At 51.8% G+C, this 72,089-nt stretch overlaps 1 long non-coding RNA gene across 1 annotated transcript in view; it reads left to right on the top strand.

Annotated features, from left to right (window-relative positions):
- LOC144040782 (uncharacterized) overlaps positions 1-1,869 on the top strand; it is a 7,478-nt gene extending 5,609 nt beyond the window's left edge. Inside the window, exon 2 of the long non-coding RNA XR_013289852.1 lies at positions 1-1,869. This exon is cut by the window's left edge and continues 4,585 nt beyond it. This is a non-coding gene — a long non-coding RNA (uncharacterized LOC144040782).
- Positions 1,870-72,089: the final 70,220 nt, after the last annotated feature.

The raw sequence follows: 72,089 nt of genomic DNA, 5'->3' as shown, positions 1-72,089 counted from the left end.
AGATGACATTCTCATCGCCAGTCCAACCAAAGAAGAAAATCAAGAAGAAGCAGTGAAACTGTGTCAACACCTGGCAAAGACAGGAAACAAAGCCTCACTGACCAAACTACAGTGGACTCAGACCGAAGTAGTTTTCTTAGGTCACATCATATCGGCAGAAGGAAGAAAACTAACCTCTGATCGGAAACAAGCTATCCTTGATGCCCCCAAACCAAAGACCAAAAGACAGATGATGGCCTTCCTAGGCCTAGTGAACTTTTGCCATCTATGGGTTCTGGACTTCGCCGAAATAACGCAACCACTGGTGGATTTAATCCACAAAGAAGACCGACCAGTCATCCCCCGCAGTCTGTTCCACGCAGTAGCCACATTGAGTCATGGGAAGTCCCATGTCTCAACAGGAGGGATCATATCTATGGTAGAACAGACAATGACAATACCACAGGGCTTACAAACCTATTTTAAAACTTTTTGTAGGTCATGTATGGTGTGTTGTCGTCACAATGCTCAGGGAAACTTAAGACCACAGAGAGGGAAATGCCCAGTGGGCTCCTACCCATTTAAAGTTTAACACATGGACTTTATTGAACTACACAGAAGTGGTCAGCACAAGTACTGTTTAGTGTTAGTAGACTCACTAACTAAATGGGTTGAACTTGTTCCTTCAAAACATCCAAACGCCCTCACAGTAGCTAAAGCTATTTGTAAACACATAATACCAGAACATGGCATTCCACGAGTCTTGTGGAGTGATAACGGTAGCCATTTTGTAAATACCATCGTTGACAATATGGCCATCCATTTAAAATCAGCCATGGTCAGACAAAACAGGAGAGGCAGATCCACTGACTAAATGGTTATGTGACTTGTTTAAAGAACGGACTGTGTCAAGAGCAAATGATCTGCCCTCTACTTCTCTTCCTCCTGCACAGGAAACGGTGACCCCGGGTGACCTGGTGTTGGTGAAGGTGATAAAAAGGAAAACATGGTCGAGTCCACGCTGGGACGGCCCATTCGTTGTTCTCCTGACCACACCCACCGCTCTCAAAATCGCTGAGAGAGAGACGTGGATCCACCAGAGTCACTGCAAAAAGGTCACCGAACTCAGATAAGGGATTACCCCCTGATTCTTGTCAAAAAGAAGAAGAACAAAGGAGAAGATGACCCTTTTTCAGACATTGTTTGGACTTTGATCATTATAATGTTTATCTTATTATGTGTTATTTGTTCCTGCTGTATTGTCCCAATGTCTAAGAGATTAGTCGCCCGTATGTTCGTGGCCCAGATGTATCAATATAACTTACTACGCGTAGAGGATTATGTTGACACTGTGGAGACCGACACAAAAGTGTGACCCTCATCTTATTGTGTTTTCCTAACCTCAAATTCAGTTCCATTCTCAGACCAAGAGGTTCTCGTCACCGTGCGGTGGGGGAGTTATGGAATTTTTCCCTTTAAGTTAAGGGTTTTCGCCATTTCCTGAGAATGGTTCAAATGTTGTGAATCTATTAATGAAGTAATACTGAGAAAACTTAATTGTTTTAGTATTTACTGATGTCCTTTTAAATCCACAACAGGAGGGAATGTGAAGTTGCTTAAAACAGTAGTCTTAACATTATGTGTATTTTAAAGAATATCCTGTATATATTTTTATGTTTTTATATTATCAACTGTCGTTTAGAGGCGCCGCTCAACTTTCTCTACTGTTTTATATTTTTCCATGACGTATGAAACGAAACTGAAACTTAACTGTAATAAAAGCGACGAGGTGGCCGGGGGAGGGGAGAGAGTCGGAAGGAGCCGAGCGTGAGTTAAGGTCTCGCGCCTCCTCTCCTCTCCCAGCCGCGGTTGCAATAAAACAAAGCAAAAGCTTCTGCCTCCTTTTTCCTTGGTGCACGGTCAGTAACTAAGGGGATCTGTAATATCAGACCCAACAAAAATCAGGCTGAAAACGCATTTCAGCAATAAAAAGTTCATTTTGGCTCTCACACCTAAACTAAACGTTGTAGACTCAAAATTTTTGCTGTATTTAGTGTATTCTAGAATCCTAAAGATGATTCCAGCATTAATTTCATTGTGCTTATGCTCATTTTTAAGATTTGGACATTTTCACCTAAAGTGCACAATCAGGCAAAAACGCATTTAAAGCCATAAAAAGTTCCTTTTGGCTCTCACACCTAAACTAAACGTTGTAGACTCAAATTCTTTGCTGTATTTAGTGTATTCTAGCATCCTGAAGATGATTCCAGCATTAATTTCATTGTACTTATGCTCATTTTTAAGATTTTGACATTTTCACCTAAAGTGCACAATCAGGCTGAAAACGCATTTAAAGCAATAAAAAGTTCATTTTGGCTCTCACAACTAAACTAAACGTTGTAGACTCAAAATTTTTGCTGTATTTAGTGTATTCTAGCATCCTGAAGATGATTCCAGCATTAATTTCATTGTGCTTATGCTCATTTTGAAGATTTTGACATTTTCACCTAAAGTGCACAATCAGGCTGAAAACGCATTTAAAGCAATAAAAAGTTCATTTTGGCTCTCACACCTAAACTAAATGTTTTAGACTCAAAATTTTTGCTGTTTAGTATATTCTAGCATCCTGAAGATGATTCCAGCATTAATTTCATTGTGCTTATGCCCATTTTTAAGATTTTGACATTTTCACCTTAAGTGTACAATCAGGGGCTGAAAACGCGTTTAAAGCAATAAAAAGTTCATTTTGGCTCTCACACCTAAACTAAACGTTGTAGACTCAAAATTTTTGCTGTATTTAGTGTATTCTAGAATCCTAAAGATGATTCCAGCATTAATTTCATTGTGCTTATGCTCATTTTTAAGATTTGGACATTTTCACCTAAAGTGCACAATCAGGCAAAAACGCATTTAAAGCCATAAAAAGTTCCTTTTGGCTCTCACACCTAAACTAAACGTTGTAGACTCAAATTCTTTGCTGTATTTAGTGTATTCTAGCATCCTGAAGATGATTCCAGCATTAATTTCATTGTACTTATGCTCATTTTTAAGATTTTGACATTTTCACCTAAAGTGCACAATCAGGCTGAAAACGCATTTAAAGCAATAAAAAGTTAATTTTGGCTCTCACAACTAAACTAAACGTTGTAGACTCAAAATTTTTGCTGTATTTAGTGTATTCTAGCATCCTGAAGATGATTCCAGCATTAATTTCATTGTGCTTATGCTCATTTTGAAGATTTTGACATTTTCACCTAAAGTGCACAATCAGGCTGAAAACGCATTTAAAGCAATAAAAAGTTCATTTTGGCTCTCACACCTAAACTAAATGTTTTAGACTCAAAATTTTTGCTGTTTAGTGTATTCTAGCATCCTGAAGATGATTCCAGCATTAATTTCATTGTGCTTATGCCCATTTTTAAGATTTTGACATTTTCACCTTAAGTGTACAATCAGGGGCTGAAAACGCGTTTAAAGCAATAAAAAGTTCATTTTGGCTCTCACACCTAAACTAAACGTTGTAGACTCAAAATTTTTGCTGTATTTAGTGTATTCTAGCATCCTGAAGATGATTCCAGCATTAATTTCATTGTGCTTATGCTCATTTTGAAGACTTTGACATTTTCACCTTACGTTTACAATCAGGGGCTGAAAACGCGTTTAAAGCAATAAAAAGTTCATTTTGGCTCTCACACCTAAACTAAACGTTGTAGACTCAAAATTTTTGCTGTATTTAGTGTATTCTAGCATCCTGAAGATGATTCCAGCATTAATTTCATTGTGCTTATGCTCATTTTGAAGATTTTGACATTTTCACCTAAAGTGCACAATCAGGTTGAAAACGCATTTAAAGCCATAAAAAAGTCATTTTGGCTCTCACACCTAAACTAAACGTTGTAGACTCAAACTTTTTGCTGTATTTAGTGTATTCTAGCATCCTGAAGATGATTCCAGCATTAATTTCATTGTGCTTATGCTCATTTTGAAGATTTTGACATTTTCACCTAAAGTGCACAATCAGGCTGAAAACGCATTTAAAGCCATAAAAAGTTCTTTTTGGCTCTCACACCTAAACTAAACGTTGTAGACTCAAAATATTTGCTGTATTCAGTGTATTCTAGCATCCTGAAGATGATTCCAGCATTAATTTCATTGTGCTTATTTATGCTCATTTTGAAGATTTTGACATTTTCACCTTAAGTGTACAATCAGGGGCTGAAAAGGCGTTTAAAGCAATAAAAAGTTCATTTTGGCTCTCACACCTAAACTAAACATTGTAGACTCAAATTTTTTGCTGTATTTAGTGTATTCTAGCCTCCTAAAGATGATTCCAGCATTAATTTCATTGTGCTTATGCTCATTTTTAAGATTTAAGATTTGGACATTTTCCCCCATTGAAATGAATGACGGGCTCCAAGGGGTCGAAATCCCCCATTGAAATGAATGGTGGGCCCACTTGTGTCAAAATCCCCCAATGAAATGAATGGCGGGCTCCCAGTGGTCTAATTCCCCCATTCGAATAAATGGTGGGCTACCAGGGGTCGAAATCTCCCATTGAAATGAATGGCGGGCGCCTAGGGGTCGAAATCCCCCATTGAAATGAATGGCTGGCTCCCAGTGGTCGATATCCCCCATTGAAATGAATGGCGGGCTACCAGGGGTCGAATTCCCTCATTGAAATGAATGGCGGGAGCCCAGGAATCATAATCCCCCAATGAAATGAATGGCGGGCTACCAGGGGTCGAAATCCCCCATTGAAATGAATGGCGGGTGCCCAGGGGTCGAAATCCCGCAATGAAATGAATGGCGGGCTACCAAGTATCGAAATCACCCATTGAAATGAATGACGGGCGCCGAGGAATCAAAATCCCCCAATAAAATGAATGGCGGGATACCAGGGGTCGAAATCTCCCATTGAAATAAATGGAGGGCTCCCAGGGGTCGAAATCCCTCATTGAAATGAATGATGGTTTACCAGGGGTTGAAATCCCCCATTGAAATGTTTGGCGGGCTACCAGGGGTCGAATTCCCCTATTGAAATGAATGGCGGGCACCCAGGGGTCGAATTCCCCCATTTAAATGAATGGTGGGCTCCCAGGGGTCGAGATCCCCCATAGAAATGAATGGCGGGCGCCCAGGGGTCGAAATCCCGCAATGAAATGAATGGCGGGCTACCAGGGGTCGAAATCCCCCATTGAAATGAATGGCGGGCTACCAGGGGTCGAATTCCCCCATTGAAATGGATGGCGGGCGCTTAGGGGTCGAAATCCCCCATTGAAATGAATGGCTTGCCCCCAGTGGTCGAAATCCCCCATTGAAATGAATAACGGGCTCGTAGGGGTCGAAATCCCCCATTGAAATGAATGGCTGGCTGCCAGTGGCCGAAATACCCCATTGAAATGAATGGCGGGCTCCCAAGGGTCGAAATCCCTCATTGAAATGAATGGCGGGCTCCCAGGGGTCGAAATCCCTCATTGAAATGAATGGCGGGCTACCAGGGGTGAAAATCCCCCATTGAAATGTTTGGCGGGCTACCAGGGGTCCAATTCCCATATTGAAATGAATGGCGGGCACCCAGGGGTCGAATTCCCCCATTTAAATGAATGGTGGGCTCCCAGGGGTCGAAATCCCGCATAGGAATGAATGGCGGGTTACCAGGGGTTGAAATCCCCCATTGAAATGAATGGCGGGCTACCAGGGATCGAGATCCCCCCATAGGAATGAATTGCGGGGGCGCCTAGGGGTCGAAATCCCCCATTGAAATGAATGGCTGGCTCCCAGTGGTCGAAATCCCCCATTGAAATGAATGGCGGGCTACCAGGGGTCGAATTCCCCCATTGAAATGGATGGCAGGCGCCCAGGGGTCGAAATCCCCCATTGAAATAAATGGCGGGCTACCAGGGGTTTAAATCCCCCATTGAAATGAATGGCGGTCTCCCAGGTTTCGAATTCCCTCAATGAAATGAATTGTGGGCTACCAGGGGTCGAAATCCCCCATTGAAATGAATGTCGGGCGCCTAGGGGTCGAAATCCCCCATTGAAATGAATGGCTGGCTCCCAGTGGTCGAAATCCCCCATTGAAATGAATGACGGGCACCGAGGGGTCGAAATCCCCCATTGAAATGAATGGCTGCCTCCCAGTGGTCGAAATCCCCAATTGAAATGAATGGCGGGTTACCAGGGGTTGAAATCCCCCATTGAAATGAATGGCGGTCTACCAGGTATCGAGATTCCCCCTATAGGAATGAATGGCGGGGGCGCCTAGGGGTCGAAATCCCCCATTGAAATGAATGGCTGGCTCCCAGTGGTCGAAATCCCCCATTGAAATGAATGGCGGGCTCCCAGGGGTCGAATTCCCCCATTGAAATGAATGGTGGGCTCCCAGGGGTCGAAATCCCCCATAGGAATGAATGGCGGGTTACCAGGGGTTGAAATCCCCCATTGAAATGAATGGCGGGCTACCAGGGATCGAGATCCCCCCATAGGAATGAATGGCGGGGGCGCCTAGGGGTCGAAATCCCCCAATGAAATGAATGGCGGGCTACCAGGGGTCGAAATCCCCCATTGAAATGAATGGCGGGCTCCCAGGGGTCGAATTCCCCCATTGAAATGAATGGCGGGCTACCAGGGGTAGAAATCACCCATTGAAATGAATGGCGGGCGCCCAGGGGTCGAAATCCCGCAATGAAATGAATGGCGGGCTACCAGGGGTCGAAATCCCCCATTGAAATGAATGGCGGGCTACCAGGGGTCGAATTCCCCCATTGAAATGGATGGCAGGCGCCCAGGGGTCGAAATCCACCATTGAAATAAATGGCGGGCTACCAGGGGTTTAAATCCCCCATTGAAATGAATGGCGGTCTCCCAGGTGTCGAATTCCCTCATTGAAATGAATGGCGGGCGACCAGGAGTCAAAATCCCCCAATGAAATGAATTGTGGGCTACCAGGGGTCGAAATCCCCCATTGAAATGAATGGCGGGCGCCTAGGGGTCGAAATCCCCCATTGAAATGAATGGCTGGCTCCCAGTGGTCGAAATCCCCCATTGAAATGAATGACGGGCACCGAGGGGTCGAAATCCCCCATTGAAATGAATGGCTGCCTCCCAGTGGTCGAAATCCCCAATTGAAATGAATGACGTGCTCCAAGAGGTCGAAATCCCCCATTGAAATGAATGGAGGGCTACCAGGGGTCGAAATCCCTCATTGAAATGAATGGCGGGTTACCAGGGGTGGAAATCCCCCATTGAAATGTTTGGCGGGCTACCAGGGGTCGAATTCCCATATTGAAATGAATGGCGGGCACCCAGAGGTCGAATTCCCCCAATGAAATGAATGGCGGGCTACCAGGGGTCGAAATCCCCCATTGAAATGAATGGCGGGCTACCAGGGGTCGAAATCTCCCATTGAAATGAATGGCGGGGGCGCCTAGGGGTCGAAATCCCCCATTGAAATGAATGGCTGGCTACCAGGGGTCGAAATCCCCCATTGAAATTAATGGCGGGCTACCAGGGGTCGAAATCCCCCATTGAAATGAATGGCGGGCGCCTAGGGTTCGAAATCCCCCATTGAAATGAATGGCTGGCTCCCAGTGGTCGAAATCCCTCATTGAAATGAATGACGGGCACCAAGGGGTCGAAATCCCCCATTGAAATGAATGGCTGCCTCCCAGTGGTCGAAATCCCCAATTGAAATGAATGACGGGCTCCAAGGGGTCGAAATCCCCCATTGAAATGAATGGAGGGCTCCCAGGGGTCGAAATCCCTTATTGAAATGAATGGAGGGCTACCAGGGGTCGAAATCCCCCATTGAAATGAATGGCGGGCTACCAGGGGTCGAAATCTCCCATTGAAATGAATGGCGGGGGCGCCTAGGGGTCGAAATCCCCCATTGAAATGAATTGCTGGCTACCAGGGGTCGAAATCCCCCATTGAAATTAATGGCGGGCTACCAGGGGTCGAAATCCCCCATTGAAATGAATGGCGGGCGCCTAGGGGTCGAAATCCCCCATTGAAATGAATGGCTGGCTCCCAGTGGTCGAAATCCCTCATTGAAATGAATGACGGGCACCAAGGGGTCGAAATCCCCCATTGAAATGAATGGCTGCCTCCCAGTGGTCGAAATCCCCAATTGAAATGAATGACGGGCTCCAAGGGGTCGAAATCCCCCATTGAAATGAACGGAGGGCTCCCAGGGGTCGAAATCCCTTATTGAAATGAATGGAGGGCTACCAGGGGTCGAAATCCCCCATTGAAATGAATGGCGGTCTACCAGGGGTCGAAATCTCCCATTGAAATGAATGGCGGGGGCGCCTAGGGGTCGAAATCCCCCATTGAAATGAATTGCTGGCTACCAGGGGTCGAAATCCCCCATTGAAATTAATGGCGGGCTACCAGGGGTCGAAATCCCCCATTGAAATGAATGGCGGGCGCCTAGGGGTCGAAATCCCCCATTGAAATGATTGGCTGGCTCCCAGTGGTCGAAATCCACCATTGAAATGAATGGCGGGCTCCCAGGGGTCGAATTCCCCCATTGAAATGAATGGCGGGCGACCAGGAGTCAAAATCCCCCATTGAAATGAATGGCGGGCGCCTAGGGGTCGAAATCCCCCATTTAAATGAATGGCTGGCTCCCAGTGGTCGAAATCCCCAATTGAAATGAATGGCGGGTTACCAGGGGTCGAATTCCCCCATTGAAATGAATGGCGGGCGCCCAGGAATCAAAATCCCCGAATGAAATGAATGGCGGGCTACCAGGGGTCGAAATCCCCCATTGAAATTAATGGCGGGTGCCCAGAGGTCGAAATCCCGCAATGAAATGAATGGCGGGCTACCAGGGGTCGAAATCCCCCATTGAAATGAATGGCGCGCTACCAGGGGTCGAAATCCCCCATTGAAATGAATGGCGGGCTACCAGGGGTCGAAATCTCCCATTGAAATGAATGGCGGGGGCGCCTAGGGGTCGAAATCCCCCATTGAAATGAATGGCTGGCTACCAGGGGTCGAAATCCCGCATTGAAATTAATGGCGGGCTACCAGGGGTCGAAATCCCCCATTGAAATGAATGGCGGGCGCCTAGGGGTCGAAATCCCCCATTGAAATGAATGGCTGGCTCCCAGTGGTCGAAATCCCTCATTGAAATGAATGACGGGCACCAAGGGGTCGAAATCCCCCATTGAAATGAATGGCTGCCTCCCAGTGGTCGAAATCCCCAATTGAAATGAATGACGGGCTCCAAGGGGTCGAAATCCCCCATTGAAATGAATGGAGGGCTCCCAGGGGTCGAAATCCCTCATTGAAATGAATGGAGGGCTCCCAGGGGTCGAAATCCCTCATTGAAATGAATGGCGGGCTACCAGGGGTGGAAATCCCCCATTGAAATGAATGGCGGGCTACCAGGGATCGAGATCCCACCATAGGAATGAATGGCGGGGGAGCCTAGGGGTCAAAATCCCCCATTGAAATGAATGGCTGGCTCCCAGTGGTCGAAATCCCCCATTGAAATGAATGGCGGGCTCCCAGGGGTCGAATTCCCCCATTGAAATGAATGGCGGGCGACCAGGAGTCAAAATCCCCCAATGAAATGAATGGCGGGTTATCAGGGGTAGAAATCACCCATTGAAATGAATGGCGGCCGCCCAGGGGTCGAAATCCCGCAATGAAATGAATGGCGGGCTACCAGGGGTCTAAATCCCCCATTGAAATGAATGGCGGGCTACCAGGGGTCGAAATCTCCCATTGAAATGAATGGCGGGGGCGCCTAGGGGTCGAAATCCCCCATTGAAATGAATGGCTTGCTCCCAGTGGTCGATAACCCCATTGAAATGAATGGCGGGCTCCCAGGGGTCGAATTCCCCCATTGAAATGGATGGCGGGCGCCCAGGGGTCGAAATCCCCCATTGAAATAAATGGTTGGCTACCAGGGGTTTAAATCCCCTATTGAAATGAATAGCGGGGGCGCCTAGGGGTCGAAATCCCCCATTGAAATGAATGGCTGGCTCCAAGTGGTCGAAATACCCCATTGAAATGAATGACGGGCACCGAGGGGTCGAAATCCCCCATTGAAATGAATGGCTGCCTCCCAGTGGTCGAAATCCCCAATTGAAATGAATGACGGGCTCCAAGGGGTCGAAATCCCCCATTGAAATGAATGGAGGGCTCCCAGGGGTCGAAATCCCTCATTGAAATGAATGGCGGGCTACCAGGGGTCGAAATCCCCCATTGAAATGTATGGCGGGCTACCAGGGGTCGAAATCCCCCATTGAAATGTATGGCGGGCTACCAGGGGTCAAATTCCCCTATTGAAATTAATGGCGGGCGCCCAGGGGTCAAAATCCCCCAATGAAATGAATGGCGGGCTACCAGGGGTCGAAATCCCCCATTGAAATGAATGGCGGACTACCAGGGGTCGAAATCTCCCATTGAAATGAATGGCGGGGGCGCCTAGGGGTCGAAATCCCCCATTGAAATGAATGGCTGGCTACCAGGGGTCGAAATCCCCCATTGAAATTAATGGCGGGCTACCAGGGGTCGAAATCCCCCATTGAAATGAATGGCGGGCGCCTAGGGGTCGAAATCCCCCATTGAAATGAATGGCTGGCTCCCAGTGGTCAAAATCCCTCATTGAAATGAATGACGGGCACCAAGGGGTCGAAATCCCCCATTGAAATGAATGGCTGCCTCCCAGTGGTCGAAATCCCCAATTGAAATGAATGACGGGCTCCAAGGGGTCGAAATCCCCCATTGAAATGAATGGAGGGCTCCCAGGGGTCGAAATCCCTCATTGAAATGAATGGAGGGCTACCAGGGGTCGAAATCCCCCATTGAAATGAATGGCGGGCTACCAGGGGTCGAAATCTCCCATTGAAATGAATGGCGGGGGCGCCTAGGGGTCGAAATCCCACATTGAAATGAATGGCTGGCTACCAGGGGTCGAAATCCCCCATTGAATTTAATGGCGGGCTACCAGGGGTCGAAATCCCCCATTGAAATGAATGGCGGGCGCCTAGGGGTCGAAATCCCCCATTGAAATGAATGGCTGGCTCCCAGTGGTCGAAATCCCTCATTGAAATGAATGACGGGCACCAAGGGGTCGAAATCCCCCATTGAAATGAATGGCTGCCTCCCAGTGGTCGAAATCCCCAATTGAAATGAATGACGGGCTCCAAGGGGTCGAAATCCCCCATTGAAATGAATGGAGGGCTCCCAGGGGTCGAAATCCCTCATTGAAATGAATGGAGGGCTCCCAGGGGTCGAAATCCCTCATTGAAATGAATGGCGGGCTACCAGGGGTGGAAATCCCCCATTGAAATGAATGGCGGGCTACCAGGGATCGAGATCCCACCATAGGAATGAATGGCGGGGGCGCCTAGGGGTCGAAATCCACCATTTAATTGAATGGCTGGCTCCCAGTGGTCGAAATCCCCCATTGAAATGAATGGCGGGCTCCCAGGGGTCGAATTCCCCCATTGAAATGAATGGCGGGCGACCAGGAGTCCAAATCCCCCAATGAAATGAATGGCGGGCTACCAGGGGTAGAAATCACCCATTGAAATGAATGGCGGCCGCCCAGGGGTCGAAATCCCGCAATGAAATGAATGGCGGGCTACCAGGGGTCTAAATCCCCCATTGAAATGAATGGCGGGCTACCAGGGCTCGAAATCTCCCATTGAAATGAATGGCGGGGGCGCCTAGGGGTCGAAATCCCCCATTGAAATGAATGGCTGGCTCCCAGTGGTCGAAATACCCCATTGAAATGAATGGCGGGCTCCCAGGGGTCGAATTCCCCCATTGAAATAAATGGCGGGCTACCAGGGGTTTAAATCCCCTATTGAAATGAATAGCGGGGGCGCCTAGGGGTCGAAATCCCCCATTGAAATGAATGGCTGGCTCCAAGTGGTCGAAATACCCCATTGAAATGAATGACGGGCACCGAGGGGTCGAAATCCCCCATTGAAATGAATGGCTGCCTCCCAGTGGTCGAAATCCCCAATTGAAATGAATGACGTGCTCCAAGGGGTCGAAATCCCCCATTGAAATGAATGGAGGGCTCCCAGGGGTCGAAATCCCTCATTGAAATGAATGGCGGGCTACCAGGGGTCGAAATCCCCCATTGAAATGTATGGCGGGCTACCAGGGGTCAAAATCCCCCATTGAAATGTATGGCGGGCTACCAGGGGTCAAATTCCCCTATTGAAATTAATGGCGGGCGCCCAGGGGTCAAAATCCCCCAATGAAATAAATGGCGGGCTACCAGGGGTCGAAATCCCCCATTGAAATGAATGACGGGCTCCAAGGGGTCGAAATCCCCCATTGAAATGAATGGCGGGCCAACTTGTGTCAAAATCCCCCAATGAAATGAATGGCGGGCTCCCAGTGGTCGAATTCCCCCATTTAAATGAATGGTGGGCTACCAGGGGTCGAAATCTCCCATTGAAATGAATAGCGGGGGCGCCTAAGGGTCGAAATCCCCCATTGAAATGAATGGCTGGCTCCCAGTGGTCGAAATCTTCCATTTAAATAAATGGCGGGCTCCCAGGGGTCGAATTCCCCCATTGAAATGAATGGTGGGCTACCAGGGGTCGAATTCCCACATTGAAATGAAAGGCGGGCGCCCAGGAATCAAAATCCCCCAATGAAATGAATGGCAGGCTACCAGGGGTCGAAATCACCCATTGAAATGAATGGCGGGCTACCAGGGGTCGAAATCCCCCATTGAAATGAATGGCGGGCGCCCAGGGGTCGAAATCACGCAATGAAATGAATGGCGGGCTACCAGTGGTCGAAATCCCCCATTGAAATGAATGGCGGGATCCAGGGATCGAGATTCCCCCATAGAAATGAATGATGGGCTCCCAGTGGTCGAAATCCCCCATTGAAATGAATGGTGGGCTACCAGGGTTCGAATTCCCCAATTTAAATGAATAGTGGGCTCCCAGGGGTCGAAATCCCCCATAGGAATGAATGGCAGGTTACCAGGGGTTGAAATCCCCCATTGAAATGAATGGCGGGCTACCAGGGATCGAGATTCCCCCATAGGAATGAATGGCGGGGGCGCCTAGGGGTCGAAATCCCCCATTGAAATGATTGGCTGGCTCCCAGTGGTCGAAATCCACCATTGAAATGAATGGCGGGCTCCCAGGGGTCGAATTCCCCCATTGAAATGAATGGCGGGCGACCAGGAGTCAAAATCCCCCATTGAAATGAATGGCGGGCGCCTAGGGGTCGAAATCCCCCATTGAAATGAATGGCTGGCTCCCAGTGGTCGAAATCCCCAATTGAAATGAATGGCGGGTTACCAGGGGTCGAATTCCCCCATTGAAATGAATGGCGGGCGCCCAAGAATCAAAATCCCCGAATGAAATGAATGGCGGGCTACCAGGGGTCGAAATCCCCCATTGAAATTAATGGCGGGTGCCCAGAGGTCGAAATCCCGCAATGAAGTGAATGGCGGGCTACCAGGGGTCGAAATCCCCCATTGAAATGAATGGCGGGGGCGCCTAGGGGTCGAAATCCCCCATTGAAATGAATGGCTGGCTACCAGGGGTCGAAATCCCGCATTGAAATTAATGGCGGGCTACCAGGGGTCGAAATCCCCCATTGAAATGAATGGCGGGCGCCTAGGGGTCGAAATCCCCCATTGAAATGAATGGCTGGCTCCCAGTGGTCGAAATCCCTCATTGAAATGAATGACGGGCACCAAGGGGTCGAAATCCCCCATTGAAATGAATGGCTGCCTCCCAGTGGTCGAAATCCCCAATTGAAATGAATGACGGGCTCCAAGGGGTCGAAATCCCCCATTGAAATGAATGGAGGGCTCCCAGGGGTCGAAATCCCTCATTGAAATGAATGGAGGGCTCCCAGGGGTCGAAATCCCTCATTGAAATGAATGGCGGGCTACCAGGGGTTGAAATCCCCCATTGAAATGAATGGCGGGCTACCAGGGATCGAGATCCCACCATAGGAATGAATGGCGGGTTACCAGGGGTAGAAATCACCCATTGAAATGAATGGCGGCCGCCCAGGGGTCGAAATCCCGCAATGAAATGAATGGCGGGCTACCAGGGGTCTAAATCCCCCATTGAAATGAATGGCGGGCTACCAGGGGTCGAAATCTCCCATTGAAATGAATGGCTGGCTCCCAGTGGTCGAAATACCCCATTGAAATGAATGGCGGGCTCCCAGGGGTCGAATTCCCCCATTGAAATGGATGGCGGGCGCCCAGGGGTCGAAATCCCCCATTGAAATAAATGGCGGGCTACCAGGGGTTTAAATCCCCTATTGAAATGAATAGCGGGGGCGCCTAGGGGTCGAAATCCCCCATTGAAATGAATGGCTGGCTCCAAGTGGTCGAAATACCCCATTGAAATGAATGACGGGCACCGAGGGGTCGAAATCCCCCATTGAAATGAATGGCTGCCTCCCAGTGGTCGAAATCCCCAATTGAAATGAATGACGGGCTCCAAGGGGTCGAAATCCCCCATTGAAATGAATGGAGGGCTCCCAGGGGTCGAAATCCTTCATTGAAATGAATGGCGGGCTACCAGGGGTCGAAATCCCCCATTGAAATGTATGGCGGGCTACCAGGGGTCGAAATCCCCCATTGAAATGTATGGCGGGCTACCAGGGGTCAAATTCCCCTATTGAAATTAATGGCGGGCGCCCAGGGGTCAAAATCCCCTAATGAAATGAATGGCGGGCTACCAGGGGTCGAAATCCCCCATTGAAATGAATGACGGGCTCCAAGGGGTCGAAATCCCCCATTGAAATGAATGGCGGGCCAACTTGTGTCAAAATCCCCCAATGAAATGAATGGCGGGCTCCCAGTGGTCGAATTCCCCCATTTAAATGAATGGTGGGCTACCAGGGGTCGAAATCTCCCATTGAAATGAATAGCGGGGGCGCCTAAGGGTCGAAATCCCCCATTGAAATGAATGGCTGGCTCCCAGTGGTCGAAATCTTCCATTTAAATAAATGGCGGGCTCCCAGGGGTCGAATTCCCCCATTGAAATGAATGGTGGGCTACCAGGGGTAAAATTCCCACATTGAAATGAAAGGCGGGCGCCCAGGAATCAAAATCCCCCAATGAAATGAATGGCAGGCTACCAGGGGTCGAAATCCCCCATTGAAATGAATGGCGGGCTACCAGGGGTCGAAATCCCCCATTGAAATGAATGGCGGGCGCCCAGGGGTCGAAATCACGCAATGAAATGAATGGCGGGCTACCAGGGGTCGAAATCCCCCATTGAAATGAATGGCGGGCTTCCAGGGATCGAGATTCCCCCATAGAAATGAATGATGGGCTCCCAGTGGTCGAAATCCCCCATTGAAATGAATGGTGGGCTACCAGGGTTCGAATTCCCCAATTTAAATGAATGGTGGGCTCCCAGGGGTCGAAATCCCCCATAGGAATGAATGGCAGGTTACCAGGGGTTGAAATCCCCCATTGAAATGAATGGCGGGCTACCAGGGATCGAGATTCCCCCATAGGAATGAATGGCGGGGGCGCCTAGGGGTCGAAATCCCCCATTGAAATGATTGGCTGGCTCCCAGTGGTCGAAATCCACCATTGAAATGAATGGCGGGATCCCAGGGGTCGAATTCCCCCATTGAAATGAATGGCGGGCGACCAGGAGTCAAAATCCCCCATTGAAATGAATGGCGGGCGCCTAGGGGTCGAAATCCCCCATTGAAATGAATGGCTGGCTCCCAGTGGTCGAAATCCCCAATTGAAATGAATGGCGGGTTACCAGGGGTCGAAATCCCCCATTGAAATGAATGGCGCGCTACCAAGGATCGAGATTCCCCCATTGAAATGAATGACGCGCGCCGATGAATCAAAATCCCCCAATGAAATGAATGGCGGGCTACCAGGGGTCGAAATCTCCCATTGAAATGAATGGCGGGGGTGCCTAGGGGTAGAAATCCCCCATTGAAATGAATGGCTGGCTCCGAGTGGTCGAAATCCCCCATTGAAATGAATGGCTGGCTCCGAATGGTCGAAATCCCCCATTGAAATGAATGGAGGGCTCCCATGGGTCGAAATCCCTCATTGAAATGAATGGCGAGCTACCAGGGGTGGAAATCCCCCATTGAAATGGATGGCGGGCGCCCAGGGGTCGAAATCCCCCATTGAAATAAATGGCGGGCTACCAGGGGTTTAAATCCCCCATTGAAATGAATGGCAGGCTCCCAGGGGTCGAATTCCCTCATTGAAATGAATGGCGGGCGACCAGGAGTCAAAATCCCCCAATGAAATGAATTGTGGGCTACCAGGGGTCGAAATCCCCCATTGAAATGAATGGCGGGCGCCTAGGGGTCGAAATCCCCCATTGAAATGAATGGCTGGCTCCCAGTGGTCGAAATCCCCCATTGAAATGAATGACGGGCACCGAGGGGTCGAAATCCCCCATTGAAATTAATGGCTGGCTCCCAGTGGTCAAAATCCCCAATTGAAATTAATGACGGGCTCCAAGGGGTCGAAATCCTCCATTGAAATGAATGGAGGGCTCCCAGGGGTCGAAATCCCTCATTGAAATGAATGGCGGGCTACCAGGTGTTGAAATCCATCATTGAAATGTATGGCGGGCTACCAGGGGTCGAATTCCCCTATTGAAATGAATGGCGGGCGCCCAGGGGTCAAAATCCCCCATTGAAATGAATGGCGGGCCCACTTGTGTCAAAATCCCCCAATGAAATGAATGGCGGGCTCCCAGTGGTCGAATTCCCACATTTAAATGAATGGTGGGCTACCAGGGGTCGAAATCTCCCATTGAAATGAATGGCGGGGGCGCCTAGGGTATGAAATCCCCCATTGAAATGAATGGCTGGCTCCCAGTGGTCGAAATCCCCCATTTAAATGAATGGCGGGCTCCCAGGGGTCAAAATCCCCCATTGAAATGAATGGCGGGCGACCAGGAGTCAAAATCCCCCATTGAAATGAATGGCGGGCGCCTAGGGGCCGAAATCCCCCATTGAAATGAATGGCTGGCTCCCAGTTGTCGAAATCCCCCATTGAAATGAATGGCAGGCTACCAGGGGTCGAATTCCCCCATTGAAATGAATGGCGGGCGCCCAGGGGTCGAAATCCCGCAATGAAATGAATGGCGGACTACCAGGGGTCGAATTCCCCCATTGAAATGAATGGCGGGCTACCAGGGATCGAGATTCCCCCATAGAAATGAATGATGGTCTCCCAGTGGTCGAAATCCCCCATTGAAATGAATGGCGGGCTACCAGGGGTTGAATTCCCCCATTGAAATGAATGGTGGGCTCCCAGGGGTAGAAATCCCCCATAGGAATGAATGGCAGGTTACCAGGGGTTGAAATCCCCCATTGAAATGAATGGCGGGCTACCAGGGATCGAGATTCCCCCATAGGAATGAATGGCGGGGGCGCCTAGGGGTCGAAATCCCCCATTGAAATGAATGGCTGGCTCCCAGTTGTCGAATTCCCCCATTGAAATGAATGGCGGGCGCCTATGGGTCGAAATCCCCCATTGAAATGAATGGCTGGCTCCCAGGGGTCGAAATCCCCCATTGAAATGAATGGCGTGCTGCCAGGGATCCAGATTCCCCCATAGAAATGAATGGTGGGCTCCCAGTGGTCGAAATCCCACTTTGAAATGAATGGCGGGCTAACAGGGGTCGAATTTTCCAATTTAAATGAATGGTGGGCTCCCAGTGGTCGAAATCCCCCATAGGAATGAATGGCGGGTTACCAGGGGTTGAAATCCCCAATTGAAATGAATGGCGGGCGCCTAGGGGTCGAAATCCCCCATTGAAATGAATGGCTGGCTCCCAGTGGTTGAACTCCCCCATTGAAATGAATGGCGGGCGCCCAGGAATCAAAATCCCCCAATGAAATGAATGGCGGGCTACCAGGGGTCGAAATCCCCCATTGAAATGAATGGCGGGCGCTCAGGGATCGAAATCCCCCATTGAAATGAATGGCTGGCTCCCAGTGGTCGAAATCCCTCATAGGAATGAATGTCTGGCTCCCAGTGGTCGAAATCCCCAATTGAAATGAATGGCGGGCTACCAGGGGTCGAATTCACCCATTGAAATGAATGGCGGGCGCCCAGGAATCAAAATCCCCGAATGAAATGAATGGCGGGCTACCAGGGGTCGAAATCCCCCATTGAAATGAATGGCGGGTGCCCAGAGGTCGAAATCCCGCAATGAAATGAATGGCGGGCTGCCAGGGATCCAGATTCCCCCATAGAAATGAATGGTGGGCTCCCAGTGGTCGAAATCCCACATTGAAATGAATGGCGGGCGCCTAGGGGTCGAAATCCCCCATTGAAATGAATGGCTGTCTCCCAGTGGTCGAAATCCATCATTGAAATGAATGGCGGGCTGCCAGGGATCCAGATTCCCCCATAGAAATGAATGGCTGGCTCCCAGTGGTCGAAATCCCCCATTGAAATGAATGACGGGCACCGAGGGGTCGAAATCCCCCATTGAAATGAATGGCTGGCTCCCAGTGGTCAAAATCCCCTATTGAAATGAATGGCAGGCCCACTTGTGTCAAAATCCCCCAATGAAATGAATGGCGGTCTCCCAGTGGTCGAATTCCCCCATTTAAATGAATGGTGGGCTACCAGGGGTCGAAATCTCCCATTGAAATGAATGGCGGGGGCGCCTAGGGTTTGAAATCCCCCATTGAAATGAATGGCTGGCTCCCAGTGGTTGAAATCCCCCATTTAAATGAATGGCGGGCTCCCAGGGGTCGAATTCCCCCATTGAAATGAATGTCGGGCGACCAGGAGTCAAAATCCCCCATTGAAATGAATGGCGGGCGCCTAGGGGTCGAAATCCCCCATTGAAATGAATGGCTGGCTCCCAGTTATGGAAATCCCCCATTGAAATGAATGGCAGGCTACCAGGGGTTGAATTCCCCCATTGAAATGAATGGCGAGCGCCCAGGAATCAAAATCCCCCAATGAAATGAATGGCGGGCTACCAGGGGTCGAAATCCCCCATTGAAATGAATGGCTGGCTCCCAGTGGTCGAAATCCCTCATAGGAATGAATGTCTGGCTCCCAGTGGTCGAAATCCCCAATTGAAATGAATGGCGGGCTACCAGGGGTCGAATTCACCCATTGAAATGAATGGCGGGCGCCCAGGAATCAAAATCCCCGAATGAAATGAATGGCGGGCTACCAGGGGTCGAAATCCCCCATTGAAATGAATGGCGGGTGCCCAGAGGTCGAAATCCCGCAATGAAATGAATGGCGGGCTGCCAGGGATCCAGATTCCCCCATAGAAATGAATGGTGGGCTCCCAGTGGTCGAAATCCCACATTGAAATGAATGGCGGGCGCCTAGGGGTCGAAATCCCCCATTGAAATGAATGGCTGTCTCCCAGTGGTCGAAATCCATCATTGAAATGAATGGCGGGCTGCCAGGGATCCAGATTCCCCCATAGAAATGAATGGCTGGCTCCCAGTGTTCGAAATCCCCCATTGAAATGAATGACGGGCACCGAGGGGTCGAAATCCCCCATTGAAATGAATGGCTGGCTCCCAGTGGTCAAAATCCCCTATTGAAATGAATGGCAGGCCCACTTGTGTCAAAATCCCCCAATGAAATGAATGGCGGTCTCCCAGTGGTCGAATTCCCCCATTTAAATGAATGGTGGGCTACCAGGGGTCGAAATCTCCCATTGAAATGAATGGCGGGGGCGCCTAGGGTTTGAAATCCCCCATTGAAATGAATGGCTGGCTCCCAGTGGTTGAAATCCCCCATTTAAATGAATGGCGGGCTCCCAGGGGTCGAATTCCCCCATTGAAATGAATGGCGGGCGACCAGGAGTCAAAATCCCCCATTGAAATGAATGGCGGGCGCCTAGGGGTCGAAATCCCCCATTGAAATGAATGGCTGGCTCCCAGTTGTCGAAATCCCCCATTGAAATGAATGGCAGGCTACCAGGGGTCGAATTCCCCCATTGAAATGAATGGCGAGCGCCCAGGAATCAAAATCCCCCAATGAAATGAATGGCGGGCTACCAGGGGTCGAAATCCCCCATTGAAATGAATGGCTGGTTCCCAGTGGTCGAAATCCCCCATTGAAATGAATGGCGGGCTCCCAGGGGTCGAAATCTCCCATTGAAATGAATGGCGGGGATGCCTAGGGGTAGAAATCCCCCATTGAAATGAATGGCTGTCTCCGAGTGGTCGAAATCCCCCATTGAAATGAATGGAGGGCTCCTAGGGCTAGAAATCCCCCATTGAAATGAATGGCTGGCTCCGAGTGGTCGAAATCCCCCATTGAAATGAATGGAGGGCTCCCAGGGGTCCAAATCCCTCATTGAAATGAATGGCGGGCTACCAGGGGTGGAAATCCCCCATTGAAATGGATGGCGGGCGCCCAGGGGTCGAAATCCCCCATTGAAATAAATGGCGGGCTACCAGGGGTTTAAATCCCCCATTGAAATGAATGGCAGGCTCCCAGGGGTCGAATTCCCTCATTGAAATGAATGGCGGGCGACCAGGAGTCAAAATCCCCCAATGAAATGAATTGTGGGCTACCAGGGGTCGAAATCCCCCATTGAAATGAATGGCGGGCGCCTAGGGGTCGAAATCCCCCATTGAAATGAATGGCTGGCTCCCAGTGGTCGAAATCCCCCATTGAAATGAATGACGGGCACTGAGGGGTCGAAATCCCCCATTGAAATTAATGGCTGGCTCCCAGTGGTCAAAATCCCCAATTGAAATGAATGACGGGCTCCAAGGGGTCGAAATCCTCCATTGAAATGAATGGAGGGCTCCCAGGGGTCGAAATCCCTCATTGAAATGAATGGCGGGCTACCAGGTGTTGAAATCCATCATTGAAATGTATGGCGGGCTACCAGGGGTCGAATTCCCCTATTGAAATGAATGGCGGGCGCCCAGGGGTCAAAATCCCCCATTGAAATGAATGGCGGGCCCACTTGTGTCAAAATCCCCCAATGAAATGAATGGCGGGCTCCCAGTGGTCGAATTCCCCCATTTAAATGAATGGTGGGCTACCAGGGGTCGAAATCTCCCATTGAAATGAATGGCGGGGGCGCCTAGGGTTTGAAATCCCCCATTGAAATGAATGGCTGGCTCCCAGTGGTCGAAATCCCCCATTTAAATGAATGGCGGGCTCCCAGGGGTCAAATTCCCCCATTGAAATGAATGGCGGGCGACCAGGAGTCAAAATCCCCCATTGAAATGAATGGCGGGCGCCTAGGGGCCGAAATCCCCCATTGAAATGAATGGCTGGCTACCAGGGGTCGAATTCCCCCATTGAAATGAATGGCGGGCGCCCAGGGGTCGAAATCCCGCAATGAAATGAATGGCGGACTACCAGGGGTCGAAATCCCCCATTGAAATGAATGGCGGGCTACCAGGGATCGAGATTCCCCCATAGAAATGAATGATGGTCTCCCAGTGGTCGAAATCCCCCATTGAAATGAATGGCGGGCTACCAGGGGTTGAATTCCCCCATTGAAATGAATGGTGGGCTCCCAGGGGTAGAAATCCCCCATAGGAATGAATGGCAGGTTACCAGGGGTTGAAATCCCCCATTGAAATGAATGGCGGGCTACCAGGGATCGAGATTCCCCCATAGGAATGAATGGCGGGGGCGCCTAGGGGTCGAAATCCCCCATTGAAATGAATGGCTGGCTCCCAGTTGTCGAAATCCCCCATTGAAATGAATGGCGGGCTCCCAGGGGTCGAATTCCCCCATTGAAATGAATGGCGGGCGCCTAGGGGTCGAAATCCCCCATTGAAATGAATGGCTGGCTCCCAGGGGTCGAAATCCCCCATTGAAATGAATGGCGGGCTGCCAGGGATCCAGATTCCCCCATAGAAATGAATGGTGGGCTCCCAGTGGTCGAAATCCCACATTGAAATGAATGGCGGGCTACCAGGGGTCGAATTACCCAATTTAAATGAATGGTGGGCTCCCAGTGGTCGAAATCCCCCATAGGAATGAATGGCGGGTTACCAGGGGTTGAAATCCCCAAATGAAATGAATGGCAGGCGCCTAGGGGTCGAAATCCCCCATTGAAATGAATGGCTGGCTCCCAGTGGTTGAATTCCCCCATTGAAATGAATGGCGGGCGCCCAGGAATCAATATCCCCCAATGAAATGAATGGCGGGCTACCAGGGGTCGAAATCCCCCATTGAAATGAATGGCGGGCGCTCAGGGATCGAAATCCCCCATTGAAATGAATGGCTGGCTCCCAGTGGTCGAAATCCCTCATAGGAATGAATGGCTGGCTCCCAGTGGTCGAAATCCCCAATTGAAATGAATGGCGGGCTACCAGGGGTCGAATTCACCCATTGAAATGAATGGCGGGCGCCCAGGAATCAAAATCCCCGAATGAAATGAATGGCGGGCTACCAGGGGTCGAAATCCCCCATTGAAATGAATGGCGGGTGCCCAGAGGTCGAAATCCCCCATTGAAATGAATGGCGGGCCCACTTGTGTCAAAATCCCCCAATGAAATGAATGGCGGGCTCCCAGTGGTCGAATTCCCCCATTTAAATGAATGGTGGGCTACCAGGGGTCGAAATCTCCCATTGAAATGAATGGCGGGGGCGCCTAGGGTTTGAAATCCCCCATTGAAATGAATGGCTGGCTCCCAGTGGTCGAAATCCCCCATTTAAATGAATGGCGGGCTCCCAGGGGTCAAATTCCCCCATTGAAATGAATGGCGGGCGACCAGGAGTCAAAATCCCCCATTGAAATGAATGGCGGGCGCCTAGGGGCCGAAATCCCCCATTGAAATGAATGGCTGGCTACCAGGGGTCGAATTCCCCCATTGAAATGAATGGCGGGCGCCCAGGGGTCGAAATCCCGCAATGAAATGAATGGCGGACTACCAGGGGTCGAAATCCCCCATTGAAATGAATGGCGGGCTACCAGGGATCGAGATTCCCCCATAGAAATGAATGATGGTCTCCCAGTGGTCGAAATCCCCCATTGAAATGAATGGCGGGCTACCAGGGGTTGAATTCCCCCATTGAAATGAATGGTGGGCTCCCAGGGGTAGAAATCCCCCATAGGAATGAATGGCAGGTTACCAGGGGTTGAAATCCCCCATTGAAATGAATGGCGGGCTACCAGGGATCGAGATTCCCCCATAGGAATGAATGGCGGGGGCGCCTAGGGGTCGAAATCCCCCATTGAAATGAATGGCTGGCTCCCAGTTGTCGAAATCCCCCATTGAAATGAATGGCGGGCTCCCAGGGGTCGAATTCCCCCATTGAAATGAATGGCGGGCGCCTAGGGGTCGAAATCCCCCATTGAAATGAATGGCTGGCTCCCAGGGGTCGAAATCCCCCATTGAAATGAATGGCGGGCTGCCAGGGATCCAGATTCCCCCATAGAAATGAATGGTGGGCTCCCAGTGGTCGAAATCCCACATTGAAATGAATGGCGGGCTACCAGGGGTCGAATTACCCAATTTAAATGAATGGTGGGCTCCCAGTGGTCGAAATCCCCCATAGGAATGAATGGCGGGTTACCAGGGGTTGAAATCCCCAAATGAAATGAATGGCAGGCGCCTAGGGGTCGAAATCCCCCATTGAAATGAATGGCTGGCTCCCAGTGGTTGAATTCCCCCATTGAAATGAATGGCGGGCGCCCAGGAATCAATATCCCCCAATGAAATGAATGGCGGGCTACCAGGGGTCGAAATCCCCCATTGAAATGAATGGCGGGCGCTCAGGGATCGAAATCCCCCATTGAAATGAATGGCTGGCTCCCAGTGGTCGAAATCCCTCATAGGAATGAATGGCTGGCTCCCAGTGGTCGAAATCCCCAATTGAAATGAATGGCGGGCTACCAGGGGTCGAATTCACCCATTGAAATGAATGGCGGGCGCCCAGGAATCAAAATCCCCGAATGAAATGAATGGCGGGCTACCAGGGGTCGAAATCCCCCATTGAAATGAATGGCGGGTGCCCAGAGGTCGAAATCCCGCAATGAAATGAATGGCGGGCTACCAGGGGGCGAAATCCCCCATTGAAATGAATGGCGCGCTACCAAGGATCGAGATTCCCCCATAGAAATGAATGATGGGCTCCCAGTGTTCGAAATCCCCCATTGAAATGAATGGTGGGCTACCAGGGGTCGAATTCCCCCATTTAAATGAATTTTGGGATCCCAGGGGTCGAGATCCCCCATATGAATGAATGGCAGGTTACCAGGGGTTGAAATCCCCCATTGAAATGAATGGCTGGCTCCCAGTGGTCGAAATCCTCCATTGAAATGAATGGCTGGCTCCCAGTGGTCGAAATCCCCCATTGAAATGAATGACGGGCACTGAGGGGTCGAAATCCCCCATTGAAATTAATGGCTGGCTCCCAGTGGTCAAAATCCCCAATTGAAATGAATGACGGGCTCCAAGGGGTCGAAATCCTCCATTGAAATGAATGGAGGGCTCCCAGGGGTCGAAATCCCTCATTGAAATGAATGGCGGGCTACCAGGTGTTGAAATCCATCATTGAAATGTATGGCGGGCTACCAGGGGTCGAATTCCCCTATTGAAATGAATGGCGGGCGCCCAGGGGTCAAAATCCCCCATTGAAATGAATGGCGGGCCCACTTGTGTCAAAATCCCCCAATGAAATGAATGGCGGGCTCCCAGTGGTCGAATTCCCCCATTTAAATGAATTGTGGGCTACCAGGGGTCGAAATCTCCCATTGAAATGAATGGCGGGGGCGCCTAGGGTTTGAAATCCCCCATTGAAATGAATGGCTGGCTCCCAGTGGTCGAAATCCCCCATTTAAATGAATGGCGGGCTCCCAGGGGTCAAATTCCCCCATTGAAATGAATGGCGGGCGACCAGGAGTCAAAATCCCCCATTGAAATGAATGGTGGGCGCCTAGGGGCCGAAATCCCCCATTGAAATGAATGGCTGGCTACCAGGGGTCGAATTCCCCCATTGAAATGAATGGCGGGCGCCCAGGGGTCGAAATCCCGCAATGAAATGAATGGCGGACTACCAGGGGTCGAAATCCCCCATTGAAATGAATGGCGGGCTACCAGGGATCGAGATTCCCCCATAGAAATGAATGATGGTCTCCCAGTGGTCGAAATCCCCCATTGAAATGAATGGCGGGCTACCAGGGGTTGAATTCCCCCATTGAAATGAATGGTGGGCTCCCAGGGGTAGAAATCCCCCATAGGAATGAATGGCAGGTTACCAGGGGTTGAAATCCCCCATTGAAATGAATGGCGGGCTACCAGGGATCGAGATTCCCCCATAGGAATGAATGGCGGGGGCGCCTAGGGGTCGAAATCCCCCATTGAAATGAATGGCTGGCTCCCAGTTGTCGAAATCCCCCATTGAAATGAATGGCGGGCTCCCAGGGGTCGAATTCCCCCATTGAAATGAATGGCGGGCGCCTAGGGGTCGAAATCCCCCATTGAAATGAATGGCTGGCTCCCAGGGGTCGAAATCCCCCATTGAAATGAATGGCGGGCTGCCAGGGATCCAGATTCCCCCATAGAAATGAATGGTGGGCTCCCAGTGGTCGAAATCCCACATTGAAATGAATGGCGGGCTACCAGGGGTCGAATTACCCAATTTAAATGAATGGTGGGCTCCCAGTGGTCGAAATCCCCCATAGGAATGAATGGCGGGTTACCAGGGGTTGAAATCCCCAATTGAAATGAATGGCAGGCGCCTAGGGGTCGAAATCCCCCATTGAAATGAATGGCTGGCTCCCAGTGGTTGAATTCCCCCATTGAAATGAATGGCGGGCGCCCAGGAATCAAAATCCCCCAATGAAATGAATGGCGGGCTACCAGGGGTCGAAATCCCCCATTGAAATGAATGGCGGGCGCTCAGGGATCGAAATCCCCCATTGAAATGAATGGCTGGCTCCCAGTGGTCGAAATCCCTCATAGGAATGAATGGCTGGCTCCCAGTGGTCGAAATCCCCAATTGAAATGAATGGCGGGCTACCAGGGGTCGAATTCACCCATTGAAATGAATGGCGGGCGCCCAGGAATCAAAATCCCCGAATGAAATGAATGGCGGGCTACCAGGGGTCGAAATCCCCCATTGAAATGAATGGCGGGTGCCCAGAGGTCGAAATCCCGCAATGAAATGAATGGCGGGCTACCAGGGGGCGAAATCCCCCATTGAAATGAATGGCGCGCTACCAAGGATCGAGATTCCCCCATAGAAATGAATGATGGGCTCCCAGTGTTCGAAATCCCCCATTGAAATGAATGGTGGGCTACCAGGGGTCGAATTCCCCCATTTAAATGAATTTTGGGATCCCAGGGGTCGAAATCCCCCATATGAATGAATGGCAGGTTACCAGGGGTTGAAATCCCCCATTGAAATGAATGGCTGGCTCCCAGTGGTCGAAATCCTCCATTGAAATGAATGGCGGGCTACCAGGGGTTGAATTCCCCCATTGAAATAAATTGCGGGCGCCCAGGAATCAAAATCCCCCAATGAAATGAATGGCGGGCTACCAGGGGTCGAAATCCCCCATTGAAATGAATGGCGGGCGCCCAGGGATCGAAATCCCCCATTGAAATGAATGACGCGCGCCGATGAATCAAAATCCCCCAATGAAATGAATGGCGGGCTACCAGGGGTCGAAATCTCCCATTGAAATGAATGGGGGGCTCCCAGGGGTCGAAATCCCTCATTGAAATGATTGGCGGTCTACCAGGGGTTGAAATCCCCCATTGAAATGTTTGGCGGGCTACCAGGGGACGAATTCCCCCATTGAAATGGATGGCGGCCGCCCAGGGGTCGAAATCCCCCATTGAAATAAATGGCGGGCTACCAGGGATCGAGATTCCCCCATAGGAATGAATGGCGGGGGCGCCTAGGGGTCGAAATCCCCCATTGAAATGAATGGCTGGCTCCCAGTTGTCGAAATCCCCCATTGAAATGAATGGCGGGCTCCCAGGGGTCGAATTCCCCCATTGAAATGAATGGCGGGCGCCTAGGGGTCGAAATCCCCCATTGAAATGAATGGCTGGCTCCCAGGGGTCGAAATCCCCCATTGAAATGAATGGCGGGCTGCCAGGGATCCAGATTCCCCCATAGAAATGAATGGTGGGCTCCCAGTGGTCGAAATCCCACATTGAAATGAATGGCGGGTTACCAGGGGTCGAATTACCCAATTTAAATGAATGGTGGGCTCCCAGTGGTCGAAATCCCCCATAGGAATGAATGGCGGGTTACCAGGGGTTGAAATCCCCAATTGAAATGAATGGCGGGCGCCTAGGGGTCGAAATCCCCCATTGAAATGAATGGCTGGCTCCCAGTGGTTGAATTCCCCCATTGAAATGAATGGCGGGCGCCCAGGAATCAAAATCCCCCAATGAAATGAATGGCGGGCTACCAGGGGTCGAAATCCCCCATTGAAATGAATGGCGGGCGCTCAGGGGTCGAAATCCCCCATTGAAATGAATGGCGGGCTGCCAGGGATCCAGATTCCCCCATAGAAATGAATGGTGGGCTCCCAGTGGTCGAAATCCCACATTGAAATGAATGGCGGGCTACCAGGGGTCGAATTACCCAATTTAAATGAATGGTGGGCTCCCAGTGGTCGAAATCCCCCATAGGAATGAATGGCGGGTTACCAGGGGTTGAAATCCCCAATTGAAATGAATGGCAGGCGCCTAGGGGTCGAAATCCCCCATTGAAATGAATGGCTGGCTCCCAGTGGTTGAATTCCCCCATTGAAATGAATGGCGGGCGCCCAGGAATCAAAATCCCCCAATGAAATGAATGGCGGGCTACCAGGGGTCGAAATCCCCCATTGAAATGAATGGCGGGCGCTCAGGGATCGAAATCCCCCATTGAAATGAATGGCTGGCTCCCAGTGGTCGAAATCCCTCATAGGAATGAATGGCTGGCTCCCAGTGGTCGAAATCCCCAATTGAAATGAATGGCGGGCTACCAGGGGTCGAATTCACCCATTGAAATGAATGGCGGGCGCCCAGGAATCAAAATCCCCGAATGAAATGAATGGCGGGCTACCAGGGGTCGAAATCCCCCATTGAAATGAATGGCGGGTGCCCAGAGGTCGAAATCCCGCAATGAAATGAATGGCGGGCTACCAGGGGGCGAAATCCCCCATTGAAATGAATGGCGCGCTACCAAGGATCGAGATTCCCCCATAGAAATGAATGATGGGCTCCCAGTGTTCGAAATCCCCCATTGAAATGAATGGTGGGCTACCAGGGGTCGAATTCCCCCATTTAAATGAATTTTGGGATCCCAGGGGTCGAAATCCCCCATATGAATGAATGGCAGGTTACCAGGGGTTGAAATCCCCCATTGAAATGAATGGCTGGCTCCCAGTGGTCGAAATCCTCCATTGAAATGAATGGCGGGCTACCAGGGGTTGAATTCCCCCATTGAAATAAATTGCGGGCGCCCAGGAATCAAAATCCCCCAATGAAATGAATGGCGGGCTACCAGGGGTCGAAATCCCCCATTGAAATGAATGGCGGGCGCCCAGGGATCGAAATCCCCCATTGAAATGAATGACGCGCGCCGATGAATCAAAATCCCCCAATGAAATGAATGGCGGGCTACCAGGGGTCGAAATCTCCCATTGAAATGAATGGGGGGCTCCCAGGGGTCGAAATCCCTCATTGAAATGAATGGCGGTCTACCAGGGGTTGAAATCCCCCATTGAAATGTTTGGCGGGCTACCAGGGGACGAATTCCCCCATTGAAATGGATGGCGGCCGCCCAGGGGTCGAAATCCCCCATTGAAATAAATGGCGGGCTACCAGGGATCGAGATTCCCCCATAGGAATGAATGGCGGGGGCGCCTAGGGGTCGAAATCCCCCATTGAAATGAATGGCTGGCTCCCAGTTGTCGAAATCCCCCATTGAAATGAATGGCGGGCTCCCAGGGGTCGAATTCCCCCATTGAAATGAATGGCGGGCGCCTAGGGGTCGAAATCCCCCATTGAAATGAATGGCTGGCTCCCAGGGGTCGAAATCCCCCATTGAAATGAATGGCGGGCTGCCAGGGATCCAGATTCCCCCATAGAAATGAATGGTGGGCTCCCAGTGGTCGAAATCCCACATTGAAATGAATGGCGGGTTACCAGGGGTCGAATTACCCAATTTAAATGAATGGTGGGCTCCCAGTGGTCGAAATCCCCCATAGGAATGAATGGCGGGTTACCAGGGGTTGAAATCCCCAATTGAAATGAATGGCGGGCGCCTAGGGGTCGAAATCCCCCATTGAAATGAATGGCTGGCTCCCAGTGGTTGAATTCCCCCATTGAAATGAATGGCGGGCGCCCAGGAATCAAAATCCCCCAATGAAATGAATGGCGGGCTACCAGGGGTCGAAATCCCCCATTGAAATGAATGGCGGGCGCTCAGGGATCGAAATCCCCCATTGAAATGAATGGCTGGCTCCCAGGAATCAAAATCCCCGAATGAAATGAATGGCGGGCTACCAGGGGTCGAAATCCCCCATTGAAATGAATGGCGGGTGCCCAGAGGTCGAAATCCCGCAATGAAATGAATGGCGGGCTACCAGGGGTCGAAATCCCCCATTGAAATGAATGGCGCGCTACCAAGGATCGAGATTCCCCCATAGAAATGAATGATGGGCTCCCAGTGTTCGAAATCCCCCATTGAAATGAATGGTGGGCTACCAGGGGTCGAATTCCCCCATTTAAATGAATGTTGGGATCCCAGGGGTCGAAATCCCCCATATGAATGAATGGCAGGTTACCAGGGGTTGAAATCCCCCATTGAAATGAATGTCGGGCGCCTAGGGGTCGAAATCCCCCATTGAAATGAATGGCTGGCTCCCAGTGGTCGAAATCCTCCATTGAAATGAATGGCGGGCTACCAGGGGTTGAATTCCCCCATTGAAATAAATTGCGGGCGCCCAGGAATCAAAATCCCCCAATGAAATGAATGGCGGGCTACCAGGGGTCGAAATCCCCCATTGAAATGAATGGCGGGCTACCAGGGGTCGAAATCTCCCATTGAAATGAATGGGGGGCTCCCAGGGGTCGAAATCCCTCATTGAAATGAATGGCGGTCTACCAGGGGTTGAAATCCCCCATTGAAATGTTTGGCGGGCTACCAGGGGACGAATTCCCCCATTGAAATGGATGGCGGCCGCCCAGGGGTCGAAATCCCCCATTGAAATAAATGGCGGGCTACCAGGGGTTTAAATCCCCCATTGAAATGAATGGCAGGCTCCCAGGGGTCGAATTCCCTCATTGAAATGAATGGCGGGCGACCAGGAATCAAAATCCCCCAATGAAATGAATGGCGGGCTACCAGGGGTCGAAATCTCCCATTGAAATGAATGGCGGGGGCGCCTAGGGGTAGAAATCCCCCATTGAAATGAATGGCTAGCTCAGAGTGGTCGAAATCCCCCATTGAAATGAATGGAGGGCTCCTAGGGCTAGAAATCCCCCATTGAAATGAATGGCTGGATCCGAGTGGTCGAAATCCCCCATTGAAATGAATGGAGGGCTCCCAGGGGTCGAAATCCCTCATTGAAATGAATGGCGGGCTACCAGGGGTGGAAATCCCCCATTGAAATGGATGGCGGGCGCCCAGGGGTCGAAATCCCCCATTGAAATAAATTGCGGGCTACCAGGGGTTTAAATCCCCCATTGAAATGAATGGCAGGCTCCCAGGGGTCGAATTCCCTCATTGAAATGAATGGCGGGCGACCAGGAGTCAAAATCCCCCAATGAAATGAATTGTGGGCTACCAGGGGTCGAAATCCCCCATTGAAATGAATGGCGGGCGCCTAGGGGTCGAAATCCCCCATTGAAATGAATGGCTGGCTCCCAGTGGTCGAAATCCCCCATTGAAATGAATGACAGGCACCGAGGGGTCGAAATCCCCCATTGAAATTAATGGCTGGCTCCCAGTGGTCAAAATCCCCAATTGAAATGAATGACGGGCTCCAAGGGGTCGAAATCCTCCATTGAAATGAATGGAGGGCTCCCAGGGGTCGAAATCCATCATTGAAATGTATGGCGGGCTACCAGGGGTCGAATTCCCCTATTGAAATGAATGGCGGGCGCCCAGGGGTCAAAATCCCCCATTGAAATTAATGGCGGGCTCACTTGTGTCAAAATCCCCCAATGAAATGAATGGCGGGCTACCAGGGGTCGAAATCCCCCATTGAAATGAATGGCGGGCGCCCAGGGATCGAAATCCCCCATTGAAATGAATGACGCGCGCCGATGAATCAAAATCCCCCAATGAAATGAATGGCGGGCTACCAGGGGTCGAAATCTCCCATTGAAATGAATGGGGGGCTCCCAGGGGTCGAAATCCCTCATTGAAATGAATGGCGGTCTACCAGGGGTTGAAATCCCCCATTGAAATGTTTGGCGGGCTACCAGGGGACGAATTCCCCCATTGAAATGGATGGCGGCCGCCCAGGGGTCGAAATCCCCCATTGAAATAAATGGCGGGCTACCAGGGATCGAGATTCCCCCATAGGAATGAATGGCGGGGGCGCCTAGGGGTCGAAATCCCCCATTGAAATGAATGGCTGGCTCCCAGTTGTCGAAATCCCCCATTGAAATGAATGGCGGGCTCCCAGGGGTCGAATTCTCCCATTGAAATGAATGGCGGGCGCCTAGGGGTCGAAATCCCCCATTGAAATGAATGGCTGGCTCCCAGGGGTCGAAATCCCCCATTGAAATGAATGGCGGGCTGCCAGGGATCCAGATTCCCCCATAGAAATGAATGGTGGGCTCCCAGTGGTCGAAATCCCACATTGAAATGAATGGCGGGTTACCAGGGGTCGAATTACCCAATTTAAATGAATGGTGGGCTCCCAGTGGTCGAAATCCCCCATAGGAATGAATGGCGGGTTACCAGGGGTTGAAATCCCCAATTGAAATGAATGGCGGGCGCCTAGGGGTCGAAATCCCCCATTGAAATGAATGGCTGGCTCCCAGTGGTTGAATTCCCCCATTGAAATGAATGGCGGGCGCCCAGGAATCAAAATCCCCCAATGAAATGAATGGCGGGCTACCAGGGGTCGAAATCCCCCATTGAAATGAATGGCAGGCGCTCAGGGATCGAAATCCCCCATTGAAATGAATGGCTGGCTCCCAGGAATCAAAATCCCCGAATGAAATGAATGGCGGGCTACCAGGGGTCGAAATCCCCCATTGAAATGAATGGCGGGTGCCCAGAGGTCGAAATCCCGCAATGAAATGAATGGCGGGCTACCAGGGGTCGAAATCCCCCATTGAAATGAATGGCGCGCTACCAAGGATCGAGATTCCCCCATAGAAATGAATGATGGGCTCCCAGTGTTCGAAATCCCCCATTGAAATGAATGGTGGGCTACCAGGGGTCGAATTCCCCCATTTAAATGAATGTTGGGATCCCAGGGGTCGAAATCCCCCATATGAATGAATGGCAGGTTACCAGGGGTTGAAATCCCCCATTGAAATGAATGTCGGGCGCCTAGGGGTCGAAATCCCCCATTGAAATGAATGGCTGGCTCCCAGTGGTCGAAATCCTCTATTGAAATGAATGGCGGGCTACCAGGGGTTGAATTCCCCCATTGAAATAAATTGCGGGCGCCCAGGAATCAAAATCCCCCAATGAAATGAATGGCGGGCTACCAGGGGTCGAAATCCCCCATTGAAATGAATGGCGGGCTACCAGGGGTCGAAATCTCCCATTGAAATGAATGGGGGGCTCCCAGGGGTAGAAATCCCTCATTGAAATGAATGGCGGTCTACCAGGGGTTGAAATCCCCCATTGAAATGTTTGGCGGGCTACCAGGGGACGAATTCCCCCATTGAAATGGATGGCGGCCGCCCAGGGGTCGAAATCCCCCATTGAAATAAATGGCGGGCTACCAGGGGTTTAAATCCCCCATTGAAATGAATGGCAGGCTCCCAGGGGTCGAATTCCCTCATTGAAATGAATGGCGGGCGACCAGGAATCAAAATCTCCCAATGAAATGAATGGCGGGCTACCAGGGGTAGAAATCCCCCATTGAAATGAATGGCGGGCGCCCAGGGGTCGAAATCCCGCAATGATATGAATGGCGGGCTACCAGGGGTCGAAATCTCCCATTGAAATGAATGGCGGGGGCGCCTAGGGGTAGAAATCCCCCATTGAAATGAATGGCTGGCTCAGAGTGGTCGAAATCCCCCATTGAAATGAATGGAGGGCTCCTAGGGCTAGAAATCCCCCATTGAAATGAATGGCTGGATCCGAGTGGTCGAAATCCCCCTTTGAAATGAATGGAGGGCTCCCAGGGGTCGAAATCCCTCATTGAAATGAATGGCGGGCTACCAGGGGTGGAAATCCCCCATTGAAATGGATGGCGGGCGCCCAGGGGTCGAAATCCCCCATTGAAATAAATTGCGGGCTACCAGGGGTTTAAATCCCCCATTGAAATGAATGGCAGGCTCCCAGGGGTCGAATTCCCTCATTGAAATGAATGGCGGGCGACCAGGAGTCAAAATCCCCCAATGAAATGAATTGTGGGCTACCAGGGGTCGAAATCCCCCATTGAAATGAATGGCGGGCGCCTAGGGGTCGAAATCCCCCATTGAAATGAATGGCTGGCTCCCAGTGGTCGAAATCCCCCATTGAAATGAATGACGGGCACCGAGGGGTCGAAATCCCCCATTGAAATTAATGGCTGGCTCCCAGTGGTCAAAATCCCCAATTGAAATGAATGACGGGCTCCAAGGGGTCGAAATCCTCCATTGAAATGAATGGAGGGCTCCCAGGGGTCGAAATCCATCATTGAAATGTATGGCGGGCTACCAGGGGTCGAATTCCCCTATTGAAATGAATGGCGGGCGCCCAGGGGTCAAAATCCCCCATTGAAATTAATGGCGGGCCCACTTGTGTCAAAATCCCCCAATGAAATGAATGGCGGGCTCCCAGTGGTCAAATTCCCCCATTTAAATGAATGATGGGCTACCAGGGGTCGAAATCTCCCATTGAAATGAATGGCGGGGGCGCCTAGGGTTTGAAATCCCCCATTGAAATGAATGGCTTTCTCCCAGTGGTCGAAATCCCCCATTTAAATGAATGGCGGGCTCCCAGGGGTCGAATTCCCCCATTGAAATGAATGGCGGGCGACCAGGAGTCAAAATCCCCCATTGAAATGAATGGCGGGCGCCTAGGGGTCGAAATCCCTCATTGAAATGAATGGCTGGCTCCCAGTTGTCGAAATCCCCCATTGAAATGAATGGCAGGCTACCAGGGGTCGAATTCCCCCATTGAAATGAATGGCGGGCGCCCAGGGGTCGAAATCCCGCAATGAAATGAATGGCGGACTACCAGGGGTCGAAATCCCCCATTGAAATGAATGGCGGGCTACCAGGGATCGAGATTCCCCCATAGGAATGAATGGCGGGGGCGCCTAGGGGTCGAAATCCCCCATTGAAATGAATGGCTGGCTACCAGTTGTCAAAATCTCCCATTGAAATGAATGGCGGGCTCCCAGGGGTCGAATTCCCCCATTGAAAAGAATGGCGGGCGCCTAGGGGTCGAAATCCCCCATTGAAATGAATGGCTGGCTCCCAGTGGTCGAAATCCCCCATTGAAATGAATGGCGGGCTGCCAGGGATCCAGATTCCCCCATAGAAATGAATGGTGGGCTCCCAGTGGTCGAAATCCCACATTGAAATGAATGGCGGGCTACCAGGGGTCGAATTACCCAATTTAAATGAATGGTGGGCTCCCAGTCGTCGAAATCCCCCATAGGAATGAATGGCGGGTTACCAGGGGTTGAAATCCCCAATTGAAATGAATGGCGGGTCGCCTAGGGGTCGAAATCCCCCATTGAAATGAATGGCTGGCTCCGAGTGGTCGAAATCCCCCATTGAAATGAATGGAGGGCTCCTAGGGCTAGAAATCCCCCATTGAAATGAATGGCTGGCTCCGAGTGGTCGAAATCCCCCATTGAAATGAATGGAGGGCTCCCAGGGGTCGAAATCCCTCATTGAAATGAATGGCGGGCTACCAGGGGTGGAAATCCCCCATTGAAATGGATGGCGGGCGCCCAGGGGTCGAAATCCCCCATTGAAATAAATTGCGGGCTACCAGGGGTTTAAATCCCCCATTGAAATGAATGGCAGGCTCCCAGGGGTCGAATTCCCTCATTGAAATGAATGGCGGGCGACCAGGAGTCAAAATCCCCGAATGAAATGAATTGTGGGCTACCAGGGGTCGAAATCCCCCATTGAAATGAATGGCGGGCGCCTAGGGGTCGAAATCCCCCATTGAAATGAATGGCTGGCTCCCAGTGGTCAAAATCCCCCATTGAAATGAATGACGGGCACCGAGGGGTCGAAATCCCCCATTGAAATTAATGGCTGGCTCCCAGTGGTCAAAATCCCCAATTGAAATGAATGACGGGCTCCAAGGGGTCGAAATCCTCCATTGAAATGAATGGAGGGCTCCCAGGGGTCGAAATCCTTCATTGAAATGAATGGCGGGCTACCAGGTGTTGAAATCCATCATTGAAATGTATGGCGGGCTACCAGGGGTCGAATTCCCCTATTGAAATGAATGGCGGGCGCCCAGGGGTCAAAATCCCCCATTGAAATTAATGGCGGGCCCACTTGTGTCAAAATCCCCCAATGAAATGAATTGCGGGCTCCCAGTGGTCGAATTACCCCATTTAAATGAATGGTGGGCTACCAGGGGTCGAAATCTCCCATTGAAATGAATGGCGGGGGCGCCTAGGGTTTGAAATCCCCCATTGAAATGAATGGCTGGCTCCCAGTGGTCGAAATCCCCCATTTAAATGAATGGCGGGCTCCCAGGGGTCGAATTCCCCCATTGAAATGAATGGCGGGCGACCAGGAGTCAAGATCCCCCATTGAAATGAATGGCGGGCGCCTAGGGGTCGAAATCCCTCATTGAAATGAATGGCTGGCTCCCAGTTGTCGAAATCCCCCATTGAAATGAATGGAGGGCTCCTAGGGCTAGAAATCCCCCATTGAAATGAATGGCTGGCTCCGAGTGGTCGAAATCCCCCATTGAAATGAATGGAGGGCTCCCAGGGGTCGAAATCCCTCATTGAAATGAATGGCGGGCTACCAGGGGTGGAAATCCCCCATTGAAATGGATGGCGGGCGCCCAGGGGTCGAAATCCCCCATTGAAATAAATTGCGGGCTACCAGGGGTTTAAATCCCCCATTGAAATGAATGGCAGGCTCCCAGGGGTCGAATTCCCTCATTGAAATGAATGGCGGGCGACCAGGAGTCAAAATCCCCGAATGAAATGAATTGTGGGCTACCAGGGGTCGAAATCCCCCATTGAAATGAATGGCGGGCGCCTAGGGGTCGAAATCCCCCATTGAAATGAATGGCTGGCTCCCAGTGGTCAAAATCCCCCATTGAAATGAATGACGGGCACCGAGGGGTCGAAATCCCCCATTGAAATTAATGGCTGGCTCCCAGTGGTCAAAATCCCCAATTGAAATGAATGACGGGCTCCAAGGGGTCGAAATCCTCCATTGAAATGAATGGAGGGCTCCCAGGGGTCGAAATCCTTCATTGAAATGAATGGCGGGCTACCAGGTGTTGAAATCCATCATTGAAATGTATAGCGGGCTACCAGGGGTCGAATCCCCCTATTGAAATGAATGGCGGGCGCCCAGGGGTCAAAATCCCCCATTGAAATTAATGGCGGGCCCACTTGTGTCAAAATCCCCCAATGAAATGAATTGCGGGCTCCCAGTGGTCGAATTACCCCATTGAAATGAATGGAGGGCTCCCAGGGGTCGAAATCCCTCATTGAAATGAATGGCGGGCTACCAGGGGTGGAAATCCCCCATTGAAATGGATGGCGGGCGCCCAGGGGTCGAAATCCCCCATTGAAATAAATTGCGGGCTACCAGGGGTTTAAATCCCCCATTGAAATGAATGGCAGGCTCCCAGGGGTCGAATTCCCTCATTGAAATGAATGGCGGGCGACCAGGAGTAAAAATCCCCGAATGAAATGAATTGTGGGCTACCAGGGGTCGAAATCCCCCATTGAAATGAATGGCGGGCGCCTAGGGGTCGAAATCCCCCATTGAAATGAATGGCTGGCTCCCAGTGGTCAAAATCCCCCATTGAAATGAATGACGGGCACCGAGGGGTCGAAATCCCCCATTGAAATTAATGGCTGGCTCCCAGTGGTCAAAATCCCCAATTGAAATGAATGACGGGCTCCAAGGGGTCGAAATCCTCCATTGAAATGAATGGAGGGCTCCCAGGGGTCGAAATCCTTCATTGAAATGAATGGCGGGCTACCAGGTGTTGAAATCCATCATTGAAATGTATGGCGGGCTACCAGGGGTCGAATTCCCCTATTGAAATGAATGGCGGGCGCCCAGGGGTCAAAATCCCCCATTGAAATTAATGGCGGGCCCACTTGTGTCAAAATTCCCCAATGAAATGAATTGCGGGCTCCCAGTGGTCGAATTACCCCATTTAAATGAATGGTGGGCTACCAGGGGTCGAAATCTCCCATTGAAATGAATGGCGGGGGCGCCTAGGGTTTGAAATCCCCCATTGAAATGAATGGCTGGCTCCCAGTGGTCGAAATCCCCCATTTAAATGAATGGCGGGCTCCCAGGGGTCGAATTCCTCCATTGAAATGAATGGCGGGCGACCAGGAGTCAAAATCCCCCATTGAAATGAATGGCGGGCGCCTAGGGGTCGAAATCCCTCATTGAAATGAATGGCTGGCTCCCAGTTGTCGAAATCCCCCATTGAAATGAATGGAGGGCTCCTAGGGCTAGAAATCCCCCATTGAAATGAATGGCTGGCTCCGAGTGGTCGAAATCCCCCATTGAAATGAATGGAGGGCTCCCAGGGGTCGAAATCCCTCATTGAAATGAATGGCGGGCTACCAGGGGTGGAAATCCCCCATTGAAATGGATGGCGGGCGCCCAGGGGTCGAAATCCCCCATTGAAATAAATTGCGGGCTACCAGGGGTTTAAATCCCCCATTGAAATGAATGGCAGGCTCCCAGGGGTCGAATTCCCTCATTGAAATGAATGGCGGGCGACCAGGAGTCAAAATCCCCGAATGAAATGAATTGTGGGCTACCAGGGGTCGAAATCCCCCATTGAAATGAATGGCGGGCGCCTAGGGGTCGAAATCCCCCATTGAAATGAATGGCTGGCTCCCAGTGGTCAAAATCCCCCATTGAAATGAATGACGGGCACCGAGGGGTCGAAATCCCCCATTGAAATTAATGGCTGGCTCCCAGTGGTCAAAATCCCCAATTGAAATGAATGACGGGCTCCAAGGGGTCGAAATCCTCCATTGAAATGAATGGAGGGCTCCCAGGGGTCGAAATCCTTCATTGAAATGAATGGCGGGCTACCAGGTGTTGAAATCCATCATTGAAATGTATAGCGGGCTACCAGGGGTCGAATTCCCCTATTGAAATGAATGGCGGGCGCCCAGGGGTCAAAATCCCCCATTGAAATTAATGGCGGGCCCACTTGTGTCAAAATCCCCCAATGAAATGAATTGCGGGCTCCCAGTGGTCGAATTACCCCATTTAAATGAATGGTGGGCTACCAGGGGTCGAAATCTCCCATTGAAATGAATGGCGGGGGCGCCTAGGGTTTGAAATCCCCCATTGAAATGAATGGCTGGCTCCCAGTGGTCGAAATCCCCCATTTAAATGAATGGCGGGCTCCCAGGGGTCGAATTCCCCCATTGAAATGAATGGCGGGCGACCAGGAGTCAAAATCCCCCATTGAAAAGAATGGCGGGCGCCTAGGGGTCGAAATCCCTCATTGAAATGAATGGCTGGCTCCCAGTTGTCGAAATCCGCCATTGAAATGAATGGCAGGCTACCAGGGGTCGAATTCCCCCATTGAAATGAATGGCGAGCGCCCAGGGGTCGAAATCCCGCAATTAAATGAATGGCGGACTACCAGGGGTCGAAATCCCCCATTGAAATGAATGGCGGGCTACCAGGGATCGAGATTCCCCCATAGAAATGAATGATGGTCTCCCAGTGGTCGAAATCCCCCATTGAAATGAATGGCGGGCTACCAGGGGTTGAATTCCCCCATTGAAATGAATGGTGGGCTCCCAGGGGTCGAAATCCCCCATAGGAATGAATGGCAGGTTACCAGGGGTTGAAATCCCCCATTGAAATGAATGGCGGGCTACCAGGGATCGAGATTCCCCCATAGGAATGAATGGCGGGGGCGCCTAGGGGTCGAAATCCCCCATTGAAATGAATGGCTGGCTCCCAGTTGTCGAAATCCCCCATTGAAATGAATGGCGGGCTCCCAGGGGTCGAATTCCCCCATTGAAATGAATGGCGGGCGCCTAGGGGTCGAAATCCCCCATTGAAATGAATGGCTGGCTCCCAGTGGTCGAAATCCATCATTGAAATGAATGGCGGGCTGCCAGGGATCCAGATTCCCCCATAGAAATGAATGGTGGGCTCCCAGTGGTCGAAATCCCACATTGAAATGAATGGCGGGCTACCAGGGGTCGAATTACCCAATTTAAATGAATGGTGGGCTCCCAGTGGTCGAAATCCCCCATAGGAATGAATGGCGGGTTACCAGGGGTTGAAATCCCCAATTGAAATGAATGGCGGGCGCCTAGGGGTCGAAATCCCCCATTGAAATGAATGGCTGGCTCCCAGTGGTTGAATTCCCCCATTGAAATAAATGGCGGGCGTCCAGGAATCAAAATCCCCCAATGAAATGAATGGCGGGCTACCAGGGGTCGAAATCCCCCATTGAAATGAATGGCGGGCGCTCAGGGATCGAAATCCCCCATTGAAATGAATGACGGGCGCCGAGGAATCAAACTCCCCCAATGAAATGAATGGCGGGCTACCAGGGGTCGAAATCTCCCATTGAAATGAATAGAGGGCTCCCAGGGGTCGAAATCCCTCATTGAAATGAATGAAGGGCTTCCAGGGGTTGAAATCCCCCATTGAAATGTTTGGCGGGCTACCAGGGGTCGAATTCCCCTATTGAAATGAATGGCGGGAACCCAGGGGTCGAATTCCCACATTTAAATGAATGGTGGGCTCCCAGGGATCCAAATCCCCCCATAGGAATGAATGGCGGGGGCGCCGAGGGGTCAAAATCTCCCATTGAAATGAATGGCTGGCTTCCAGTGGTCGAAATCCCCCATTGAAATGAATGGCGGGCTCACAGGAGTCGAATTCCCCCTTTGAAATGAATGGCGGGCGACCTGGAGTCAAAATCCCCCATTGAAATTAATGGCGGGCACCTAGGGGTCGAAATTTCCCATTGAAATGAATGGCTGGCTCCCAGTGGTCGAAATCCCCCATTGAAATGAATGGCGGGCTACCAGGGGTCGAATTCCCCCATTGAAATGAATGGCGGGCGCCCAGGAAACAAAATCCCCCAATGAAATGAATGGCGGGCTACCATGGGTAGAAATCCCCCATTGAAATGAATGGCGGGCTACCAGGAATCTAGATTCCCCCATTGAAATGAATGGCGGGCGCCCAGTGGTCGAAATCCCCCAATGAAATTAAATGCGGGCGCCTAGGGGTCAAAATCTCCCATTGAAATGAATGGAGGGCTCCCAGGGGTCGAAATCCCTCATTGAAATGAATGGCGGGCTACCAGGGGTGGAAATCCCCCATTGAAATGTTTGGCGGGCTACCAGGGGTCGAATTCCCATATTGAAATGAATGGCGGGCACCCAGGAGTCGAATTCCCCCATTTAAATGAATTGTGGGCTCCCAGGGGTCGAAATCCCCCATAGGAGTGAATGGCGGGTTACCAGGGGTTGAAATCCCCCATTGAAATGAATGGCGGGCTACGAGGGATCGAGATCCCCCCATAGGAATGAATGGTGGGGGCGCCTAGGGGTCGAAATACCCCATTGAAATGAATGGCTGGCTCCCAGTGGTCGAAATCCCTCATTGAAATGAATGGCGGGCTCCCAGGGGTCGAATTCCCCCATTGAAATGAATGGCGGGCGCCTAGGGGTCGAAATCCCCCATTGAAATGAATGGCTGGCTCCCAGTGGTCGAAATCTCCCATTGAAATGAATGGCGGGCTACCAGGTGTCGAATTACCCCATTGAAATGAATGGTGGGCTACCAGGGGGCGAATTCCCCCATTTAAATGAATGTTGGGATCCCAGGGGTCGAAATCCCCCATATGAATGAATGGCAGGTTACCAGGGGTTGAAATCCCCCATTGAAATGAATGTCGGGCGCCTAGGGGTCGAAATCCCCCATTGAAATGAATGGCTGGCTCCCAGTGGTCAAAATCCCCCATTGAAATGAATTGCGGGCTCCCAGGGGTCGAAATCCCTCATTGAAATGAATGGCGGTCTACCAGGGGTGGAAATCCCCCATTGAAATGTTTGGCGGGCTACCAGGGGACGAATTCCCCCATTGAAATGGATGGCGGGCGCCCAGGGGTCGAAATCCCCCATTGAAATAAATGGCGGGCTACCAGGGGTTTAAATCCCCCATTGAAATGAATGGCAGGCTCCCAGGGGTCGAATTCCCTCATTGAAATGAATGGCGGGCGACCAGGAATCAAAATCCCCCAATGAAATGAATGGCGGGCTACCAGGGGTAGAAATCCCCCATTGAAATGAATGGCGGGCGCCCAGGGGTCGAAATCCCGCAATGATATGAATGGCGAGCTACCAGGGGTCGAAATCTCCCATAGGAATGAATGGCGGGTTACCAGGGGTTGAAATCCCCAATTGAAATGAATGGCGGGCGCCTAGGGGTCGAAATCCCCCATTGAAATGAATGGCTGGCTCCCAGTGGTTGAATTCCCCCATTGAAATGAATGGCGGGCGTCCAGGAATCAAAATCCCCCAATGAAATGAATGGCGGGCTACCAGGGGTCGAAATCCCCCATTGAAATGAATGGCGGGCGCTCAGGGATCGAAATCCCCCATTGAAATGAATGACGGGCGCCGAGGAATCAAACTCCTCCAATGAAATGAATGGCGGGCTACCAGGGGTCGAAATCTCCCATTGAAATGAATAGAGGGCTCCCAGGGGTCGAAATCCCTCATTGAAATGAATGAAGGGCTTCCAGGGGTTGAAATCCCCCATTGAAATGTTTGGCGGGCTACCAGGGGTCGAATTCCCCTATTGAAATGAATGGCGGGAACCCAGGGGTCGAATTCCCCCATTTAAATGAATGGTGGGCTCCCAGGGATCCAAATCCCCCCATAGGAATGAATGGCGGGGGCGCCGAGGGGTCAAAATCTCCCATTGAAATGAATGGCTGGCTTCCAGTGGTCGAAATCCCCCATTGAAATGAATGGCGGGCTCACAGGAGTCGAATTCCCCCTTTGAAATGAATGGCGGGCGACCTGGAGTCAAAATCCCCCATTGAAATTAATGGCGGGCACCTAGGGGTCGAAATTTCCCATTGAAATGAATGGCTGGCTCCCAGTGGTCGAAATCCCCCATTGAAATGAATGGCGGGCTACCAGGGGTCGAATTCCCCCATTGAAATGAATGGCGGGCGCCCAGGAAACAAAATCCCCCAATGAAATGAATGGCGGGCTACCATGGGTAGAAATCCCCCATTGAAATGAATGGCGGGCTACCAGGAATCTAGATTCCCCCATTGAAATGAATGGCGGGCGCCCAGTGGTCGAAATCCCCCAATGAAATGAAATGCGGGCGCCTAGGGGTCAAAATCTCCCATTGAAATGAATGGAGGGCTCCCAGGGGTCGAAATCCCTCATTGAAATGAATGGCGGGCTACCAGGGGTGGAAATCCCCCATTGAAATGTTTGGCGGGCTACCAGGGGTCGAATTCCCATATTGAAATGAATGGCGGGCACCCAGGGGTCGAATTTCCCCATTTAAATGAATGGTGGGCTCCCAGGGGTCGAAATCCCCCATAGGAGTGAATGGCGGGTTACCAGGGGTTGAAATCCCCCATTGAAATGAATGGCGGGCTACGAGGGATCGAGATCCCCCCATAGGAATGAATGGTGGGGGCGCCTAGGGGTCGAAATACCCCATTGAAATGAATGGCTGGCTCCCAGTGGTCGAAATCCCTCATTGAAATGAATGGCGGGCTCCCAGGGGTCGAATTCCCCCATTGTGTATGAATGGCGGGCGCCTAGGGGTCGAAATCCCCCATTGAAATGAATGGCTGGCTCCCAGTGGTCGAAATCTCCCATTGAAATGAATGGCGGGCTACCAGGTGTCGAATTACCCCATTGAAATGAATGGTGGGCTACCAGGGGGCGAATTCCCCCATTTAAATGAATGTTGGGATCCCAGGGGTCGAAATCCCCCATATGAATGAATGGCAGGTTACCAGGGGTTGAAATCCCCCATTGAAATGAATGTCGGGCGCCTAGGGGTCGAAATCCCCCATTGAAATGAATGGCTGGCTCCCAGTGGTCAAAATCCCCCATTGAAATGAATTGCGGGCTCCCAGGGGTCGAAATCCCTCATTGAAATGAATGGCGGTCTACCAGGGGTGGAAATCCCCCATTGAAATGTTTGGCGGGCTACCAGGGGACGAATTCCCCCATTGAAATGGATGGCGGGCGCCCAGGGGTCGAAATCCCCCATTGAAATAAATGGCGGGCTACCAGGGGTTTAAATCCCCCTTTGAAATGAATGGCAGGCTCCCAGGGGTCGAATTCCCTCATTGAAATGAATGGCGGGCGACCAGGAATCAAAATCCCCCAATGAAATGAATGGCGGGCTACCAGGGGTAGAAATCCCCCATTGAAATGAATTGCGGGCGCCCAGGGGTCGAAATCCCGCAATGATATGAATGGCGAGCTACCAGGGGTCGAAATCTCCCATTAAAATGAATGGCGGTGGCGCCTAGGGGTAGAAATCCCCCATTGAAATGAATGGCTGGCTCCGAGTGGTCGAAATCCCCCATTGAAATGAATGGAGGGCTCCTAGGGCTAGAAATCCCCCATTGAAATGAATGGCTGGCTCCGAGTGGTCGAAATCCCCCATTGAAATGAATGGAGGGCTCCCAGGGGTCGAAATCCCTCATTGAAATGAATGGCGGGCTACCAGGGGTGGAAATCCCCCATTGAAATGGATGGCGGGCGCCCAGGGGTCGAAATCCCCCATTGAAATAAATTGCGGGCTACCAGGGGTTTAAATCCCCCATTGAAATGAATGGCAGGCTCCCAGGGGTCGAATTCCCTCATTGAAATTAATGGCGGGCGACCAGGAGTCAAAATCCCCCAATGAAATGAATTGTGGGCTACCAGGGGTCGAAATCCCCCATTGAAATGAATTGCGGGCGCCTAGTGGTCGAAATCCCCCATTGAAATGAATGACGGGCACCGAGGGGTCGAAATACCCCATTGAAATTAATGGCTGGCTCCCAGTGGTCAAAATCCCCAATTGAAATGAATGACGGGCTCCAAGGGGTCGAAATCCTCCATTGAAATGAATGGAGGGCTCCCAGGGGTCGAAATCCCTCATTGAAATGAATGGCGGGCTACCAGGTGTTGAAATCCATCATTGAAATGTTTGGCGGGCTACCAGGGGTCGAATTCCCCTATTGAAATGAATGGCGGGAACCCAGGGGTCGAATTCCCCCATTTAAATGAATGGTGGGCTCCCAGGTGTCGAAATCCCCCATAGGAATGAATGGTAGGTTAGCAGGGCTTGAAATCCCCCATTGAAATGAATGGCGGGCTACCAGGGATCCAAATCCCCCCATAGGAATGAATGGCGGGGGCGCCGAGGGGTCAAAATCTCCCATTGAAATGAATGGCTGGCTTCCAGTGGTCGAAATCCCCCATTGAAATGAATGGCGGGCTCACAGGAGTCGAATTCCCCCTTTGAAATGAATGGCGGGCGACCTGGAGTCAAAATCCCCCATTGAAATTAATGGCGGGCACCTAGGGGTCGAAATTTCCCATTGAAATAAATGGCTGGCTCCCAGTGGTCGAAATCCCCCATTGAAATGAATGGCGGGCTACCAGGGGTCGAATTCCCCCATTGAAATGAATGGCGGGCGCCCAGGAAACAAAATCCCCCAATGAAATGAATGGCGGGCTACCAGGAATCTAGATTCCCCCATTGAAATGAATGGCGGGCGCCCAGTGGTCGAAATCCCCCAATGAAATGAAATGCGGGCGCCTAGGGGTCAAAATCTCCCATTGAAATGAATGGAGGGCTCCCAGGGGTCGAAATCCCTCATTGAAATGAATGGCGGGCTACCAGGGGTGGAAATCCCCCATTGAAATGTTTGGCGGGCTACCAGGGGTCGAATTCCCATATTGAAATGAATGGCGGGCACCCAGGGGTCGAATTCCCCCATTTAAATGAATGGTGGGCTCCCAGGGGTCGAAATCCCCCATAGGAGTGAATGGCGGGTTACCAGGGGTTGAAATCCCCCATTGAAATGAATGGCGGGCTACGAGGGATCGAGATCCCCCCATAGGAATGAATGGTGGGGGCGCCTAGGGGTCGAAATACCCCATTGAAATGAATGGCTGGCTCCCAGTGGTCGAAATACCCAATTGAAATGAATGGCTGGCTCCCAGTGGTCGAAATCCCTCATTGAAATGAATGGCGGGCTCCCAGGGGTCGAATTCCCCCATTGAAATGAATGGCGGGCATCTAGGGGTCGAAATCCCCCATTGAAATGAATGGCTGGCTCCCAGTGGTCGAAATCTCCCATTGAAATAAATGGCGGGCTACCAGGTGTCGAATTACCCCATTGAAATGAATGGTGGGCTACCAGGGGGCGAATTCCCCCATTTAAATGAATGTTGGGATCCCAGGGGTCGAAATCCCCCATATGAATGAATGGCAGGTTACCAGGGGTTGAAATCCCCCATTGAAATGAATGTCGGGCGCCTAGGGGTCGAAATCCCCCATTGAAATGAATGGCTGGCTCCCAGTGGTCGAAATCCCCCATTGAAATGAATTGCGGGCTCCCAGGGGTCGAAATCCCTCATTGAAATGAATGGCGGTCTACCAGGGGTGGAAATCCCCCATTGAAATGTTTGGCGGGCTACCAGGGGACGAATTCCCCCATTGAAATGGATGGCGGGCGCCCAGGGGTCGAAATCCCCCATTGAAATAAATGGCGGGCTACCAGGGGTTTAAATCCCCCATTGAAATGAATGGCAGGCTCCCAGGGGTCGAATTCCCTCATTGAAATGAATGGCGGGCGACCAGGAATCAAAATCCCCCAATGAAATGAATGGCGGGCTACCAGGGGTAGAAATCCCCCATTGAAATGAATGGCGGGCGCCCAGGGGTCGAAATCCCGCAATGATATGAATGGCGAGCTACCAGGGGTCGAAATTTCCCATTGAAATGAATGGCGGTGGCGCCTAGGGGTAGAAATCCCCCATTGAAATGAATGGCTGGCTCCGAGTGGTCGAAATCCCCCATTGAAATGAATGGAGGGCTCCTAGGGCTAGAAATCCCCCATTGAAATGAATGGCTGGCTCCGAGTGGTCGAAATCCCCCATTGAAATGAATGGAGGGCTCCCAGGGGTCGAAATCCCTCATTGAAATGAATGGCGGGCTACCAGGGGTGGAAATCCCCCATTGAAATGGATGGCGGGCGCCCAGGGGTCGAAATCCCCCATTGAAATAAATTGCGGGATACCAGGGGTTTAAATCCCCCATTGAAATGAATGGCAGGCTCCCAGGGGTCGAATTCCCTCATTGAAATGAATGGCGGGCGACCAGGAGTCAAAATCCCCCAATGAAATGAATTGTGGGCTACCAGGGGTCGAAATCCCCCATTGAAATGAATTGCGGGCGCCTAGTGGTCGAAATCCCCCATTGAAATGAATGACGGGCACCGAGGGGTCGAAATCCCCCATTGAAATTAATGGCTGGCTCCCAGTGGTCAAAATCCCCAATTGAAATGAATGACGGGCTCCAAGGGGTCGAAATCCTCCATTGAAATGAATGGAGGGCTCCCAGGGGTCGAAATCCCTCATTGAAATGAATGGCGGGCTACCAGGTGTTAAAATCCATCATTGAAATGTATGGCGGGCTACCAGGGGTCGAATTCCCCTATTGAAATGAATGGCGGGCGCCCAGGGGTCAAAATCCCCCATTGAAATGAATGGCGGGCCCACTTGTGTCAAAATCCCCCAATGAAATGAATGGCGGGCTCCCAGTGGTCGAAATCCCCCATTGAAATAAATTGCGGGCTACCAGGGGTCGAAATCTCCCATTGAAATGAATGGCGGGGGCGCCTAGGGTTTGAAATCCCCCATTGAAATGAATGGCTGGCTCCCAGTGGTCGAAATCCCCCATTTAAATGAATGGCGGGCTCCCAGGGGTCGAATTCCCCCATTGAAATGAATGGCGGGCGACCAGGAGTCAAAATCCCCCATTGAAATGAATGGCGGGCGCCTAGGGGTCGAAATCCCCCATTGAAATGAATGGCTGGCTCCCAGTTGTCGAAATCCCCCATTGAAATGAATGGCAGGCCACCAGGGGTCGAATTCCCCCATTGAAATGAATTGCGGGCGCCCAGGGGTCGAAATCCCGCAATGAAATGAATGGCGGACTACCAGGGGTTGAAATCCCCCATTGAAATGAATGGCGGGCTACCAGGGATCGAGATTCCCCCATAGAAATGAATGATGGTCTCCCAGTGGTCGAAATCCCCCATTGAAATGAATGGCGGGCTACCAGGGGTTGAATTCCCCCATTGAAATGAATGGTGGGCTCCCAGGGGTCGAAATCCCCCATAGGAATGAATGGCAGGTTACCAGGGGTTGAAATCCCCCATTGAAATGAATGGCGGGCTCCCAGGGGTCGAATTCCCCCATTGAAATGAATGGCGGGCGCCTAGGGGTCGAAATCCCCCATTGAAATGAATGGCTGGCTCCCAGTGGTCGAAATCCCCCATTGAAATGAATGGCGGGCTGCCAGGGATCCAGATTCCCCCATAGAAATGAATGGTGGGCTCCCAGTGGTCGAAATCCCACATTGAAATGAATGGCGGTCTACCAGGGGTCGAATTACCCAATTTAAATGAATGGTGGGCTCCCAGTGGTCGAAATCCCCCATAGGAATGAATGGCGGGTTACCAGGGGTTGAAATCCCCAATTGAAATGAATGGCGGGCGCCTAGGGGTCGAAATCCCCCATTGAAATGAATGGCTGGCTCCCAGTGGTTGAATTCCCCCATTGAAATGAATGGCGGGCGCCCAGGAATCAAACTCCCCCAATGAAATGAATGGCGGGCTACCAGGGGTCGAAATCCCCCATTGAAATGAATGGCGGGCGCTCAGGGATCGAAATCCCCCATTGAAATGAATGACGGGCGCCGAGGAATCAAACTCCCCCAATGAAATGAATGGCGGGCTACCAGGGGTCGAAATCTCCCATTGAAATGAATAGAGGGCTCCCAGGGGTCGAAATCCCTCATTGAAATGAATGGCGGGCTTCCAGGGGTTGAAATCCCCCATTGAAATGTTTGGCGGGCTACCAGGTGTCGAATTCCCCTATTGAAATGAATGGCGGGAACCCAGGGGTCGAATTCCCCCATTTAAATGAATGGTGGGCTCCCAGGGGTCGAAATCCCCCATAGGAATGAATGGCGGGTTACCAGGGGTTGAAATCCCCCATTGAAATGAATGGCGGGCTACCAGGGATCGAGATCCCCCCATAGGAATGAATGGTGTGTGCGCCTAGGGGTCGAAATCCCCCAATGAAATGAATGGCGGGCTACCAGGGGTCGAAATCCCCCATTGAAATGAATGGCGGGCTCCCAGGGGTCGAATTCCACCATTGAAATGAATGGCGGGCGACCAGGAGTCAAAATCCCCCAATGAAATGAATGGCGGGCTACCAGGGGTAGAAATCACCCATTGAAATGAATGGCGGTCTCCCAGGTGTCGAATTCCCTCATTGAAATGAATGGCGGGCGACCAAGAGTCAAAATCCCCCAATGAAATGAATTGTGGGCTACCAGGGGTCGAAATCCCCCATTGAAATGAATGGCGGGCGCCTAGGGGTCGAAATCCCCCATTGAAATGTATGGCTGGCTCCTAGTGGTCGAAATCCCCCATTGAAATGAATGACGGGCACCGAGGGGTCGAAATCCCCCATTGAAATGAATTGTGGGCTACCAGGGGTAGAAATCACCCATTGAAATGAATGGCGGGCGCCCAGGGGTCGAAATCCCGCAATGAAATGAATGGCGGGCTACCAGGGATCGAAATCCCCCATTGGAATGAATGGCGGGTTACCAGGGGTTGAAATCCCCCATTGAAATGAATGGCGGGCTACCAGGGAACGAGATCCCCCCATAGGAATCAATGGCGGGGGCGCCTAGGGGTTGAAATCCCCCATTGAAATGAATGGCTGGCTCCCAGTGGTCGAAATCCCCCATTGAAATGGATGGCAGGCGCCCAGGGGTCGAAATCCCCCATTGAAATAAATGGCGGGTTACCAGGGGTTTAAATCCCCCATTGAAATGAATGGCGGTCTCCCAGGTGTCGAATTCCCTCATTGAAATGAATGGCGGGCGACCAGGAGTCAAAATCCCCCAATGAAATGAATTGTGGTCTACCAGGGGTCGAAATCCCCCATTGAAATGAATGGCGGGCGCCTAGGAGTCGAAATCCCCCATTGAAATGAATGGCTGGCTCCCAGTGGTCGAAATCCCCCATTGAAATGAATGACGGGCACCGAGGGGTCGAAATCCCCCATTGAAATGAATGGCTGCCTCCCAGTGGTCGAAATCCCCAATTGAAATGAATGACGGGCTCCAAGGGGTCGAAATCCCCCATTGAAATTAATGGAGGGCTACCAGGGGTCGAAATCCCTCATTGAAATGAATGGCGGGCTACCAGGGGTGGAAATCCCCCATTGAAATGTTTGGCGGGCTACCAGGGGTCGAATTCCCATATTGAAATGAATGGCGGGCACCCAGAGGTCGAATTCCCCCATTTAAATGAATGGTGGGCTCCCAGGGGTCGAAATCCCCCATTGGAATGAATGGCGGGTTACCAGGGGTTGAAATCCCCCATTGAAATGAATGGCGGGCTACCAGGGAACGAGATCCCCCCATAGGAATCAATGGCGGGGGCGCCTAGGGGTTGAAATCCCCCATTGAAATGAATGGCTGGCTCCCAGTGGTCGAAATCCCCCATTGAAATGGATGGCAGGCGCCCAGGGGTCGAAATCCCCCATTGAAATAAATGGCGGGTTACCAGGGGTTTAAATCCCCCATTGAAATGAATGGCGGTCTCCCAGGTGTCGAATTCCCTCATTGAAATGAATGGCGGGCGACCAGGAGTCAAAATCCCCCAATGAAATGAATTGTGGTCTACCAGGGGTCGAAATCCCCCATTGAAATGAATGGCGGGCGCCTAGGGGTCGAAATCCCCCATTGAAATGAATGGCTGGCTCCCAGTGGTCGAAATCCCCCATTGAAATGAATGGCGGGCTGCCAGGGATCCAGATTCCCCCATAGAAATGAATGGTGGGCTCCCAGTGGTCGAAATCCCACATTGAAATGAATGGCGGTCTACCAGGGGTCGAATTACCCAATTTAAATGAATGGTGGGCTCCCAGTGGTCGAAATCCCCCATAGGAATGAATGGCGGGTTACCAGGGGTTGAAATCCCCAATTGAAATGAATGGCGGGCGCCTAGGGGTCGAAATCCCCCATTGAAATGAATGGCTGGCTCCCAGTGGTTGAATTCCCCCATTGAAATGAATGGCGGGCGCCCAGGAATCAAACTCCCCCAATGAAATGAATGGCGGGCTACCAGGGGTCGAAATCCCCCATTGAAATGAATGGCGGGCGCTCAGGGATCGAAATCCCCCATTGAAATGAATGACGGGCGCCGAGGAATCAAACTCCCCCAATGAAATGAATGGCGGGCTACCAGGGGTCGAAATCTCCCATTGAAATGAATAGAGGGCTCCCAGGGGTCGAAATCCCTCATTGAAATGAATGGCGGGCTTCCAGGGGTTGAAATCCCCCATTGAAATGTTTGGCGGGCTACCAGGTGTCGAATTCCCCTATTGAAATGAATGGCGGGAACCCAGGGGTCGAATTCCCCCATTTAAATGAATGGTGGGCTCCCAGGGGTCGAAATCCCCCATAGGAATGAATGGCGGGTTACCAGGGGTTGAAATCCCCCATTGAAATGAATGGCGGGCTACCAGGGATCGAGATCCCCCCATAGGAATGAATGGTGTGTGCGCCTAGGGGTCGAAATCCCCCAATGAAATGAATGGCGGGCTACCAGGGGTCGAAATCCCCCATTGAAATGAATGGCGGGCTCCCAGGGGTCGAATTCCACCATTGAAATGAATGGCGGGCGACCAGGAGTCAAAATCCCCCAATGAAATGAATGGCGGGCTACCAGGGGTAGAAATCACCCATTGAAATGAATGGCGGTCTCCCAGGTGTCGAATTCCCTCATTGAAATGAATAGCGGGCGACCAAGAGTTAAAATCCCCCAATGAAATGAATTGTGGGCTACCAGGGGTCGAAATCCCCCATTGAAATGAATGGCGGGCGCCTAGGGGTCGAAATCCCCCATTGAAATGAATGGCTGGCTCTCAGTGGTCGAAATACCCCATTGAAATGAATGACGGGCACCGAGGGGTCGAAATCCCCCATTGAAATGAATTGTGGGCTACCAGGGGTAGAAATCACCCATTGAAATGAATGGCGGGCGCCCAGGGGTCGAAATCCCGCAATGAAATGAATGGCGGGCTACCAGGGGTGGAAATCCCCCATTGAAATGAATGGTGGGCTCCCAGGGGTCCAAATCCCCCATAGGAATGAATGGCGGGTTACCAGGGGTTGAAATCCCCCATTGAAATGGATGGCGGGTGCCCAGGGGTCGAAATCCCCCATTGAAATAAATTGCGGGCTACCAGGGGTTTAAATCCCCCATTGAAATGAATGGCAGGCTCCCAGGGGTCGAATTCCCTCATTGAAATGAATGGCGGGCGACCAGGAGTCAAAATCCCCCAATGAAATGAATTGTGGGCTACCAGGGGTCGAAATCCCCCATTGAAATGAATTGCGGGCGCCTAGTGGTCGAAATCCCCCATTGAAATGAATGGCTGGCTCCGAGTGGTCGAAATCCCCCATTGAAATGAATGGAGGGCTCCCAGGGGTCGAAATCCCTCATTGAAATGGATGGCGGGCGCCCAGGGGTCTAAATCCCCCATTGAAATGAATGGCAGGCTCCCAGGGGTCGAATTCCCTCATTGAAATGAATGGCGGGCGACCAGGAGTCAAAATCCCCCAATGAAATGAATTGTGGGCTACCAGGGGTCGAAATCCCCCATTGAAATGAATGGCGGGCGCCTAGGGGTCGAAATCCCCCATTGAAATGAATGGCTGGCTCCCAGTGGTCGAAATCCCCCATTGAAATGAATGACGGGCACCGAGGGGTCGAAATCCCCCATTGAAATGAATGGCAGGCTCCCAGGGGTCGAATTCCCTCATTGAAATGAATGGCGGGCGACCAGGAGTCAAAATCCCCCAATGAAATGAATTGTGGGCTACCAGGGGTCGAAATCCCCCATTGAAATGAATGGCGGGCGACCAGGAGTCAAAATCCCCCAATGAAATGAATTGTGGGCTACCAGGGGTCGAAATTCCCCATTGAAATGAATGGCGGGCGCCTAGGGGTCGAAATCCCCCATTGAAATGAATGGCTGGCTCCCAGTGGTCGAAATCCCCCATTGAAATGAATGACGGGCACCGAGGGGTCGAAATCCCCCATTGAAATTAATGGCTGGCTCCCAGTGGTCAAAATCCCCAATTGAAATGAATGACGGGCTCCAAGGGGTCGAAATCCTCCATTGAAATGAATGGAGGGCTCCCAGGGGTCGAAATCCCTCATTGAAATGAATGGCGGGCGCCTAGGGGTCGAAATCCCCCATTGAAATGAATGGCTGGCTCCCAGTGGTCGAAATCCCCCATTGAAATGAATGACGGGCACCGAGGGGTCGAAATCCCCCATTGAAATGAATTGTGGGCTACCAGGGGTAGAAATCACCCATTGAAATGAATGGCGGGCGCCCAGGGGTCGAAATCCCGCAATGAAATGAATGGCGGGCTACCAGGGATCGAAATCCCCCATTGGAATGAATGGCGGGTTACCAGGGGTTGAAATCCCCCATTGAAATGAATGGCGGGCTACCAGGGAACGAGATCCCCCCATAGGAATCAATGGCGGGGGCGCCTAGGGGTTGAAATCCCCCATTGAAATGAATGGCTGGCTCCCAGTGGTCGAAATCCCCCATTGAAATGGATGGCAGGCGCCCAGGGGTCGAAATCCCCCATTGAAATAAATGGCGGGTTACCAGGGGTTTAAATCCCCCATTGAAATGAATGGCGGTCTCCCAGGTGTCGAATTCCCTCATTGAAATGAATGGCGGGCGACCAGGAGTCAAAATCCCCCAATGAAATGAATTGTGGTCTACCAGGGGTCGAAATCCCCCATTGAAATGAATGGCGGGCGCCTAGGGGTCGAAATCCCCCATTGAAATGAATGGCTGGCTCCCAGTGGTCGAAATCCCCCATTGAAATGAATGACGGGCACCGAGGGGTCGAAATCCCCCATTGAAATGAATGGCTGCCTCCCAGTGGTCGAAATCCCCAATTGAAATGAATGACGGGCTCCAAGGGGTCGAAATCCCCCATTGAAATTAATGGAGGGCTACCAGGGGTCGAAATCCCTCATTGAAATGAATGGTGGGATACCAGGGGTGGAAATCCCCCATTGAAATGTTTGGCGGGCTACCAGGGGTCGAATTCCCATATTGAAATGAATGGCGGGCACCCAGAGGTCGAATTCCCCCATTTAAATGAATGGTGGGCTCCCAGGGGTCGAAATCCCCCATAGGAATGAATGGCGGGTTACCAGGGGTTGAAATCCCCCATTGAAATGAATGGCGGGCTACCAGGGATAGAGATCCCCCCATAGCGCCTAGGGGTAGAAATCCCCCATTGAAATGAATGGCTGGCTCTGAGTGGTCGAAATCCCCCATTGAAATGAATGGAGGGCTCCTAGGGCTAGAAATCCCCCATTGAAATGAATGGCTGGCTCCGAGTGGTCGAAATCCCCCATTGAAATGAATGGAGGGCTCCCAGGGGTCGAAATCCCTCATTGAAATGGATGGCGGGCGCCCAGGGTTCGAAATCCCCCATTGAAATAAATTGCGGGCTACCAGGGGTTTAAATCCCCCATTGAAATGAATGGCAGGCTCCCAGGGGTCGAATTCCCTCATTGAAATGAATGGCGGGCGACCAGGAGTCAAAATCCCCCAATGAAATGAATTGTGGGCTACCAGGGGTCGAAATCCCCCATTGAAATGAATGGCGGGCGCCTAGGGGTCGAAATCCCCCATTGAAATGAATGGCTGGCTCCCAGTGGTCGAAATCCCCCATTGAAATGAATGACGGGCACCGAGGGGTCGAAATCCCCCATTGAAATTAATGGCTGGCTCCCAGTGGTCAAAATCCCCAATTGAAATGAATGACGGGCTCCAAGGGGTCGAAATCCTCCATTGAAATGAATGGAGGGCTCCCAGGGGTCGAAATCCCTCATTGAAATGAATGGCGGGCTACCAGGTGTTGAAATCCATCATTGAAATGTATGGCGGGCTACCAGGGGTCGAATTCCCCTATTGAAATGAATGGCGGGCTCCAAGGGGTCGAAATCCTCCATTGAAATGAATGGAGGGCTCCCAGGGGTCAAAATCTCCCATTGAAATGAATGGCGGGGGCGCCTAGGGTTTGAAATCCCCCATTTAAATGAATGGCAGGCTCCCAGTGGTCGAAATCCCCCATTTAAATGAATGGCGGGCAACCAGGGGTCGAATTCCCTCATTGAAATGAATGGCGGGCGACCAGGAGTCAAAATCCCCCATTGAAATGAATGGCGGGCGCCTAGGGGTCGAAATCCCCCATTGAAATGAATGGCTGGCTCCCAGTTGTCGAAATCCCCCATTGAAATGAATGGCAGGCTACCAGGGGTCGATTTCCCCCATTGAAATGAATGGCGGGCGCCCAGGGGTCGAAATCCCGCAATGAAATGAATGGCGGACTACCAGGGGTCGAAATCCCCCATTGAAATGAATGGCGGGCTACCAGGGATCGAGATTCCCCCATAGAAATGAATGATGGTCTCCCAGTGGTCGAAATCCCCCATTGAAATGAATGGCGGGCTACCAGGGGTTGAATTCCCCCATTTAAATGAATGGTGGGCTCCCAGGGGTCAAAATCCCCCATAGGAATGAATGGCAGGTTAGCAGGGGTTGAAATCCCCCATTGAAATGAATGGCGGGCTTCCAGGGATCCAAATCCCCCCATAGGAATGAATGGCGGGGGCGCCGAGGGGTCAAAATCCCCCATTGAAATGAATGGCTGGCTCCCAGTGGTCGAATTCCCCCTTTGAAATGAATGGCGGGCGACCTGGGGTCGAAATCCCCCATTGAAATGAATGGCTGCCTCCCAGTGGTCGAAATCCCCAATTGAAATGAATGACGGGCTCCAAGGGGTCGAAATCCCCCATTGAAATTAATGGAGGGCTACCAGGGGTCGAAATCCCTCATTGAAATGAATGGTGGGCTACCAGGGGTGGAAATCCCCCATTGAAATGTTTGGCGGGCTACCAGGGGTCGAATTCCCATATTGAAATGAATGGCGGGCACCCAGAGGTCGAATTCCCCCATTTAAATGAATGGTGGGCTCCCAGGGGTCGAAATCCCCCATAGGAATGAATGGCGGGTTACCAGGGGTTGAAATCCCCCATTGAAATGAATGGCGGGCTACCAGGGATAGAGATCCCCCCATAGCGCCTAGGGGTAGAAATCCCCCATTGAAATGAATGGCTGGCTCCGAGTGGTCGAAATCCCCCATTGAAATGAATGGAGGGCTCCTAGGGCTAGAAATCCCCCATTGAAATGAATGGCTGGCTCCGAGTGGTCGAAATCCCCCATTGAAATGAATGGAGGGATCCCAGGGGTCGAAATCCCTCATTGAAATGGATGGCGGGCGCCCAGGGGTCGAAATCCCCCATTGAAATAAATTGCGGGCTACCAGGGGTTTAAATCCCCCATTGAAATGAATGGCAGGCTCCCAGGGGTCGAATTCCCTCATTGAAATGAATGGCGGGCGACCAGGAGTCAAAATCCCCCAATGAAATGAATTGTGGGCTACCAGGGGTCGAAATCCCCCATTGAAATGAATGGCGGGCGCCTAGGGGTCGAAATCCCCCATTGAAATGAATGGCTGGCTCCCAGTGGTCGAAATCCCCCATTGAAATGAATGACGGGCACCGAGGGGTCGAAATCCCCCATTGAAATTAATGGCTGGCTCCCAGTGGTCAAAATCCCCAATTGAAATGAATGACGGGCTCCAAGGGGTCGAAATCCTCCATTGAAATGAATGGAGGGCTCCCAGGGGTCGAAATCCCTCATTGAAATGAATGGCGGGCTACCAGGTGTTGAAATCCATCATTGAAATGTATGGCGGGCTACCAGGGGTCGAATTCCCCTATTGAAATGAATGGCGGGCTCCAAGGGGTCGAAATCCTCCATTGAAATGAATGGAGGGCTCCCAGGGGTCAAAATCTCCCATTGAAATGAATGGCGGGGGCGCCTAGGGTTTGAAATCCCCCATTTAAATGAATGGCAGGCTCCCAGTGGTCGAATTCCCCCATTTAAATGAATGGCGGGCAACCAGGGGTCGAATTCCCTCATTGAAATGAATGGCGGGCGACCAGGAGTCAAAATCCCCCATTGAAATGAATGGCGGGCGCCTAGGGGTCGAAATCCCCCATTGAAATGAATGGCTGGCTCCCAGTTGTCGAAATCCCCCATTGAAATGAATGGCAGGCTACCAGGGGTCGATTTCCCCCATTGAAATGAATGGCGGGCGCCCAGGGGTCGAAATCCCGCAATGAAATGAATGGCGGACTACCAGGGGTCGAAATCCCCCATTGAAATGAATGGCGGGCTACCAGGGATCGAGATTCCCCCATAGAAATGAATGATGGTCTCCCAGTGGTCGAAATCCCCCATTGAAATGAATGGCGGGCTACCAGGGGTTGAATTCCCCCATTTAAATGAATGGTGGGCTCCCAGGGGTCGAAATCCCCCATAGGAATGAATGGCAGGTTAGCAGGGGTTGAAATCCCCCATTGAAATGAAGGGCGGGCTTCCAGGGATCCAAATCCCCCCATAGGAATGAATGGCGGGGGCGCCGAGGGGTCAAAATCCCCCATTGAAATGAATGGCTGGCTCCCAGTGGTCGAATTCCCCCTTTGAAATGAATGGCGGGCGACCTGGAGTCAAAATCCCCCATTGAAATTAATGGCGGGCACCTAGGGGTCGAAATCCCCCATTGAAATGAATGGCTGGCTCCCAGTGGTCGAAATCCCCCATTGAAATGAATGGCGGGCTACCAGGGGTCGAAATCCCCCATTGAAATGAATGGCGGGCGCCTAGGGGTCGAAATCCCCCATTGAAATGAATGGCTGGCTCCCAGTGGTCGAAATCCCCCATTGAAATGAATGACGGGCACCGAGGGGTCGAAATCCCCCATTGAAATGAATGGCTGCCTCCCAGTGGTCGAAATCCCCAATTGAAATGAATGACGGGCTCCAAGGGGTCGAAATCCCCCATTGAAATGAATGGAGGGCTACCAGGGGTCGAAATCCCTCATTGAAATGAATGGCGGGCTACCAGGGGTGGAAATCCCCCATTGAAATGTTTGGCGGGCTACCAGGGGTCGAATTCCCATATTGAAATGAATGGCGGGCACCCAGGGGTCGAATTCCCCCATTTAAATAAATGGTGGGCTCCCAGGGGTCGAAATCCCCCATAGGAGTGAATGGCGGGTTACCAGGGGTTGAAATCCCCCATTGAAATGAATGGCGGGCTACGAGGGATCGAGATCCCCCCATAGGAATGTATGGTGGGGGCGCCTACGGGTCGAAATCCCCCATTGAAATGAATGGCTGGCTCCCAGTGGTCGAAATCCCCCATTGAAATGAATGGCGGGCTCCCAGGGGTCGAATTCCCCCATTGAAATGAATGGCGGGCGACCAGGAGTCAAAATCCCCCATTGAAATTAATGGCGGGCACCTAGGGGTCGAAATCCCCCATTGAAATGAATGGCTGGCTCCCAGTGGTCGAAATCTCCCATTGAAATGAATGGCGGGCTACCAGGTGTCGAATTCCCCCATTGAAATGAATGGCGGGCGCCCAGGTATCAAAATCCCACAATGAAATGAATGGCGGGCTAACAGGGGTAGAAATCCCCCATTGAAATGAATGGCGGGCGCCCAGGGGTCGAAATCCCGCAATGATATGAATGGCGGGCTTCCAGGGGTCGAAATCCCCCATTGAAATGAATGGTGGGCTACCAGGGGTCGAAATCTCCTATTGAAATGAATGGAGGGGGCGCCTAGGGGTCGAAATCCCCCATTGAAATGAATGGCTGGCTCCCAGTGGTCGAAATACCCCATTGAAATGAATGGCGGGCTCCCAGGGGTCGAATTCCCCCATTGAAATGGATGGCGAGCGCCCAGGGGTCGAAATCCCCCATTGAAATAAATGGCGGGCTACAGGGGTTTAAATCCCCCATTGAAATGAATGGCAGGCTCCCAGGGGTCGAATTCCCTCATTGAAATGAATGGCGGGCGACCAGGAGTCAAAATCCCCCAATGAAATGAATTGTGGGCTACCAGGGGTCGAACACCCCCATTGAAATGAATGGCTGGCTCCCAGTGGTCGAAATCCCCCAATGAAATGAATGACGGGCACCGAGGGGTCGAAATCCCACATTGAAATGAATGGCTGGCTCCCAGTGGTCAAAATCCCCTATTGAAATGAATGGCGGGCCCACTTGTGTCAAAATCCCCCAATGAAATGAATGGCGGGCTCCCAGTGGTCGAATTCCCCCATTTAAATGAATGGAGGGCTCCCAGGGGTCAAAATCTCCCATTGAAATGAATGGCGGGGGCGCCTAGGGGTCGAAATCCCCCGTTGAAATGAATGGCTGGCTCCCAGTGGTCGAAATCCCCCACTGAAATAAATGGCGGGCTCCCAGGGGTCGAATTCCCCCATTGAAATGAATGGCGGGCGCCCAGGGTTCGAAATCCCGCATTGAAATGAATGGCGGGCGCCTAGGGGTCGAAATCCCCCATTGAAATGAATGGCTGGCTCCCAGTGGTCGAAATCCCCCATTGAAATGAATGACGTGCATCAAGGGGTCGAAATCCCCCATTGAAATGAATGGCTGCCTCCCAGTGGTCGAAATACCCCATTGAAATGAATGGCGGGCTAACAGGGGTAGAAATCCCCCATTGAAATGAATGGCGGGCGCCCAGGGGTCGAAATCCCGCAATGATATGAATGGCGGGCTAACAGGGGTAGAAATCCCCCATTGAAATGAATGGCGGGCGCCCAGGGGTCGAAATCCCGCAATGATATGAATGGCGGGCTTCCAGGGGTCGAAATCCCCCATTGAAATGAATGGTGGGCTACCAGGGGTCGAAATCTCCTATTGAAATGAATGGAGGGGGCGCCTAGGGGTCGAAATCCCCCATTGAAATGAATGGCTGGCTCCCAGTGGTCGAAATACCCCATTGAAATGAATGGCGGGCTCCCAGGGGTCGAATTCCCCCATTGAAATGGATGGCGAGCGCCCAGGGGTCGAAATCCCCCATTGAAATAAATGGCGGGCTACAGGGGTTTAAATCCCCCATTGAAATGAATGGCAGGCTCCCAGGGGTCGAATTCCCTCATTGAAATGAATGGCGGGCGACCAGGAGTCAAAATCCCCCAATGAAATGAATTGTGGGCTACCAGGGGTCGAACACCCCCATTGAAATGAATGGCTGGCTCCCAGTGGTCGAAATCCCCCAATGAAATGAATGACGGGCACCGAGGGGTCGAAATCCCCCATTGAAATGAATGGCTGGCTCCCAGTGGTCAAAATCCCCTATTGAAATGAATGGCGGGCCCACTTGTGTCAAAATCCCCCAATGAAATGAATGGCGGGCTCCCAGTGGTCGAATTCCCCCATTTAAATGAATGGTGGGCTACCAGGGGTCGAAATCTCCCATTGAAATGAATGGCGGGGGCGCCTATGGTTTGAAATCCCCCATTGAAATGAATGGCTGGCTCCCAGTGGTCGAAATACCCCATTTAAATGAATGGCGGGCTCCCAGGGGTCGAATTCCCCCATTGAAATGAATGGCGAGCGCCCAGGAATCAAAATCCCCCAATGAAATGAATGGCGGGCTACCAGGGGTCGAAATCCCCCATAGGAATGAATGGCGGGGGCGCCTAGGGGTCGAAATCCCCCGTTGAAATGAATGGCTGGCTCCCAGTGGTCGAAATCCCCCATTGAAATAAATGGCGGGCTCCCAGGGGTCGAATTCCCCCATTGAAATGAATGGCGGGCGACCAGGAGTCAAAATCCCCCAATGAAATGAATGGCGGGCTACCAGGGGTACAAATCACCCATTGAAATGAATGGCGGGCGCCCAGGGTTCGAAATCCCGCAATGAAATGAATGGCGGGGTACCAGGGGTCGAAATCCCCCATTGAAATGAATGGCGGGCTACCAGGGGTCGAAAAATCCCATTGAAATGAATGGCGGGGGCGCCTAGGGGTCGAAATCCCCCATTGAAATGAATGGCTGGCTCCCAGTGGTCGAAATACCCCATTGAAATGAATGGCGGGCTCCCAGGGGTCGAATTCCCCCATTGAAATGGATGGCGGGCGCCTAGCGGTCGAAATCCCCCATTGAAATAAATGGCAGGCTACCAGGGGTTTAAATCCCCCATTGAAATGAATGGCGGGATACCAGGTGTCGAATTCCCTCATTGAAATGAATGGCGGGCGACCAGGAGTCAAAATCCCCCAATGAAATGAATTGTGGGCTACCAGGGGTCGAAATCCCCCATTGAAATGAATGGCGGGCGCCTAGGGGTCGAAATCCCCCATTGAAATGAATGGCTGGCTCCCAGTGGTCGAAATCCCCCATTGAAATGAATAACGTGCATCGAGGGGTCGAAATCCCCCATTGAAATGAATGGCTGCCTCCCAGTGGTCGAAATACCCCATTGAAATGAATGGCGGGCTCCCAGGGGTCGAATTCCCCCATTGAAATGGATGGCGAGCGCCCAGGGGTCGAAATCCCCCATTGAAATAAATGGCGGGCGACAGGGGTTTAAATCCCCCATTGAAATGAACGGCGGGGGCGCCTAGGGGTCGAAATCCCCCATTGAAATGAATGGCTGGCTCCCAGTGGTCGAAATACCCCATTGAAATGAATGGCAGGCTCCCAGGGGTCGAATTCCCTCATTGAAATGAATGGCGGGCGACCAGTTGTCGAAATCCCCCATTGAAATGAATGACGGGCACCGAGGGGTCGAAATCCCCCATTGAAATGAATGGCTGGCTCCCAGTGGTCAAAATCCCCTATTGAAATGAATGGCGGGCCCACTTGTGTCAAAATCCCCCAATGAAATGAATGGCGGTCTCCCAGTGGTCGAATTCCCCCATTTAAATGAATGGTGGGCTACCAGGGGTCGAAATCTCCCATTGAAATGAATGGCGGGGGCGCCTATGGTTTGAAATTCCCCATTGAAATGAATGGCTGGCTCCAAGTGGTCGAAATCCCCCATTTAAATGAATGGCGGGCTCCCAGGAGTCGAATTCCCCCATTGAAATGAATGGCAGGCTACCAGGGGTCGAATTCCCCCATTGAAATGAATGGCGGGCGCCCAGGGGTCGAAATCCCGCAATGAAATGAATGGCGGACTACCAGGGGTCGAAATCCCCCATTGAAATGAATGGCGGGCTACCAGGGATCGAGATTCCCCCATAGAAATGAATGATGGTCTCCCAGTGTTCGAAATCCCCCATTGAAATGAATGGCGGGCTACCAGGGGTTGAATTCCCCCATTGAAATGAATGGTGGGCTCCCAGGGGTCGAAATCCCCCATAGGAATGAATGGCAGGTTACCAGGGGTTGAAATCCCCCATTGAAATGAATGGCGGGCTCCCAGGGGTCGAATTCCCCCATTGAAATGAATGGCGGGCGCCTAGGGGTCGAAATCCCCCATTGAAATGAATGGCTGGCTCCCAGTGGTCGAAATCCCCCATTGAAATGAATGGCGGGCTGCCAGGGATCCAGATTCCCCCATAGAAATGAATGGTGGGCTCCCAGTGGTCGAAATCCCACATTGAAATGAATGGCGGTCTACCAGGGGTCGAATTACCCAATTTAAATGAATGGTGGGCTCCCAGTGGTCGAAATCCCCCATAGGAATGAATGGCGGGTTACCAGGGGTTGAAATCCCCAATTGAAATGAATGGCGGACGCCTAGGGGTCGAAATCCCCCATTGAAATGAATGGCTGGCTCCCAGTGGTTGAATTCCCCCATTGAAATGAATGGCGGGCGCCCAGGAATCAAACTCCCCCAATGAAATGAATGGCGGGCTACCAGGGGTCGAAATTCCCCATTGAAATGAATGGCGGGCGCTCAGGGATCGAAATCCCCCATTGAAATGAATGACGGGCGCCGAGGAATCAAACTCCCCCAATGAAATGAATGGCGGGCTACCAGGGGTCGAAATCTCCCATTGAAATGAATAGAGGGCTCCCAGGGGTCGAAATCCCTCATTGAAATGAATGGCGGGCTTCCAGGGGTTGAAATCCCCCATTGAAATGTTTGGCGGGCTACCAGGTGTCGAATTCCCCTATTGAAATGAATGGCGGGAACCCAGGGGTCGAATTCCCCCATTTAAATGAATGGTGGGCTCCCAGGGGTCGAAATCCCCCATAGGAATGAATGGCGGGTTACCAGGGGTTGAAATCCCCCATTGAAATGAATGGCGGGCTACCAGGGATCGAGATCCCCCCATAGGAATGAATGGTGTGTGCGCCTAGGGGTCGAAATCCCCCAATGAAATGAATGGCGGGCTACCAGGGGTCGAAATCCCCCATTGAAATGAATGGCGGGCTCCCAGGGGTCGAATTCCACCATTGAAATGAATGGCGGGCGACCAGGAGTCAAAATCCCCCAATGAAATGAACGGCGGGCTACCAGGGGTAGAAATCACCCATTGAAATGAATGGCGGTCTCCCAGGTGTCGAATTCCCTCATTGAAATGAATGGCAGGCGACCAAGAGTCAAAATCCCCCAATGAAATGAATTGTGGGCTACCAGGGGTCGAAATCCCCCATTGAAATGAATGGCGGGCGCCTAGGGGTCGAAATCCCCCATTGAAATGAATGGCTGGCTCCCAGTGGTCGAAATCCCCCATTGAAATGAATGACGGGCACCGAGGGGTCGAAATCCCCCATTGAAATGAATTGTGGGCTACCAGGGGTAGAAATCACCCATTGAAATGAATGGCGGGCGCCCAGGGGTCGAAATCCCGCAATGAAATGAATGGCGGGCTACCAGGGATCGAAATCCCCCATTGAAATGAATGGCGGGCTACCAGGGAACGAGATCCCCCCATAGGAATCAATGGCGGGGGCGCCTAGGGGTTGAAATCCCCCATTGAAATGAATGGCTGGCTCCCAGTGGTCGAAATCCCCCATTGAAATGGATGGCAGGCGCCCAGGGGTCGAAATCCCCCATTGAAATAAATGGCGGGTTACCAGGGGTTTAAATCCCCCATTGAAATGAATGGCGGTCTCCCAGGTGTCGAATTCCCTCATTGAAATGAATGGCGGGCGACCAGGAGTCAAAATCCCCCAATGAAATGAATTGTGGTCTACCAGGGGTCGAAATCCCCCATTGAAATGAATGGCGGGCGCCTAGGGGTCGAAATCCCCCATTGAAATGAATGGCTGGCTCCCAGTGGTCGAAATCCCCCATTGAAATGAATGACGGGCACCGAGGGGTCGAAATCCCCCATTGAAATGAATGGCTGCCTCCCAGTGGTCGAAATCCCCAATTGAAATGAATGACGGGCTCCAAGGGGTCAAAATCCCCCATTGAAATGTTTGGCGGGCTACCAGGGGTCGAATTCCCATATTGAAATGAATGGCGGGCACCCAGAGGTCGAATTCCCCCATTTAAATGAATGGTGGGCTCCCAGGGGTCGAAATCCCCCATAGGAATGAATGGCGGGTTACCAGGGGTTGAAATCCCCCATTGAAATGAATGGCGGGCTACCAGGGATAGAGATCCCCCCATAGGAATGAATGGCGGGGGCGCCTAGGGGTAGAAATCCCCCATTGAAATGAATGGCTGGCTCCGAGTGGTCGAAATCCCCCATTGAAATGAATGGAGGGCTCCTAGGGCTAGAAATCCCCCATTGAAATGAATGGCTGGCTCCGAGTGGTCGAAATCCCCCATTGAAATGAATGGAGGGCTCCCAGGGGTCGAAATCCCTCATTGAAATGGATGGCGGGCGCCCAGGGGTCGAAATCCCCCATTGAAATAAATTGCGGGCTACCAGGGGTTTAAATCCCCCATTGAAATGAATGGCGGGCGCCTAGGGGTCGAAATCCCCCATTGAAATGAATGGCTGGCTCCCAGTGGTCGAAATCCCCCATTGAAATGAATGACGGGCACCGAGGGGTCGAAATCCCCCATTGAAATTAATGGCTGGCTCCCAGTGGTCAAAATCCCCAATTGAAATGAATGACGGGCTCCAAGGGGTCGAAATCCTCCATTGAAATGAATGGAGGGCTCCCAGGGGTCGAAATCCCTCATTGAAATGAATGGCGGGCGCCTAGGGGTCGAAATCTCCCATTGAAATGAATGGCTGGCTCCCAGTGGTCGAAATCCCCCATTGAAATGAATGACGGGCACCGAGGGGTCGAAATCCCCAATTGAAATGAATTGTGGGCTACCAGGGGTAGAAATCACCCATTGAAATGAATGGCGGGCGCCCAGGGGTCGAAATCCCGCAATGAAATGAATGGCGGGCTACCAGGGATCGAAATCCCCCATTGGAATGAATGGCGGGTTACCAGGGGTTGAAATCCCCCATTGAAATGAATGGCGGGCTACCAGGGAACGAGATCCCCCCATAGGAATCAATGGCGGGGGCGCCTAGGGGTTGAAATCCCCCATTGAAATGAATGGCTGGCTCCCAGTGGTCGAAATCCCCCATTGAAATGGATGGCAGGCGCCCAGGGGTCGAAATCCCCCATTGAAATAAATGGCGGGTTACCAGGGGTTTAAATCCCCCATTGAAATGAATGGCGGTCTCCCAGGTGTCGAATTCCCTCATTGAAATGAATGGCGGGCGACCAGGAGTCAAAATCCCCCAATGAAATGAATTGTGGTCTACCAGGGGTCGAAATCCCCCATTGAAATGAATGGCGGGCGCCTAGGGGTCGAAATCCCCCATTGAAATGAATGGCGGGCGCCTAGGGGTCGAAATCCCCCATTGAAATGAATGGCTGGCTCCCAGTGGTCGAAATCCCCCATTGAAATGAATGACGGGCACCGAGGGGTCGAAATCCCCCATTGAAATGAATGGCTGCCTCCCAGTGGTCGAAATCCCCAATTGAAATGAATGACGGGCTCCAAGGGGTCGAAATCCCCCATTGAAATTAATGGAGGGCTACCAGGGGTCGAAATCCCTCATTGAAATGAATGGTGGGCTACCAGGGGTGGAAATCCCCCATTGAAATGTTTGGCGGGCTACCAGGGGTCGAATTCCCATATTGAAATGAATGGCGGGCACCCAGAGGTCGAATTCCCCCATTTAAATGAATGGTGGGCTCCCAGGGGTCGAAATCCCCCATAGGAATGAATGGCGGGTTACCAGGGGTTGAAATCCCCCATTGAAATGAATGGCGGGCTACCAGGGATAGAGATCCCCCCATAGGAATGAATGGCGGGGGCGCCTAGGGGTAGAAATCCCCCATTGAAATGAATGGCTGGCTCCGAGTGGTCGAAATCCCCCATTGAAATGAATGGAGGGCTCCTAGGGCTAGAAATCCCCCATTGAAATGAATGGCTGGCTCCGAGTGGTCGAAATCCCCCATTGAAATGAATGGAGGGCTCCCAGGGGTCGAAATCCCTCATTGAAATGGATGGCGGGCGCCCAGGGGTCGAAATCCCCCATTGAAATAAATTGCGGGCTACCAGGGGTTTAAATCCCCCATTGAAATGAATGGCAGGCTCCCAGGTGTCGAATTCCCTCATTGAAATGAATGGCGGGCGACCAGGAGTCAAAATCCCCCAATGAAATGAATTGTGGGCTACCAGGGGTCGAAATCCCCCATTGAAATGAATGGCGGGCGCCTAGGGGTCGAAATCCCCCATTGAAATGAATGGCTGGCTCCCAGTGGTCGAAATCCCCCATTGAAATGAATGACGGGCACCGAGGGGTCGAAATCCCCCATTGAAATTAATGGCTGGCTCCCAGTGGTCAAAATCCCCAATTGAAATGAATGACGGGCTCCAAGGGGTCGAAATCCTCCATTGAAATGAATGGAGGGCTCCCAGGGGTCGAAATCCCTCATTGAAATGAATGGCGGGCTACCAGGTGTTGAAATCCATCATTGAAATGTATGGCGGGCTACCAGGGGTCGAATTCCCCTATTGAAATGAATGGCGGGCTCCAAGGGGTCGAAATCCTCCATTGAAATGAATGGAGGGCTCCCAGGGGTCAAAATCTCCCAATGAAATGAATGGCGGGGGCGCCTAGGGTTTGAAATCCCCCATTGAAATGAATGGCTGGCTCCCAGTGGTCGAAATCCCCCATTTAAATGAATGGCGGGCTCCCAGGGGTCGAATTCCCCCATTGAAATGAATGGCGGGCGACCAGGAGTCAAAATCCCCCATTGAAATGAATGGCGGGCGCCTAGGGGTCGAAATCCCCCATTGAAATGAATGGCTGGCTCCCAGTTGTCGAAATCCCCCATTGAAATGAATGGCAGGCTACCAGGGGTCGATTTCCCCCATTGAAATGAATGGCGGGCGCCCAGGGGTCGAAATCCCGCAATGAAATGAATGGCGGACTACCAGGGGTCGAAATCCCCCATTGAAATGAATGGCGGGCTACCAGGGATCGAGATTCCCCCATAGAAATGAATGATGGTCTCCCAGTGGTCGAAATCCCCCATTGAAATGAATGGCGGGCTACCAGGGGTTGAATTCCCCCATTTAAATGAATGGTGGGCTCCCAGGGGTCGAAATCCCCCATAGGAATGAATGGCAGGTTAGCAGGGGTTGAAATCCCCCATTGAAATGAATGGCGGGCTTCCAGGGATCCAAATCCCCCCATAGGAATGAATTGCGGGGGCGCCGAGGGGTCAAAATCCCCCATTGAAATGAATGGCTGGCTCCCAGTGGTCGAATTCCCCCTTTGAAATGAATGGCGGGCGACCTGGAGTCAAAATCCCCCATTGAAATTAATGGCGGGCACCTAGGGGTCGAAATCCCCCATTGAAATGAATGGCGGGCTACCAGGGGTCGAAATCCCCCATTGAAATGAATGGCGGGCGCCTAGGGGTCGAAATCCCCCATTGAAATGAATGGCTGGCTCCCAGTGGTCGAAATCCCCCATTGAAATGAATGACGGGCACCGAGGGGTCGAAATCCCCCATTGAAATGAATGGCTGCCTCCCAGTGGTCGAAATCCCCAATTGAAATGAATGACGGGCTCCAAGGGGTCGAAATCCCCCATTGAAATGAATGGAGGGCTACCAGGGGTCGAAATCCCTCATTGAAATGAATGGCGGGCTACCAGGGGTGGAAATCCCCCATTGAAATGTTTGGCGGGCTACCAGGGGTCGAATTCCCATATTGAAATGAATGGCGGGCACCCAGGGGTCGAATTCCCCCATTTAAATGAATGGTGGGCTCCCAGGGGTCGAAATCCCCCATAGGAGTGAATGGCGGGTTACCAGGGGTTGAAATCCCCCATTGAAATGAATGGCGGGCTACGAGGGATCGAGATCCCCCCATAGGAATGTATGGTGGGGGCGCCTACGGGTCGAAATCCCCCATTGAAATGAATGGCTGGCTCCCAGTGGTCGAAATCCCCCATTGAAATGAATGGCGGGCTCCCAGGGCTCGAATTCCCCCATTGAAATGAATGGCGGGCGACCAGGAGTCAAAATCCCCCATTGAAATTAATGGCGGGCGCCTAGGGGTCGAAATCCCCCATTGAAATGAATGGCTGGCTCCCAGTGGTCGAAATCTCCCATTGAATTGAATGGCGGGCTACCAGGTGTCGAATTCCCCCATTGAAATGAATGGCGGGCGCCCAGGAATCAAAATCCCACAATGAAATGAATGGCGGGCTAACAGGGGTAGAAATCCCCCATTGAAATGAATGGCGGGCGCCCAGGGGTCGAAATCCCGCAATGATATGAATGGCGGGCTACCAGGGGTCGAAATACCCCATTGAAATGAATGGTGGGCTACCAGGGGTCGAAATCTCCTATTGAAATGAATGGAGGGGGCGCCTAGGGGTCGAAATCCCCCATTGAAATGAATGGCTGGCTCCCAGTGGTCGAAATACCCAATTGAAATGAATGGCGGGCTCCCAGGGGTCGAATTCCCCCATTGAAATGGATGGCGAGCGCCCAGGGGTCGAAATCCCCCATTGAAATAAATGGCGGGCTACAGGGGTTTAAATCCCCCATTGAAATGAATGGCAGGCTCCCAGGGGTCGAATTCCCTCATTGAAATGAATGGCGGGCGACCAGGAGTCAAAATCCCCCAATGAAATGAATTGTGGGCTACCAGGGGTCGAACACCCCCATTGAAATGAATGGCTGGCTCCCAGTGGTCGAAATCCCCCAATGAAATGAATGACGGGCACCGAGGGGTCGAAATCCCCCATTGAAATGAATGGCTGGCTCCCAGTGGTCAAAATCCCCTATTGAAATGAATGGCGGGCCCACTTGTGTCAAAATCCCCCAATGAAATGAATGGCGGGCTCCCAGTGGTCGAATTCCCCCATTTAAATGAATGGTGGGCTACCAGGGGTCGAAATCTCCCATTGAAATGAATGGCTGGAGCGCCTATGGTTTGAAATCCCCCATTGAAATGAATGGCTGGCTCCCAGTGGTCGAAATCCCCCATTTAAATGAATGGCGGGCTCCCAGGGGTCGAATTCCCCCATTGAAATGAATGGCGAGCGCCCAGGAATCAAAATCCCCCAATGAAATGAATGGCGGGCTACCAGGGGTCGAAATCCCCCATAGGAATGAATGGCGGGGGGCGCCTAGGGGTCGAAATCCCCCGTTGAAATGAATGGCTGGCTCCCAGTGGTCGAAATCCCCCATTGAAATAAATGGCGGGCTCCCAGGGGTCGAATTCCCCCATTGAAATAAATGGCGGGCGACCAGGAGTCAAAATCCCCCAATGAAATGAATGGCGGGCTACCAGGGGTACAAATCACCCATTGAAATGAATGGCGGGCGCCCAGGGTTCGAAATCCCGCAATGAAATGAATGGCGGGCTACCAGGGGTCGAAATCCCCCATTGAAATGAATGGCGGGCTACCAGGGGTCGAAAAATCCCATTGAAATGAATGGCGGGGGGCGCCTAGGGGTCGAAATCCCCCATTGAAATGAATGGCTGGCTCCCAGTGGTCGAAATACCCCATTGAAATGAATGGCGGGCTCCCAGGGGTCGAATTCCCCCATTGAAATGGATGGCTGGCGCCTAGCGGTCGAAATCCCCCATTGAAATAAATGGCAGGCTACCAGGGGTTTAAATCCCCCATTGAAATGAATGGCGGGATACCAGGTGTCGAATTCCCTCATTGAATTGAATGGCGGGCGACCAGGAGTCAAAATCCCCCAATGAAATGAATTGTGGGCTACCAGGGGTCGAAATCCCCCATTGAAATGAATGGCGGGCGCCTAGGGGTCGAAATCCCCCATTGAAATGAATGGCTGGCTCCCAGTGGTCGAAATCCCCCATTGAAATGAATGACGTGCATCGAGGGGTCGAAATCCCCCATTGAAATGAATGGCTGCCTCCCAGTGGTCGAAATACCCCATTGAAATGAATGGCGGGCTCCCAGGGGTCGAATTCCCCCATTGAAATGGATGGCGAGCGCCCAGGGGTCGAAATCCCCCATTGAAATAAATGGCGGGCGACAGGGGTTTAAATCCCCCATTGAAATGAATGGCGGGGGCGCCTAGGGGTCGAAATCCCCCATTGAAATGAATGGCTGGCTCCCAGTGGTCGAAATACCCCATTGAAATGAATGGCAGGCTCCCAGGGGTCGAATTCCCTCATTGAAATGAATGGCGGGCGACCAGGAGTCAAAATCCCCCATTGAAATGAATGGCTGGCTCCCAGTGGTCGAAATCCCCCATTGAAATGAATGACGGGCACCGAGGGGTCGAAATCCCCCATTGAAATGAATGGCTGGCTCCCAGTGGTCAAAATCCCCTATTGAAATGAATGGCGGGCCCACTTGTGTCAAAATCCCCCAATGAAATGAATGGCGGGCTCCTAGTGGTCGAATTCCCCCATTTAAATGAATGGTGGGCTACCAGGGGTCGAAATCTCCCATTGAAATGAATGGCGGGGGCGCCTATGGTTTGAAATTCCCCATTGAAATGAATGGCTGAATCCCAGTGGTCGAAATCCCCCATTTAAATGAATGGCGGGCTCCCAGGGGTCGAATTCCCCCATTGAAATGAATGGCGAGCGCCCAGGAATCAAAATCCCCCAATGAAATGAATGGCGGGCTACCAGGGGTCGAAATCCCCAATAGGAATGAATGGCGGGGGCGCCTAGGGGTCGAAATCCCCCATTGAAATGAATGGCTGGCTCCCAGTGGTCGAAATCCCCCATTGAAATGAATGGCGGGCTCCCAGGGGTCGAATTCCCCCATTGAAATGAATGGCGGCGACCAGGAGTCAAAATCCCCCAATGAAATGAATGGCGGGCTACCAGGGGTACAAATCACCCATTGAAATGAATGGCGGGCGCCCAGGGTTCGAAATCCCGCAATGAAATGAATGGCGGGCTACCAGGGGTCGAAATCCCCCATTGAAATGAATGGCGGGCTACCAGGGGTCGAAATCTCCCATTAAAATGAATGGCGGGGGCGCCTAGGGGTCGAAATCCCCCATTGAAATGAATGGCTGGCTCCCAGTGGTCGAAATACCCCATTGAAATGAATGGCGGGCTCCCAGGGGTCGAATTCCCCCATTGAAATGGATGGCGGGCGCCTAGGGGTCGAAATCCCCCATTGAAATAAATGGCGGGCTACCAGGGGTTTAAATCCTCCATTGAAATGAATGGCGGGCTACCAGATGTCGAATTCCCTCATTGAAATGAATGGCGGGCGACCAGGAGTCAAAATCCCCCAATGAAATGAATTGTGGGCTACCAGGGGTCGAAATCCCCCATTGAAATGAATGGCGGGCGCCTAGGGGTCGAAATCCCCCATTGAAATGAATGGCTGGCTCCCAATGGTCGAAATCCCCCATTGAAATGAATGACGTGCACCGAGGGGTCGAAATCCCCCATTGAAATGAATGGCTGCCTCCCAGTGGTCGAAATCCCCAATTGAAATGAATGACGGGCTCCAAGGGGTCGAAATCCCCCATTGAAATGAATGGAGGGCTACCAGGGGTCGAAATCCCTCATTGAAATGAATGGCGGGCTACCAGGGGTGGAAATCCCCCATTGAAATGTTTGGCGGGCTACCAGGGGTCGAATTCCCATATTGAAATGAATGGCGGGCACCCAGGGGTCGAATTCCCCCATTTAAATGAATGGTGGGCTCCCAGGGGTCGAAATCCCCCATAGGAGTGAATGGCGGGTTACCAGGGGTTGAAATCCCCCATTGAAATGAATGGCGGGCTACGAGGGATCGAGATCCCCCCATAGGAATGTATGGTGGGGGCGCCTACGGGTCGAAATCCCCCATTGAAATGAATGGCTGGCTCCCAGTGGTCGAAATCCCCCATTGAAATGAATGGCGGGCTCCCAGGGCTCGAATTCCCCCATTGAAATGAATGGCGGGCGACCAGGAGTCAAAATCCCCCATTGAAATTAATGGCGGGCGCCTAGGGGTCGAAATCCCCCATTGAAATGAATGGCTGGCTCCCAGTGGTCGAAATCTCCCATTGAAATGAATGGCGGGCTACCAGGTGTCGAATTCCCCCATTGAAATGAATGGCGGGCGCCCAGGAATCAAAATCCCACAATGAAATGAATG

The sequence above is a fragment of the Vanacampus margaritifer genome, unplaced genomic scaffold (genome assembly GCF_051991255.1).
Source record: "Vanacampus margaritifer isolate UIUO_Vmar unplaced genomic scaffold, RoL_Vmar_1.0 HiC_scaffold_22, whole genome shotgun sequence".
Classification (NCBI taxonomy): domain Eukaryota; kingdom Metazoa; phylum Chordata; class Actinopteri; order Syngnathiformes; family Syngnathidae; genus Vanacampus; species Vanacampus margaritifer.
Note: the sequence above shows the minus strand (reverse complement) of the source record. Positions and strands in the feature narration are given on the sequence as shown.